The sequence below is a fragment of the Fundulus heteroclitus genome, unplaced genomic scaffold (genome assembly GCF_011125445.2).
Source record: "Fundulus heteroclitus isolate FHET01 unplaced genomic scaffold, MU-UCD_Fhet_4.1 scaffold_714, whole genome shotgun sequence".
In the NCBI taxonomy this organism is placed as follows: Eukaryota; Metazoa; Chordata; class Actinopteri; order Cyprinodontiformes; family Fundulidae; genus Fundulus; species Fundulus heteroclitus.
In genome coordinates this window covers 1-60,126 of record NW_023397159.1, presented here as the reverse complement: position 1 = coordinate 60,126, position 60,126 = coordinate 1, and the positions used below count along the sequence as shown (strand labels likewise).

The following is a 60,126-nucleotide window of genomic DNA, read 5'->3' as shown; positions in this document are numbered from 1 at the left end:
ACAGGAAAGCTGATCCATAGCAAATTGGGCCAGATTAAACCAAACGTTCTCAGAGTTATGAGGTGTCAAAGTTTCATTTTGGTCCTTTTTCCACCCCTTTCCTGCCCTGTCATGCCAAGGACGAAACGCTCCCAGCGACACCAAACTCACAGAATCCACTCCTTCATCAATTCACCCCCTGAATGACATTGGTGAAATCATACCCTCTGGTATGAGCCTGACCAAAGATCCCACACCCTAGCTCAAGGATTTAGGCTTCATGGTAGCCCCACCAGGCCCAAAGAGGGACACCAGTAAAGATTCTCCTTAATTAGAGATCATCAAACCGCACGGGTTTACTAGGGTGTGAGTAGAGCAGAGGCCCTGGTAATTTTGGGGTCCCTACTGCCCCAGAGGACGCAGGAGATAAGCCTTGCTTGATGCCGTCAAACCAATACACCGGTCCCAAACACAAACAACAGCTGGAAGGTCTTTGAGAGATAGGCTCTTCCAGGTTTGTAGCACCTTGCCACAGGAAGCTTCATAGCAAATTTGGGCCAGATTAAACCAAACGTCTCAGAGTTATGAGGTGTCAAAGTTTCATTTTTGGTCATTTTTCCACCCCTTCCTGCACCTGTCATGCCAGACGAAACGCTCCAGCGACACCAAACTCACAGAATCCACTCATTTTCACCCCCTGAATGACATTTGTGAAAATCAGCCCTCTGGGATGAGCCTGACCAGAGATCCCAACCCTAGCTCAAGGATTTAGGCTTCATGGAGCCCCACCAGGCCCAAAGAGACACCAGTAAAGATTCTACTTAACTTAGAGATATCAAACCGCACGGTTTCTAGGGTGTGAGTAGAGCGAGCCCTGGTAATTTGGGGTCCCTATCTGCCCCAGGGGCCGAGAGAAAGCCGTGCTGTGCCGTCAAACCTAATAACCGGTCCAAAAACAACTAACAGATGGAAGGTCTTTGAGAGATAGGCTCTTCCAGGTTTGTAGCACCTTGCCACAGGAAGCTGCATAGCAAATTTGGGCCAGATTAAACCAAACGTCTCAGAGTTATGAGGTGTCAAAGTTTCATTTTTGGTCATTTTTCCACCCCTTCCTGCCCCTGTCATGCCAAGACGAAACGCTCCAGCGACACCAAACTCACAGAATCCACTCATTTTCACCCCCTGAATGACATTTGTGAAAATCAGCCCTCTGGGATGAGCCTGACCAGAGATCCCAACCCTAGCTCAAGGATTTAGGCTTCATGGAGCCCCACCAGGCCCAAAGAGACACCAGTAAAGATTCTACTTAACTTAGAGATATCAAACCGCACGGTTTCTAGGGTGTGAGTAGAGCGAGCCCTGGTAATTTGGGGTCCCTATCTGCCCCAGGGGCCGAGAGAAAGCCGTGCTGTGCCGTCAAACCTAATAACCGGTCCAAAAACAACTAACAGATGGAAGGTCTTTGAGAGATAGGCTCTTCCAGGTTTGTAGCACCTTGCCACAGGAAGCTGCATAGCAAATTTGGGCCAGATTAAACCAAACGTCTCAGAGTTATGAGGTGTCAAAGTTTCATTTTTGGTCATTTTTCCACCCCTTCCTGCCCCTGTCATGCCAAGACGAAACGCTCCAGCGACACCAAACTCACAGAATCCACTCATTTTCACCCCCTGAATGACATTTGTGAAAATCAGCCCTCTGGGATGAGCCTGACCAGAGATCCCAACCCTAGCTCAAGGATTTAGGCTTCATGGAGCCCCACCAGGCCCAAAGAGACACCAGTAAAGATTCTACTTAACTTAGAGATATCAAACCGCACGGTTTCTAGGGTGTGAGTAGAGCGAGCCCTGGTAATTTGGGGTCCCTATCTGCCCCAGGGGCCGAGAGAAAGCCGTGCTGTGCCGTCAAACCTAATAACCGGTCCAAAAACAACTAACAGATGGAAGGTCTTTGAGAGATAGGCTCTTCCAGGTTTGTAGCACCTTGCCACAGGAAGCTGCATAGCAAATTTGGGCCAGATTAAACCAAACGTCTCAGAGTTATGAGGTGTCAAAGTTTCATTTTTGGTCATTTTTCCACCCCTTCCTGCCCCTGTCATGCCAAGACGAAACGCTCCAGCGACACCAAACTCACAGAATCCACTCATTTTCACCCCCTGAATGACATTTGTGAAAATCAGCCCTCTGGGATGAGCCTGACCAGAGATCCCAACCCTAGCTCAAGGATTTAGGCTTCATGGAGCCCCACCAGGCCCAAAGAGACACCAGTAAAGATTCTACTTAACTTAGAGATATCAAACCGCACGGTTTCTAGGGTGTGAGTAGAGCGAGCCCTGGTAATTTGGGGTCCCTATCTGCCCCAGGGGCCGAGAGAAAGCCGTGCTGTGCCGTCAAACCTAATAACCGGTCCAAAAACAACTAACAGATGGAAGGTCTTTGAGAGATAGGCTCTTCCAGGTTTGTAGCACCTTGCCACAGGAAGCTGCATAGCAAATTTGGGCCAGATTAAACCAAACGTCTCAGAGTTATGAGGTGTCAAAGTTTCATTTTTGGTCATTTTTCCACCCCTTCCTGCCCCTGTCATGCCAAGACGAAACGCTCCAGCGACACCAAACTCACAGAATCCACTCATTTTCACCCCCTGAATGACATTTGTGAAAATCAGCCCTCTGGGATGAGCCTGACCAGAGATCCCAACCCTAGCTCAAGGATTTAGGCTTCATGGAGCCCCACCAGGCCCAAAGAGACACCAGTAAAGATTCTACTTAACTTAGAGATATCAAACCGCACGGTTTCTAGGGTGTGAGTAGAGCGAGCCCTGGTAATTTGGGGTCCCTATCTGCCCCAGGGGCCGAGAGAAAGCCGTGCTGTGCCGTCAAACCTAATAACCGGTCCAAAAACAACTAACAGATGGAAGGTCTTTGAGAGATAGGCTCTTCCAGGTTTGTAGCACCTTGCCACAGGAAGCTGCATAGCAAATTTGGGCCAGATTAAACCAAACGTCTCAGAGTTATGAGGTGTCAAAGTTTCATTTTTGGTCATTTTTCCACCCCTTCCTGCCCCTGTCATGCCAAGACGAAACGCTCCAGCGACACCAAACTCACAGAATCCACTCATTTTCACCCCCTGAATGACATTTGTGAAAATCAGCCCTCTGGGATGAGCCTGACCAGAGATCCCAACCCTAGCTCAAGGATTTAGGCTTCATGGAGCCCCACCAGGCCCAAAGAGACACCAGTAAAGATTCTACTTAACTTAGAGATATCAAACCGCACGGTTTCTAGGGTGTGAGTAGAGCGAGCCCTGGTAATTTGGGGTCCCTATCTGCCCCAGGGGCCGAGAGAAAGCCGTGCTGTGCCGTCAAACCTAATAACCGGTCCAAAAACAACTAACAGATGGAAGGTCTTTGAGAGATAGGCTCTTCCAGGTTTGTAGCACCTTGCCACAGGAAGCTGCATAGCAAATTTGGGCCAGATTAAACCAAACGTCTCAGAGTTATGAGGTGTCAAAGTTTCATTTTTGGTCATTTTTCCACCCCTTCCTGCCCCTGTCATGCCAAGACGAAACGCTCCAGCGACACCAAACTCACAGAATCCACTCATTTTCACCCCCTGAATGACATTTGTGAAAATCAGCCCTCTGGGATGAGCCTGACCAGAGATCCCAACCCTAGCTCAAGGATTTAGGCTTCATGGAGCCCCACCAGGCCCAAAGAGACACCAGTAAAGATTCTACTTAACTTAGAGATATCAAACCGCACGGTTTCTAGGGTGTGAGTAGAGCGAGCCCTGGTAATTTGGGGTCCCTATCTGCCCCAGGGGCCGAGAGAAAGCCGTGCTGTGCCGTCAAACCTAATAACCGGTCCAAAAACAACTAACAGATGGAAGGTCTTTGAGAGATAGGCTCTTCCAGGTTTGTAGCACCTTGCCACAGGAAGCTGCATAGCAAATTTGGGCCAGATTAAACCAAACGTCTCAGAGTTATGAGGTGTCAAAGTTTCATTTTTGGTCATTTTTCCACCCCTTCCTGCCCCTGTCATGCCAAGACGAAACGCTCCAGCGACACCAAACTCACAGAATCCACTCATTTTCACCCCCTGAATGACATTTGTGAAAATCAGCCCTCTGGGATGAGCCTGACCAGAGATCCCAACCCTAGCTCAAGGATTTAGGCTTCATGGAGCCCCACCAGGCCCAAAGAGACACCAGTAAAGATTCTACTTAACTTAGAGATATCAAACCGCACGGTTTCTAGGGTGTGAGTAGAGCGAGCCCTGGTAATTTGGGGTCCCTATCTGCCCCAGGGGCCGAGAGAAAGCCGTGCTGTGCCGTCAAACCTAATAACCGGTCCAAAAACAACTAACAGATGGAAGGTCTTTGAGAGATAGGCTCTTCCAGGTTTGTAGCACCTTGCCACAGGAAGCTGCATAGCAAATTTGGGCCAGATTAAACCAAACGTCTCAGAGTTATGAGGTGTCAAAGTTTCATTTTTGGTCATTTTTCCACCCCTTCCTGCCCCTGTCATGCCAAGACGAAACGCTCCAGCGACACCAAACTCACAGAATCCACTCATTTTCACCCCCTGAATGACATTTGTGAAAATCAGCCCTCTGGGATGAGCCTGACCAGAGATCCCAACCCTAGCTCAAGGATTTAGGCTTCATGGAGCCCCACCAGGCCCAAAGAGACACCAGTAAAGATTCTACTTAACTTAGAGATATCAAACCGCACGGTTTCTAGGGTGTGAGTAGAGCGAGCCCTGGTAATTTGGGGTCCCTATCTGCCCCAGGGGCCGAGAGAAAGCCGTGCTGTGCCGTCAAACCTAATAACCGGTCCAAAAACAACTAACAGATGGAAGGTCTTTGAGAGATAGGCTCTTCCAGGTTTGTAGCACCTTGCCACAGGAAGCTGCATAGCAAATTTGGGCCAGATTAAACCAAACGTCTCAGAGTTATGAGGTGTCAAAGTTTCATTTTTGGTCATTTTTCCACCCCTTCCTGCCCCTGTCATGCCAAGACGAAACGCTCCAGCGACACCAAACTCACAGAATCCACTCATTTTCACCCCCTGAATGACATTTGTGAAAATCAGCCCTCTGGGATGAGCCTGACCAGAGATCCCAACCCTAGCTCAAGGATTTAGGCTTCATGGAGCCCCACCAGGCCCAAAGAGACACCAGTAAAGATTCTACTTAACTTAGAGATATCAAACCGCACGGTTTCTAGGGTGTGAGTAGAGCGAGCCCTGGTAATTTGGGGTCCCTATCTGCCCCAGGGGCCGAGAGAAAGCCGTGCTGTGCCGTCAAACCTAATAACCGGTCCAAAAACAACTAACAGATGGAAGGTCTTTGAGAGATAGGCTCTTCCAGGTTTGTAGCACCTTGCCACAGGAAGCTGCATAGCAAATTTGGGCCAGATTAAACCAAACGTCTCAGAGTTATGAGGTGTCAAAGTTTCATTTTTGGTCATTTTTCCACCCCTTCCTGCCCCTGTCATGCCAAGACGAAACGCTCCAGCGACACCAAACTCACAGAATCCACTCATTTTCACCCCCTGAATGACATTTGTGAAAATCAGCCCTCTGGGATGAGCCTGACCAGAGATCCCAACCCTAGCTCAAGGATTTAGGCTTCATGGAGCCCCACCAGGCCCAAAGAGACACCAGTAAAGATTCTACTTAACTTAGAGATATCAAACCGCACGGTTTCTAGGGTGTGAGTAGAGCGAGCCCTGGTAATTTGGGGTCCCTATCTGCCCCAGGGGCCGAGAGAAAGCCGTGCTGTGCCGTCAAACCTAATAACCGGTCCAAAAACAACTAACAGATGGAAGGTCTTTGAGAGATAGGCTCTTCCAGGTTTGTAGCACCTTGCCACAGGAAGCTGCATAGCAAATTTGGGCCAGATTAAACCAAACGTCTCAGAGTTATGAGGTGTCAAAGTTTCATTTTTGGTCATTTTTCCACCCCTTCCTGCCCCTGTCATGCCAAGACGAAACGCTCCAGCGACACCAAACTCACAGAATCCACTCATTTTCACCCCCTGAATGACATTTGTGAAAATCAGCCCTCTGGGATGAGCCTGACCAGAGATCCCAACCCTAGCTCAAGGATTTAGGCTTCATGGAGCCCCACCAGGCCCAAAGAGACACCAGTAAAGATTCTACTTAACTTAGAGATATCAAACCGCACGGTTTCTAGGGTGTGAGTAGAGCGAGCCCTGGTAATTTGGGGTCCCTATCTGCCCCAGGGGCCGAGAGAAAGCCGTGCTGTGCCGTCAAACCTAATAACCGGTCCAAAAACAACTAACAGATGGAAGGTCTTTGAGAGATAGGCTCTTCCAGGTTTGTAGCACCTTGCCACAGGAAGCTGCATAGCAAATTTGGGCCAGATTAAACCAAACGTCTCAGAGTTATGAGGTGTCAAAGTTTCATTTTTGGTCATTTTTCCACCCCTTCCTGCCCCTGTCATGCCAAGACGAAACGCTCCAGCGACACCAAACTCACAGAATCCACTCATTTTCACCCCCTGAATGACATTTGTGAAAATCAGCCCTCTGGGATGAGCCTGACCAGAGATCCCAACCCTAGCTCAAGGATTTAGGCTTCATGGAGCCCCACCAGGCCCAAAGAGACACCAGTAAAGATTCTACTTAACTTAGAGATATCAAACCGCACGGTTTCTAGGGTGTGAGTAGAGCGAGCCCTGGTAATTTGGGGTCCCTATCTGCCCCAGGGGCCGAGAGAAAGCCGTGCTGTGCCGTCAAACCTAATAACCGGTCCAAAAACAACTAACAGATGGAAGGTCTTTGAGAGATAGGCTCTTCCAGGTTTGTAGCACCTTGCCACAGGAAGCTGCATAGCAAATTTGGGCCAGATTAAACCAAACGTCTCAGAGTTATGAGGTGTCAAAGTTTCATTTTTGGTCATTTTTCCACCCCTTCCTGCCCCTGTCATGCCAAGACGAAACGCTCCAGCGACACCAAACTCACAGAATCCACTCATTTTCACCCCCTGAATGACATTTGTGAAAATCAGCCCTCTGGGATGAGCCTGACCAAAGATCCCAACCCTAGCTCAAGGATTTAGGCTTCATGGAGCCCCACCAGGCCCAAAGAGACACCAGTAAAGATTCTACTTAACTTAGAGATATCAAACCGCACGGTTTCTAGGGTGTGAGTAGAGCGAGCCCTGGTAATTTGGGGTCCCTATCTGCCCCAGGGGCCGAGAGAAAGCCGTGCTGTGCCGTCAAACCTAATAACCGGTCCAAAAACAACTAACAGATGGAAGGTCTTTGAGAGATAGGCTCTTCCAGGTTTGTAGCACCTTGCCACAGGAAGCTGCATAGCAAATTTGGGCCAGATTAAACCAAACGTCTCAGAGTTATGAGGTGTCAAAGTTTCATTTTTGGTCATTTTTCCACCCCTTCCTGCCCCTGTCATGCCAAGACGAAACGCTCCAGCGACACCAAACTCACAGAATCCACTCATTTTCACCCCCTGAATGACATTTGTGAAAATCAGCCCTCTGGGATGAGCCTGACCAGAGATTCCAACCCTAGCTCAAGGATTTAGGCTTCATGGAGCCCCACCAGGCCCAAAGAGACACCAGTAAAGATTCTACTTAACTTAGAGATATCAAACCGCACGGTTTCTAGGGTGTGAGTAGAGCGAGCCCTGGTAATTTGGGGTCCCTATCTGCCCCAGGGGCCGAGAGAAAGCCGTGCTGTGCCGTCAAACCTAATAACCGGTCCAAAAACAACTAACAGATGGAAGGTCTTTGAGAGATAGGCTCTTCCAGGTTTGTAGCACCTTGCCACAGGAAGCTGCATAGCAAATTTGGGCCAGATTAAACCAAACGTCTCAGAGTTATGAGGTGTCAAAGTTTCATTTTTGGTCATTTTTCCACCCCTTCCTGCCCCTGTCATGCCAAGACGAAACGCTCCAGCGACACCAAACTCACAGAATCCACTCATTTTCACCCCCTGAATGACATTTGTGAAAATCAGCCCTCTGGGATGAGCCTGACCAGAGATCCCAACCCTAGCTCAAGGATTTAGGCTTCATGGAGCCCCACCAGGCCCAAAGAGACACCAGTAAAGATTCTACTTAACTTAGAGATATCAAACCGCACGGTTTCTAGGGTGTGAGTAGAGCGAGCCCTGGTAATTTGGGGTCCCTATCTGCCCCAGGGGCCGAGAGAAAGCCGTGCTGTGCCGTCAAACCTAATAACCGGTCCAAAAACAACTAACAGATGGAAGGTCTTTGAGAGATAGGCTCTTCCAGGTTTGTAGCACCTTGCCACAGGAAGCTGCATAGCAAATTTGGGCCAGATTAAACCAAACGTCTCAGAGTTATGAGGTGTCAAAGTTTCATTTTTGGTCATTTTTCCACCCCTTCCTGCCCCTGTCATGCCAAGACGAAACGCTCCAGCGACACCAAACTCACAGAATCCACTCATTTTCACCCCCTGAATGACATTTGTGAAAATCAGCCCTCTGGGATGAGCCTGACCAAGATCCCAACCCTAGCTCAAGGATTTAGGCTTCATGGAGCCCCACCAGGCCCAAAGAGACACCAGTAAAGATTCTACTTAACTTAGAGATATCAAACCGCACGGTTTCTAGGGTGTGAGTAGAGCGAGCCCTGGTAATTTGGGGTCCCTATCTGCCCCAGGGGCCGAGAGAAAGCCGTGCTGTGCCGTCAAACCTAATAACCGGTCCAAAAACAACTAACAGATGGAAGGTCTTTGAGAGATAGGCTCTTCCAGGTTTGTAGCACCTTGCCACAGGAAGCTGCATAGCAAATTTGGGCCAGATTAAACCAAACGTCTCAGAGTTATGAGGTGTCAAAGTTTCATTTTTGGTCATTTTTCCACCCCTTCCTGCCCCTGTCATGCCAAGACGAAACGCTCCAGCGACACCAAACTCACAGAATCCACTCATTTTCACCCCCTGAATGACATTTGTGAAAATCAGCCCTCTGGGATGAGCCTGACCAGAGATCCCAACCCTAGCTCAAGGATTTAGGCTTCATGGAGCCCCACCAGGCCCAAAGAGACACCAGTAAAGATTCTACTTAACTTAGAGATATCAAACCGCACGGTTTCTAGGGTGTGAGTAGAGCGAGCCCTGGTAATTTGGGGTCCCTATCTGCCCCAGGGGCCGAGAGAAAGCCGTGCTGTGCCGTCAAACCTAATAACCGGTCCAAAAACAACTAACAGATGGAAGGTCTTTGAGAGATAGGCTCTTCCAGGTTTGTAGCACCTTGCCACAGGAAGCTGCATAGCAAATTTGGGCCAGATTAAACCAAACGTCTCAGAGTTATGAGGTGTCAAAGTTTCATTTTTGGTCATTTTTCCACCCCTTCCTGCCCCTGTCATGCCAAGACGAAACGCTCCAGCGACACCAAACTCACAGAATCCACTCATTTTCACCCCCTGAATGACATTTGTGAAAATCAGCCCTCTGGGATGAGCCTGACCAAGATCCCAACCCTAGCTCAAGGATTTAGGCTTCATGGAGCCCCACCAGGCCCAAAGAGACACCAGTAAAGATTCTACTTAACTTAGAGATATCAAACCGCACGGTTTCTAGGGTGTGAGTAGAGCGAGCCCTGGTAATTTGGGGTCCCTATCTGCCCCAGGGGCCGAGAGAAAGCCGTGCTGTGCCGTCAAACCTAATAACCGGTCCAAAAACAACTAACAGATGGAAGGTCTTTGAGAGATAGGCTCTTCCAGGTTTGTAGCACCTTGCCACAGGAAGCTGCATAGCAAATTTGGGCCAGATTAAACCAAACGTCTCAGAGTTATGAGGTGTCAAAGTTTCATTTTTGGTCATTTTTCCACCCCTTCCTGCCCCTGTCATGCCAAGACGAAACGCTCCAGCGACACCAAACTCACCGAATCCACTCATTTTCAACCCCTGAATGACATTTGTGAAAATCAGCCCTCTGGGATGAGCCTGACCAAAGATCCTAACCCTAGCTCAAGGACTTAGGCTTCATGGAGCCCCACCAGGCCCAAAGAGACACCAGTAAAGATTCTACTTAACTTAGAGATATCAGATATTACACACGTAATAGAAAACAGCCAATCATGAAGAGGGAAGGCGGGATTTAAGACAGCACAACCAATGAGAGCGGAGTTAAAGGGGGGTCTCTACCTTGTCAATCAAAGGCCAGGCGCGTTAGTGATTAATAATCTGTACACATCTGTACACATCAAAATCCTTGTCATTTTATTAAGAGTGTCGTGGTGCGCAGCGGCTCATCAGGTGGAGCTGCTGCATATTGACTGATAGCCGCTCTGATTGCAGCTCTGCCTTCTTTTGTTCAGAAAAGCGCAGGTGAAATTATTTAATTTATTATTTTACTTTTTCCAAATCGGACCCAGTCAAATGCGGGACAAAAGCGCGTCATGGTAAATTAGCCTTTACTCTTCGAATTTTAAATAAAGCGTTACAGCGAATAATGAGGAGGTCCCTGATTGGTTTATCAGCTAAGTTGCTGGAAGCCAGTGAATACACGCTGAAAGGTGACATGGCCACAGGTGGAAATAATTAATTAATTAACTGGAGCAGCGACAGTGTGTCTGTCGACAGAAACGCTTACCGAGGGAAGTTGTTGTCAGATGGTCAATCCGCTCCACTTCCTGACTTGCTGGTTCGCATAAACCCAAAGAAAACCTTTGACCACCACTGCTTTCATTCATGCATCTGTGGCCAGTTTGAGATGTTCTTCCAAAAGTTATGATTGAACACCGATCACAACTTTTGGTCTACGTATACATGTCTGTACTGGTAGCCAACGCAGAGCCATAGAGAGAAAGGCTCTGAGCCAGCGGAACCCGGATGTAAACAAGAGCCTTGCTCGCTAGCCTTAAGGCGCTAGCATTAGCGCTAATATTAGCGCCTTAAGGCACTAGAATTAGCCGCAGAACTGAGACTGCTCATCCCACCTCAAGTTGTGGTGGAGGATATTACACTACATGCATATATAATCCAAACAGCCTTACCTATTTTTCTGCATCCCCTCCTAAATTCTCCAATGTGTGGTGCTAATGTTGTTAGCTGTGACATCACGGACTTCTTCCTCAGGCAAACGGACACGTTTCAGATTGTTGGAGTGCGCCCCCTGCTGTTGGGAAGTCTTCTTCTTCTCTTGTTCTTTATGAACTTTTCTCACAGTGTGTCATATACGTTCAACTGTCTGTTGTTCCTCACAATATTTACATATGCCAGTGTTATGCTTCCCTATTTTGAATAATGTACCATCTAATCCTGTGTGGGCAAATCTAAGTCTTGATATAAGATAAGATAGTCTTTATTGATCTCACATTGGAGAAATTCACTTGTCGGCTCAATAGTGTGTGTGTGTATATATATATATATATATATATATATATATATATATATATATATATATATATATATATATACACACACATGCCTACATACACATGTACTGACATATATTCACTTGGTGAAAGCAGAAGAAGTTCTTCTGGATCCTTGCACAGGTTATAGCACAGTGTATTAAATAGATTATTGCACATTAGTTATTGCCCAAAGTTATAACAGTTGTGGTTATATAGAACAGATTACTGGATCACTGTGTGCCGCTGTGCTTTTTTTGTCTGTCTTGTTGTGTCTCTGCTCTGTCTTCTGTAACCCCCAGTCGGTCGAGGCAGATGACCGTTCATACTGAGCCCGGTTCTGCTGGAGGTTTGTCCTTCATGTTAATGAGGAGGTTTTTTTCCCCTGTTGCTTCATGCTTGCTCAGTATGAGGGATTGTTGCAAAGCCATGGACAATGCAGACAACTCTCCCTGTGACTCTACGCTTCTTCAGGAGGAAATGCTGCTTGTCAAGACTTTTATGCAATCAACTGGTTCCCTTATATAGGATTAAAGATTCAAAGCTTCTTTCTTTTAAAGGGCAGCTAAAGATATTTTAAAGCTGCTTACAATTATGTTTGACTGTGTAGGAATGGTTTGGAAAAATGTTGCCATCTAGTGTTGAAAATTATAACTGTTTTTCCTTCAAAACACAATTTACATTAAAATTTCTTTCAAAATAATATGGTTGGATGTAGCAAAAATGTTTTTGATAACTTTTGATCCTTTATGTGTGAGGAATTTTTTGGAGTAACTTTGAATGCCATAAGTGTAACGGTTTAGAAGTAGTTTAATCAAATGTAACACCCATAAATATGGAAAAATGACATCTTTGATGAGAAATGAATGATTTCCTGTAGGAGGTAGCCCATTGCTTCAAGAGGCTTTTTTGTAGGGCCTGTGAAGTTACATGCACTTAAGGAGTTTCATAATTCTCAGACAAAGCATGGCTTGGGGCTTACTGTTTGTATGTGTTTTTAATGGTTTTCCACAAACTTGATTTTTGCAATGCGACAGCAAAGTCAAAAATGCATATTTCATCAAACCCTTGATAACTTTTAACCCTCAAAGTCTCATCTCCACGCTGAAAAAATTTGAAAGTGATAGCTTAAAATGCCTAGGACTAGTTCGTTAAAGTTCAAGGCAAAAACGGACAATATTTTACCCTTTGACCCAAAATGGCAGACTTCCTGTGGGTTTTAGAGCATACACCCAAGAGACTTTTTTTCATAATTTTAAAAAAGCTACCTAGGTAAAAAATTTCAGCTTTCTACGTGTTACGGTTTGGCCCAACTCACTCTAGTTGGCGCTGTTGAGCGGGTTTGCCACGCCCGCTTTCAATTACACTAAAACCATGCGATTTCTCACGGGGGACAATTTTGGGCAAAGTTTGGTGAGTTTTCATGCATGTTTAGGCCTCCAAAAAGCCGTTTCAAAAGTCCAAAGAATAAATAATAATAATAAAATCTGCAGTTACAATAGGCCTTCGCAGCGCTTAGCTGCTCGGGCCTAATAATAATAAAATCTGCAGTTACAATAGGCCTTCGCAGCGCTTAGCTGCTCGGGCCTAATTAAAGCCGCAAGCGGCGATGAGCGGCCCTCGCAGCCAAGCACCGCTGGGGTACGCGCACCGCCTCCCTCCAGCCACCGCAGAAGCTGTCACGCATTTTCCCTGCCCGTCCACCGGGCGATTCACACGAACCCGTACGGCAGCGCTCCCCCCCCAACCGACTCACAAAAAATCAGGTGCAGATCGGTTGATGCAGCGAGGAGATACAATCGTTTGGCGGGCCGTACGTTTGACACCCCTGGTTTATTTTACTGGTTGAAATGCAGTTAAAAGTCTTCAGCTGAAAGGTTGTACACAAAAAAGGTGTTGCACACAAATAAAACTTGTTTTGCACACAAAAAGATATGTTTCACACAAAAAAAATTGTTTTGCAAACTGTCCGCCTACCTTGCGCTCAAAATATCATTTATAAGTTTTCCTCGAGTACAAAATGGTCTCTGCTCGCACAAAACAGCCTCTGCTCGACTACGATACAATCACACCCACGCCGCGGTAAATTTGTGCCAAAAGTCATGTGATGCATTAAGAGTTGTTGTTGTTCAGACTTCCCGACATTGAGTAGAATTCAGTTATCTCTAAACTATTGGGCTAATTTACAGGGTCATAGTGAAGATCATCCAGCACAGAGCACTTTAACATCTTGTTGGGAAATGGAGAACAGGGAGAGAAGAAGCTTTGGGTAGACAGTTAGACAAAAAGCAATGGAATTAGAAATAACTGATTTAATGTTCAGTTCAACAGTACCACTGACAGCAGTACAACCTTGGATACTACCTGAAGCTAAAGCAGATCTAACACTATTACGAAAGGGAAATAAGGTCAGGGTTTTCTTTTTTTATTCAAATACAATACAGGAATATATTAATATTTACTAGTTTCATTCAGATCTACACAGATGCATCAAAAAAGTTTAGATAACAAGATAGGAGTATCTTTTATTGTTCCAGAGTTTCATATTACAGTAGGAAAGAGGACAAGTAATAATATATCAGTATACACAGGAGAAAGGCTAGCAATTGTGTTTGCAATGCAATGGGTAGAAGAAATAAGACCTCTGAGAGTGATTATTTGTTCAGATTCATCTTTATCACTAATCAGTTTACCGATAAAACACTCAGACAGTAGACCAGATATTTTGATAGAAATCCAGCAAACATTATACAGAATTCAAATGATGGACGTTACAGTCATATTTTAGTGCGTACCAGCACACATGGGAGTTAAAGGAGATGAAATGGCAGATAAGGCTGCAAAGGAGGCTACAACAAGAAAAGACATTGGTGTGTCAGTTAAAATTAGTAAGATGGAAATAAAGAGCATTATTAAACAGAAGATGAAGGGAAGGTGGCAAAAGCAATGGGAGGAAGAGAAGAACAGAAGATGCTTTTACATGATCCAGAGGAGAGTGGGAAAAATGAGATGGGCAGGGAAGAACATAGGAGAAGAAACAATTATATCAGGACTTAGATTTGGGCACACAGGATTAAATAATACATTATTCTAAATAGGTAAACATAACAATGGCAGATGTGAATATTGTGAGCAACAAGAGACAGTTGAACACGTTATGGTATACTGTAGGAAGTATGAAAGAGAAAGGCGAGAAATGGTTCACATTGTAAAAAAGAAAAGAATACAATTTGATTTTATAGAAATACTCAAGAGATAATTGTTATGTGATTGTTTTTCATTATCTTAGATTAATAAATGTTATTGAGAGGATTTGAAATCTTATTTTGGCTTTGTTTATATTGTTTTGTTAATTTGATTGTGACTTGTTTTGTTTAGTATAAATAAGAAGTGGCCATTCTGATTCACACCAGTTGGTGGTGTTTATGCACCATTTGGTTGCGTGCCAAACACTGAGCTATATAATACACTGGAGTGCTAATTGTTGTCTTTTTGAACAAGTCGATTTGAAGCCACCAACCGCCATATTGGTATTCCCTATTTCCCCCCAGTAACTAGGAATATGTGCGCTACAGCATCGAATAACGAGGATTTTCTCATGTTCGGGGGGGGGCTTAAGACTTTTAAATTGTCAAATGCCATATACTTTTATGTTATGTTCTAAAAATATCAAGTACTGAGAAAGTTATGTGCTGAAATATTTAGCATTTTATACATTTAAATATATGTATATGACATTTATAAATATTTAAATAACAATATACATAAACATATAAACATATATTTACATATGTGTATACATATATATACACATATATATTTCGGCAAAATAAGCACTCCAGTGTATTATATAGCTCAGTGGTGCCAACCATAGACATAATATAAGAGTAGACCCCGCATTGACTGTCGCGGCGCAGGAATTACGGCCGCCATCTTGGGGCTGTCGACCTGCTACCCTAACCTGCTGATTCAAGCTGAACACACTAATGATATCTCAGCACTGTGCGGCTTATTTTTGTTTAAATCGACGGACTATTGACGTTTGGGCTCGAGGGATAACTTGTCACAAGTTAGATTAAAATATATTGTTTATATTATAATGTAATTTTTCTAATATTACATAGTGAGATACAGGTCTACACGTCCAAGTTTTTGTGACTTAGTCTCTCCAATATTGCAGCTTTAGACATTGGTGAATAATATATATATATATATATATATATATATAATTCGCAAAGTTCTGATGCCTTCACAGAGCAGCTAAAATACAGATAGATAGATAGATAGATAGATAGATAGATAGATAGATAGATATTTTTTTTTGTTATGGCCTGGCTGTTGGACCATAACAAATCAAAGGAAAACCCCGCATGGGAAAACTTAAAATGGGATTTATTTAACAAAAATCATAACTGGTTGGAGAGAGAGAGAGAAAGAATGAGCTGAGCTCCTCCGAGCTGGTCTGATTTGAGCTGCTCACACCTGGGTTTGATCATCTGGTGCTTGCGCTGTCAGGTGAGGAAGCTTGCTGACGTCAGTCTGGCCAGCTGCCTCCACTTCCAATCAGCACCAATTAGAAGCTCCACAGGGACTCAGATGAAAAAAAAAAAAAATATATATATATATATATATATATATATATATATATATATATATATATATATATATAGTGAGTCCTCGCTATATCGCGGTTCACCTTTCACGGTCTCGCTGCTTCACGGACTTGCATTGATGAGTCGCTGCCGTTCAGTACAGTTCTCAAGTCGGTTTATAAGAATCTTTTTGCCCCCAGAAGTAAGAAGAGTGACAACAACTACCGATAACTATGTTCTTCTCCTGAAAAAAAAACACACCTGCATTGCGGGCTTTATAAGAAAAAAACGCTACAGAGCGGAGTCAGGATCCGGCAGCTCAGTCAGAAAAGCAGTGAAATACACGTGAGTCACTATTTGACCTACAGTACTTCGTATTATTTTCATAATCATTTTTCATTTTCTCCTGTTCTAATCTAATGACTTGGGTGTCGTTGGGGCGGTACTGATCTCCGCAAGCCTTCAGTTCGTATTGATGATTAAAAATATTATTTTACAGCACAGTAGTTATTTGTCAATAATAATAATTATAAAACGTTTATACAGTACTTTTATTTGTTAAACAAATGCTTGGGTCTGTAAAAAGATTTTGTTCTTTGGTTTGAATGTACTATGGAGTATTTCATTGTATAATAATTGTAAAAAAAAAAATAAAGGTTACTACTTCACGGATTTCACCTATCACGGGTTCTTTTTTGGAACGTATATATATATGTGTGTGCATGTACAAATGTGTTTGTTAATGTAGTAATAAAAAAAATTATAAAATGTGTGAGTGGCTGTGTTTTGAAACATACACCCTGTCAGAATATTCTATTTATTTTAACCCCACTAAGATTATTTATACGCACTGGACCATTTGTTATAATAGCTATAGTTTTAAAGTTTTAAGCAAAACAAATGTGAAAATTAGTTCAACATTTAACGAGTTATAGTTGATTAAAATTGATTCTGCACCTGGTTAACACATAGACTGAGCGGAGTTGTCGACCGCCCCAAGATTGCGCCCCTAAATCTCGTCAGCGCCTATATGCGAGAGCGGTCGATGCGGGGTCTACTCTTTATATATGTCTATGGTGCCAACGATAGACATCATATACGTAGACGCCCCATTGTACGCTGCCGGCCGCTAGGCCGACGTGCCTACAGGGCGGCCATCTTGGGTCAGACCACAGATCAGACAGCTGCTGTCAAAATTAATAGGAGACAGCTCAGATCTCATTTTAATCATATGTTCACAATGCTCGTGACCGTTCAGACAGATTGCACATATTAATTCAGAACCAAAACTATTTAAATTGAAGTCAAACTAGATGAAAAATACATATTTTGCAGTTACATATTAATCTAATATACTATATATATATATATATATATATATATATATATATATATATATATATATATATATATATATATATATATATATATATGTATGTATGTGTATATATATATATATAGGCTATATACACAGACACCGATCTACAGACAACAGCACTGATCTATAGGAGCAAAACTATATACAGACAATAACAGCATTTAAAAATTACATAATACAAATTGCAATTATTATTAAAAAAATAAAAAAATATATTACTATATAAAAAAAAATCTGGGGGAAAAAAGCAACTAAAAACCTAATAACGCATCTTTGAATCAAATACATTACAAAATCATAGCAAAAACTGTATAATACCCCCCCCCCCCACAAATCATGTCTATCCAGTAATTTAGGATCATTTTGTTTGTTTTTGGTGTTTAATGTACTTTTCTGTACTTCCATCCCTGCTACTCATTAGCACATACTGTGTTTATGCCGGAAAAACTGTAACTGTAAAGCATGAGGATGATCAGAGAATCTTACTAATGGAAGGATCTGGTTCCTAGTGTCCTTTTATTTGCGCACCCATAAGCGGAGTAGAAGTCGGGCTTCCTTGGACGGAGCTCTGGAAGTTTGCCTACTTTCAATACAAAATTGAAATTATTTATTAAGTTAGACAATCATTTAATTAAATCAATTGGCCCCATGTAGCCCCTAAAGGGTGACGTTTTCAGTCAGTTGATTTATCTGGAAATCGGGTGAGAATTCACCGGATTCAGAGCGTCTGAAAACATAAAGTACATTTTCCTGAATTGACTTGTATTCTGTCTGATTGCAGCTTGGTCTGACCTAAGATGGCCGCTCTGTCGGCACGCCTCTCAACCGAGGACACGGCGTCTACATCACAGACATCATATACGTAGACGCGTCATAGGGCGCAGGTTCGCACGTCAACGTCACCGCCATATTGTATGTGGCAGAAAAAAGTTGAGTTCTGTTATTGTGAACGTGAATCAGAGAAGATGCCTCATTCCTGTGCTGCATGGAAATGTATTCTGGCTGGTTTCACTACTTGTATCTGCCTTATATATATATATATATATATATATATATATATATATATATATAGAGAGAGAGAGAGAGAGAGAGAGAGAGAGAGAGAGAGAAGGGAACATAAGGATCAATTTCTTAAATCTACATATTGTGGTCTTCATTATTTCATAAAACCGTGTCACATATGAACCTTTAGGAACAGACATTTTGGGGGAGTATTAAAGAGGTAAAATTACTAATAAGAGAAAAAAAGTCCTAGCTCAATAACGTTAAAAAAAACACGTCATATTTTGAGAATTAAGAGGGAACATTTCCAGAATAGTCACAAGATTGCAGAATTATTTCACTCCTGGAGTAATAGGGCCAGGCTAAATTATTTTAAATATTTTTATTCTTTAGGAGAATAAATTCAGAAGAATGAAGCTAAAGGGATACGAAAATAAACTTGTAATATTACAAAAACAAAAATACTACGAATACAAAGTATATTCAGAGATTAAAGTCCCTCTGATACTGTTTAAGTGACTGAGTAACTGCAGATTTGCCACATTTAAGATGGCGGACGCTCTGACGCATCGCAGCATAGGCAGAACCCATCCAATGACGCGTCTACGTATGTAATGTCTATGGTCTACATATTCTTGTCTGTGGTGCCAACCATAGACATAATATAGGAGTAGACCCCACATTGACTGTCGCGGCGCAGGAATTACGGTCGCCATCTTGGGGCGGTCAACCTGCTACCCTAACCTGCTGATTCAAGCTGAACACACTAATGATACCTCAGCATTGTGCGGCTTATTTTTGTTTAAATCGACGGACTATTGACGTCTGGGCTCGAGAGATAATTTTTCACAAGTAAGATTAAAAGATATTGTTTATATTATAATGTGATTTGTATGATATTAGGTAGAGAGATACAGGTCTACACGTCCAAGTTTTTGAGACTTAGTCTCTCCAAAATTGCATGTACTCCGTGAAGGCATCAGAGCTTTAGACATTGGTGAATTATATATATATATATATATATATATATATATATATATATATATATATATATATATATATGTATATATATATATATATATATATATATATATATATGTGTGTGTGTGTGTGTGTACATGTACAAATGTGTTTGTTTATATAGTAATAAAAAACTTATAAAAATGTGTGAGTGGCTGTGTTTTGAAACACACATACATTATGTCAGAATATTCTATTACTTTTAACCCCACAAAGATTATTTAAACGCACTGGACCATTTGTTATAATAGGTATAGTTTTAACGTTTTAAGCAAAACAAATGTGAAAATAAGTTCAACATTAAACGAGTTATAGTTGATTAAAATAGATTTTGCACCTGGTTAACACATTAGACTTAGCGGAGTTGTTGACCGCCCCAAGATGGCGCCGCTAAATCTCGTCAACGCCTATAGGCGAGAGCGGTCGATGCGGGGTCTACTCTTTATATGTCTATGGCTCTCCCTCTCGGCAAGCTGAGGGAAATGAATAAAAAGTAACGTGAAACGTAAGGAGATGAAATAAGACAGACGAGTGCCTGGGTGTGGGGTCTTGTCTCTGCGGAGGCGAGGCGTCGGACAGCCGGTAAATTGAGCGGCGTCGGCGGTGCGATTTTTCGATTATGAAGGTAAGAGCTTTGTCTTCTTAGCTCTGTTGTTAGCATAGATGCTAGGATAATGATAGCTATGCTACCAAAAGGACTTTTGTCATTTATTAGTTTTCTATTTCTCCATTATATTGCTACGCTAGCTTTATTGCTATATCAGTTATTCTGTTTCACAGCTTTTAGCCAATGAGTCACACCAGGGATATAGTTGATGTATAATGTTGAGCCTTTTCATAGCTCTCAACTCTCACGCATTGACCGTGTGACACACGCATTTCACTAACTTCACACGCTCACACGCAACACATGGCATTTCACACGCAAACATGGAATTTCTCACGCATAAAAATCCCAACGCCCGTCTGGGCTGCGGACGACAAAACTCCGCCTACTGCTGAGCTGTTTCGGCTTCTTTCACAGTTTGTGGCCATCAGTAATTCCTGCTGCAGTTCGTGTTAACAGAGCAGCAGGAAGAGTGATCAGAGTTATGAATAATTTTAGTCTTAACAGTGGTGAAAGTGAGCCGGTAAGGTCCTGTACCGCGTAGACAGGAGGGGAGGGGGCGGAGCTGCTGCGAGATGACCAGTTCATTCAGAACCAGTCATGGCTGCACGCTGATCATAAAAACAGTTCTGCTAACCAGATGCAGTTTAAAACGCCACTTGGTCAGTTTATAAGTTTCGTTTTTATTAATTCTGCATTTTTTAACTACATGCACCGTATTTCTGTGCCTCCGCGCTTGCTCCTCTCCCTCCCCTCCTTTCCCTCGGAGCAGGTGCTTTCTGGGCGTCAGTGTGCCCAGAGCGCAATGACGAGAGCAATAGAGATTTGTCTGGTCAGCGCAGCGACTGACTGAGAAACCTGTCGCTGTGAAAGGTGATAATGGTTATAAACTGTAACAGTCTAGAAGTGCATTGAGCTGAAAGGAGGGAGACATCAGCAGCAGGATCGTGCGTAAAGACGCAGCGGGAACCTCTGTGTGCTTCAGTGTTGCTGCTGAGGGGATCATAAAGGCTTGATGAAACTCAGCCTGATTCACCAATCAGGTTATAGATTTACAATGATAAACAACCCATAGATGAATGTGTAACAATATAATAATTCGGTCAATAATTAAAATCTACTTAATTTTATTCAGTATTATTTGAACAATTGTGTATTATTTATGTTTTAATCCATTAACTGAACAATTAATTATTATTATTATTAAGTATTAATATGTCTCTTTCTCTTTTTAACACAAGTAATACATGTTTACTTCATTGTCTGGTGGGATAAAAATGAGATGGAGTTGACTCCACCGGCTCTTCCAGGGTCCGGTTAGCCCCGCCCCAAACAAGCCCCGCCCCCCAAATTAGCATAATCTCACTCCTAACTTTTGATAAAAGTTGAGAGGTCTGGCCTTTTCATAATTTGTTTTGGAACAGTGGCAATGCTGTTGGCCACTTGGTCAAAGTTAGAGCATTCTGTCACAGCTCTATGAATAAAAACGAGGAGCCTCAATCCCTACAGGTTTTTCTTTTTGTGTAGTATTTTACTGCGGTTGCAGACTTTGCACTATCCCACAAAGTTCCTCTGTGGGTTCAGTGTGTTTCTCAGTCTCGTCAGTAGATCTGGAACCTCAATTAAGAAAATAATTTCACCCATTTCTGTTAAAACTGCGATAGTTTAGGACATCAAAGACTGAGAAAGACGCTGTCAATAATGTTGCATGCACACTGCATGCACACTAATAATCAGTTCATTATAGTATTTATGGATTATGCTGCTGTCGGGGCAAACCCCTCGTGTCCTATACTGTTATTTTTCAGGAAGTGACCAAAAAACATGAATTTTAAAAAACGTCAGACATCACACTTGATATATTTTAGTTATTTATTACATAGATATGCATTCCTCGGTTTTTAATATTTTGACTAAATCATGTTCGCATGAATTAGTGTTCTTGACTAAAGTCAAATGGAGGATTGAGCCTGAGAATGCCATAAAAACAACAAGACCTGGTGTCTTATCAGATTTTCATAGCTTTCAGTCTAAATGATGGTGTCCCATAGGGGTAATTTGATTCTGATAACACTGATTATTATTCTACACATGTAAATGTAGTCAGTGAGTGAAAAATAAACTTCTTTGCATCTGCTGTTTCCAACAATCATAATTTTCACGTTGCTGCTTTGATAAATTGAACATTAGCTAAATCCATCTAAAACAGCATCTCTCTATTTCTAGTTTCCACTGGACAACAAAGAAGATCGTGTGGCTCTGGAGTGCCTGTTGTGTTCTTGTGCTGCAGGAACAGCTCTATGTGATCACATAGCAGCCCTACTACTTCATAGCAGCTCTGTCCATTTTACCTTTTACCTGTCCTGTTTATCCTGATGCCTTGCTCCGGTTCCCCTCTGCCTTACAGAAGAGCCTGCTGCCGAGCTCTGGTGGGTTCTCCCCTGAACTGTCAATTCTCTGACGAGCTGTGGACCCTGCTGCCTGTTCCTGGTTCCAAGAAGTCTCTCTCTGGGCCATCAGCTCCTGCCAACACCATTACCCTGTTCCCGCGCAGTTCTACCGCGCTGGTTACATCACCCTCCATCCCATCAAACCTTCAATAAAGACTTTCATTTTAAGTCCCGTGTGTGTGGTTCAGGGTTCATCCGTAGACAAATTATGACAATTAGACTTTGACTTAGACAACTTTATTTGTCATTTTGTATGCACAGAGTGCGTACAGAACGAAATTGCGTTTGCATACAGCTTGAGAATAACAGTAAATTACAGGATAAAGTGCAGCAGTGATTTAACAGTAAACAATTGAAATGTAAACAATGCAGGAGAAAGAGACAGTGTGCCATCACAGTGTACAGGTGAGTATTTTTAAAAAACAAGTTTTAGAGTAAAGTTAATACATATAAATAATAATAAAGAACAAGCAAAGGATCGTTAGTGTTATTGGCAAGAAAAAGATGTTGAAATTTGGTAACCTCACACTTTAGTAAGCTTACAAAACGTTAAAGCCACACATTATGCCCTCGTGATCGCTAAAATGTGTTGGTACAACTATTGTTTGCATTGCATACTCAGATGATTTTACATACACGTGATCTATTAATGTCCCATTCTCTGTTGTTGGTTTTTGTACTAGTTGTGTATAGCCTCTTTCAGTCATGTATTTAAAGACAGTTGATGATTTTAAAATATCATCATTAAAGTCTCCCATGAGTACTAATGTATCTGTTATTACTTCAAGCTGGTCAAGCAACCTACCTAAATTTTGTTTGAATAATGACAGAGGATACACAGGTGGTCGATAAACAGCCACCAATACTATGTGAAAACTACAAAAAGAACATACCAAGCACTCTAAATCCACTTGGGGTGGCTTTACAAACTCACAAGGCAGATCATCAACAACATATATACCAACACCCCCATGTTTTTGACCTTGCAGTGAAATCAATGTGGGCTCGCTGGCAGTATATGCAGAACTTCTTGGACAGTTGTTAAAACTGTAACCATCAATTTTTGCTGTATGTGATGAGACATCAGGTAGCCATGTTTCAGTTGCAACAATACAGTTTGGTTTAAAATTCTTTGTGCAAAAAGCCAGATCATTGACATGCCGTTGCAAACTTTGGACATTCATTAAAAATACAGTGAACACAGAAGTAACAAAATGGTTTATGTCTTCACATGAGAGCTGAAATGGTGGCATACTTTGAACAGCAAGTGTTATGCCATCTTTACAATATATTTTGTTTTGGTCAAAGTCCTGTATTGTTAAGCCTGAAATGGTTTTAACACGGCTCAGTGCCACATAAGCCTGACCAGCTGCAAAGATCTTATTTAGAGAGACAACGGCTTTATCAACCGTTATACCTTGCACTTTGTGGACTGTGCATGCCCATGCTAATTTGAGAGGAAACTGCCGACGCAGTCCACCTTTAATAGTGGCTCTTTCTTCCTCTGGTTCAATAGCTGTGGAACCAAGTAAAGCTATTGATATATTGGGTGAGTTGCTTCTCTTCTGTCTGCCTACACGATCATCATCAAATTGAACATACATCTTTCTAGGAAACTGTTGATTTTGTGGTATTTCGATGTCGGTTACAGTCCCACAAACACCATTAACTAGCCCATCAGCAACATCCACATTTTTAACCAACATGACACGCGCTCCTTTACCTACTGATAACTCCTCACATAAACAAGTGTCAGAAGCTGCAGCATGATGCCCTTGTAGTAGCTTAAGTTTGCCAGTTTTTTTTATCATTGACATAATCCTGTGCTGCAATAGATATGTAATCAGGGCAAATGTCAAGTAACTGTTTAATAATGTGGTCATTAACTTGTTTATTTGTTGCAAAGATATGCAATGCTGAGCTTGCCTCACCTGTTTCACACCGTTTCAACATATCAACATCGGCAGGTAACATGGCTGTCCCTTTAGCATGACTTCTCATTCTGTTTAATAGCTGAGAGAACACAAGATCTTTTTGACGAACTATGTCTGTCAATTCTACAACCTTGAATAAATTAGACCATAATGAACTAGCAATGCCATCACAATAAAGTGCTTTGCCTTTGACTGGTGGAAGTTGACAAAAATCGCCGACTGCGATCACCCCAATGTTTCCATATGGTGAAAAATTCCCAGTTTGTTTGATCTGATGCAATCTCATGAATATACGATAAAAGATTGCGATCAACCATAGAAATTTCATCTATAATCAGAAGCTGTAGATCATAGAACTTTGCTCGCAAAGAATTTAGTTTCTCCTCACCCAGAGGAGTGTAAGGTAAGCGTACGTCCTTTCCAATATTAAATGTAGTGTGAATTGTCGATGAATCTAAATTATATGCAGCTATACCGGTGGGAGCTGTGAGTAACACACATATGTTGTCAGGGTTATGACACATTTTTGTGAGGATTCTGTTAGATTCATATGCAATAGCTTTTATTAGGTGACTCTTTCCTGTCCCTGCCCCCCCAGTTATAAAAAGATGCAGTGGGTCAGGATTTTTTCCATGTACCCTGTCAAGACACCATTGCCTAATTTGATACCACACAGCCAACTGTTTTTCATTCAAAGATCTTATTAATAATAGTCCCTCAGTCCTATTCGTGTTTTTTTTTTGTGTGAAATCTATCAACATTTTTGGAACTTAAATTCAAATCTGGAATATTGTCTTTTTCATCATTAAGTGTTTGTTCTTTATTTTTTTATATTTCCACGCACTCCAACCGTTGTACCTCCAGTTCTGGGCACAAATCACACCATGCTTGTTCTAGCAGTTCATCACCAACCACGTTTTTAGCTGCATCCAAGCCATCTGACTGTACCTCATACTGCCTTCTATTCAAATCCACCACAGACTTAACTGAATGTATTTGTCCATCAATGAATAGAACTGAACCACTTCTATAAAAATCCTCAAACGTTTCAAAGCTGGAAGGTTTCAGTTCACTGTCTGAACGATAAGGCAGAAATAACTGCAAAGTGCTCTGATAAAACTTTTGAGGATCTTTAGTTTCAGAGAAACCTGCGTAACGAACAACGGCTGCTTGTGATCGCGTTCTTTTGACCACAAATCCAAAGCCTTTGTTCAATTGTACAGGATTTTTACACTTTTCATTTTTAGTCAAGACACGATATTGTGATGCAAACGTTGCCAGACACATATCATTAAATATGCTGTCATTTGGCCTGTTTTTATACCGCTCTACTAGACCTGTCATCCACATGTCTTCTGTAGTGAGATTGTTACACGATATGTTAGAAGATACCCTCTGTTTCAAAACAGAAATGGGTAAACTAATTTTGACAATATTGTCACCGGTTGGAATAAAAACCACTTTTGTTGAGCACTCCTTTAAATGCATATTTGTGACTCTGTACACAGCTTCCTGAGCACAAACATCTCGGTTATGCAAATAAACACTACCAATACTCTTCAATGCTTCTTTAGCACTGATATGGTTGTCTTTAGATGCTTCCCTTTGGGCATTTCCTAGTAGAAGGCCCATTTCTCTTTCACTTTTAGACATGTAAGAGATGATGTATACGCAGCGCGCAAATGCGTCTACGCAATACTGTATGTCTATATTAGCATTCCAAGCTTTTAGTAGTGGTTTGCTATACTGATTTATCCAGATTTCATTGAGCTGTCTTTTAAGAACAACATGTGTGTTGCGGCTACAACGTCTATATGCAGTTTCAAACATATCTTGATTTAAACCTAATCCTTCAAACATGTGGTCTACTGTTGCATATGGAGAGCTTTCCTCAGAAATGGCAGTCTTGACTTTGGTTAAGATAGTATTTGCAATATGTCTGTCCATTTCGTCCTTTTGCTTATTTGAACATGTGCACTGCACAGTGCCATCTGCTGTTTTTAAGTTGCACTGACAAGTGTTTGTTGTATCATGAGATTTTTCTGCACGACAGATAAATGTTCTGCTAGATGGAGGGCGTGGAAAATTAAAACGACAAACAGTTTTTTTCTTTTTACATGTTTTTGAGTGTCTTTTGGAATGCTGCTGCACAGATGAAACCATTTCAAGTATTGATTCATCATTGGAAGGAAGTTCACAGGATACATATTTATCTATAAATGCAGTAATGTCTTCATCAGGGTCACGATCTAGAACTGGCGCTCCAGATACCCAAAAGAGGCAATGAGTATGGGGACTTCCACGTTGTTGAAACTCAATGTGGTAATAAAAGTCCACTACTTTGCCAATTGGATTGGAGGGTGACATAATAACTTCTCTTAAAAAGACATGCCAACGAAAATCAAACATCCTAGCAGCAGTGACAGGATTGCGTCGCAGAAGTTCACATTTTTCTGCATATTGCAATTGTTCGGCTGTTTCTGTTCGGCCTTCTTGTTTTAAAACGCTGTCGAGAAGATTAACCCATCTCATATCTGCTGCCGAAAATGAAGCGAACCATGTGGGTTTTCCAAGTTGTCGAACACAGGCTAAAATGTCATGTTGAGCTGATTGCCAGAAAGCTGGTGTTCCCCGAATAGGTTTGAGGAAACGATAGCCATCATCATACTGCAGCAACTTCTTCATGGAGTCTTCATTTTTTAACAACTCCTGCAAATTTTGAGTTTGACCACCTTTGCCTTTACGCAATGCTATTGAAACATTGGATACAACTTGTTGAAGCTCTGAAATATACTGAGCATAAAAGAGATATTCTACATTTGAAGAAAATCTGGGATCGACATGTAAAAGTCTGTTGTTAAAGTAACGCGACAAAGTCAAACGATGTGGTCTGCTGCCAAGATAAGTATTATTTCCATGTGGAAATAAAGCTGGGAAAGATTTTGCCTCATTATCATGGTCAGAAAGAAGTTTCACAGGATTATTGCCTTCCCCTGGTGCCACATTCCGTACATGATCAAAGTACTGATCTAAAGCTTCTTGTCCCAAATCCACAGGCATGAGACATGTGTCTTGAAACATGCAGTGTTGCTGTCTGTCATGCAAAAGATTGTCCTCATCATCATCAACAGATAGTTTGACTGGTTCATTAGAGATGCCATCCTGTTGTATACAATCCCTGTCATCTCTACAAAAGTCATTAATCCAACTTTCATTAAACTGTATGTCTTTGTAATGCTTGTTGAATTGTTTCAAATATGTAAGGGCTTGCTGAATATGCAATGTGTCAACAAATTGATATTTGTAATGACCTTTATATGTTAATTTGCGCTTTAATTTAACAGCCAACAAGGATCCTTCCATATTACTCCGCGGCAACACATTACATGTGTCTACTAAATTTGCTGGAACACAGGTCACGGGTCCATGAATACCATTTTGTCCTCCTTTAGGTAATGCCAACATTTTCATGAAAGGTATGTAAAGCTATTAGATGCTGTTCCAAAGTGTTTAGACAAGCCAATTCTGGAGGGATAGCATCAAGACCTAAATTGTTGGTGGAACTTTCAGGTGGCATTATCCCTTTTTGAATATTGTTATGGCAGCAATGACAAATCATTAGCTTAGCTCTGGCTGTATCCTTCAACTTACACTGAATTGTACAGATATTATTGCATTTATGCACATACTTATCAGCAATACATTTTTGTGCAATGGCAGCACTGTCTGTGCTTTTATTATAAGAATCTTTATGACATATCAAAACCTGATGTCTGAATAACAGTCTGTGGCAAACACAACAAACAAGATTGGGGCCTTCTTTAACCTTTTCTAAGAACTGGTGTATGACATAATCAATATCCTTAGTCATTGCCTTACGCTTTTGTTGTTGGGATCTAACACTAAGTAAAACGTTTTCCCTATGGTTAATATCTGTATGATACAGTGTTTGCCTAGACATTTTTAGGTTTTCTCTGTGCTTCTGATTCAACCTATATTTTTGTATACTCAACGCTTTTACATGTTGTTGATGTGTCAGATTTGATTGATACTTTAGTATACTTGAAGCCTTTACTTTTTGTTGATGTATCAAATTGGATTTATACTTTTGTATACTTAAAGCCTTTACTTTTTGTTGATGTATCAAATTAGATTTATACTTTTGTATACTTAAAGCCTTTAATTTTTGTTGATGTATCAAATTGGATTTATATTTTTGTATACTTAAAGCCTTTAACTGTTGTTGATGTATAAAATTGGATTTATATTTTTGTATACTTAAAGCCTTTAATTTTTGCCGATGTAGTTCATCAGATTTATATCTGTCTTTGCTTAATTGTTTTGCTTTTTTGTTTTGTAAAACATTGCAATGATATTTCTCTATACTTAGTGCTTTAAGTTTTTGTTGATGCATTATATTAAATCGGTATTTCTGTATGCTCAAGGCTTTTATTTTCTCTCTAATGTGAAGATTAAATTTGTACCTGTTTATACTTAAATTTTTTAACTGTTCTCTGTGTGATTTATGTTCTCTGTATTGTCTTTTGCTTGCAGCAATTTTATTTTTTTTATATGACATGTTTTGATGATAGAAAGCTTTAGATTTTGATTTAATAGTTTCTTTAAATTCCATGTTGCAGTGATAGTCTGTCATTCTGGTAAATGTCTTTTTTTTCTTCAAATATGGGGAGGAATTTGTGTAACTATCATTTTCCTCTATATGACTCTGTTTACGTTTCAAATGTCTTCTAAGTGAATATGGCATATCTGATGCATCCACAACTTTACACAAACCATAGCATAGCTTTTGGTGTCCTCTGGTAACACAAGTAACAGGGTTAAAGTGACAGCTGTCCCATTGTAGATATATACTTTGGGTTTTTTCTGTGGAATCTGTACAACTGTATTTGTTCCACAAAGTACCATTATATACATACAGGTTTAGGCCAAAAGCATTAGCAGTTGCATGCATTTCTATTTCAGAAGCTACATGTCCAACATACTTCATGCATGACTTTTTAACATATTGTGTGACAGAAGCATATTTTTCCCCTAGAAGGTGGCTTATGTGTTCCTGGTTATTTTCCATGTATGACACAACTGCTAATCTAATTCTGCGATGAAGATTTTCAGATCCACTTAGAACATGAGCCACTGCTCTAAAAAAGTTGTTGTAGTCTTGTTTAATTTTTTCAAATTTACACACTTTCCCTACAGGTCCAACATCTGTTAATCCTTCTGTCTTTGTTTTTATGAACTCCATTTTAAATTTCTTACACAATCCTTCTGCAACTGTTTGGCAAACTGGATTAAAGGGGAAACAATCTGTAGTTTCATTAAGACTAATAATATCTGCGCTATCATATGAACCAATGTTTAATGTAAGTTCAATTTTGGTATTGACATTGAATGATTGTGGACTTAAAGCATTTTTACAATAACCATAACAACTTTGTGTTTGTGGTTGCTTTACACAAACAACAGTCTCATAATGGTTGCCATTATGGTTGTGTAAATAAACACATTTCTCTGACAGATGTGTGCTATGACACTTGTATTCAAGCCAATTATCATAATAAAATGTAAAGATGTTTACACCAAAGCAGTCAGCTGCAGCTTGTATTTCAACTTCGGTTGCCCAAGTGTTATCATACTGCATTCCTGAGGTGTCCATATATTCATCAACAGAAGAATACTCATTTCTCAAAATACTATCATACATGTTGGAATTACTTTGCAGCTGCTTCACAACAGCAAGTCGTATTTTGCGATGCCATCTAGTGTGCCACTAAAAGCATGACTAAAAGCTCGAAAAAAACAATTTCCATCACTGTCTATGTGGTCACTTTTACATGGAACTCCTAACTGGCCACTTAAACAGGATGCAAAATCAGGTTTTTCACATTGCACATTCAACTGTTTGCACACAGCCTCTGCATGGACTTTAGAAAGAGGTCTGAAGTTATGACCTTTACTTTTTACATTACTAACAAACTCTACATCCCAACTTACATCAAAATCACTTCCTTTCAACTTCTTCACAATCCTGGGTTTGCCAGACATGTTGCACCTTTTAGATTTATTGTGATCTGTAAGCAATAATTCTTGAATAAAGTTAGAACTAAACTGTGTTTCTGTTGTTGTATCTACAAGTTGACATACATCATGCTCTTTCAGTATGTTAATAGAAACACCTGTCATCTCAAATTCATGACTCCAAGTTGTGTTTCCACCAAGTGTTGTAAGGTAATGGCAGACATTCTCTAAGCTGCTGAAATACAAAACAATGCTGTTTCCATTCTCGGCAACACTTCCATCTGAGTTACGTGAGTGAGAGTCTATCACAGCATATTGTCCTTTCAGATTTACCAGGGCGACACTGGTTACATCTACAGTCACTACAATGGTTTCATATTTGCTACATAGCTTTTGCAGTCCTTCATACAAAGGAGTATTACTTCTTTCAACTGAGCAGGTTCCGTGATCATCATTTAAGTTTCCATATATGTCATCTTCATAAGATATTTGAAAAGTATGATTATCCACATCAATATGCTTTGGCAAGTCTAGTACTGAAAGGAACTGATTTCCACCAGTCATGTTATTATCCCACAACCATGTATACAGCTTATTGCCTAACAACAAAACTTCATCCGACATATCGGAATGCCAAGAAAAAACGTTGATGAGCTTATGCATGATTAGAGCAACAATAGTTATGGCAGCACATTGACGTCCGTTGTATTTAAAGAAAACATGACCCTGATGAAATGTTCCAAGAACAAATCTGTCATGCTGAACTGGCTTGGCAGTATGGTGTGGTTCTACAGCATCTTTGTCAGTAATCAGTTCCCCACCTGTGTTAAAGCTTGAGGATTTGCATTCCACGAACATTGGCCTAACACAGTACTGATATGTGTTTAATGCTTCACAAAGTTTGATAATGTGCAGTATTAGGTCATTGAAACATGTGTTAAACACCACTACAGACGTACCCATTACTGATGGCAACCCCTGTGAATTGCGTGTTCCACAGTCCACAATGACTAAGTAGTCATTATGGTGGATAACAAGACACACCGCACTGTGAAACTCAAGGACACACATTCCATATGTCAGTAAACAATGTTTAAGCACATCACTGCCTTTCACGTCTGATGTGAAATCAAAATTCCCACAAGCAGCCTCGCCAAGTATCACTGACCAATTCTCACCAAAGATGCTCTGTTGGTCCACCAGCTTACATATGTCAGACATTTTGCTACTATCCACTACAGTCTTATCTACATGGGCTAATAACCTTTGACCTTCAGCATCAATCTCAGCAACATCTGATGACTTCCAAGTACAAATGGGAGACATTTGGTGCTTAATTGCTGCTACAATTTGCACTTGCCCTTATGGCATCAAGATCAACACAAGTTTTATGATTGTGAACATGTCTACCAGCAATAACAGCTGTTGGCAAAACCTCTGAACAAATGCACAGGATGGGTGAAACAGCCTGACCTGTTGGTGTTTGTCTTCGCTTTCCATCACCCCTATACTCACCCATCTACAATAACCACAGAAGAAAACAAATTTTATGAAGTAATAGACACCAAACATCAAGACACCAATGTAGTTGTGAAAACAACAACATATACATGTTTTGCAGCATGTCAAAAAGTCATGAAACTATGACAATGATAAATACTAATAGAAGTAAACAACTTGAGCCGAAACACAATGCAACTAAGAGAAATAAACTACAATAACTGACGTAAACAACTGCATTAGCAATTACAGATATATTACAGATAATGTATTTCAGGCATATTGCATCAATGTCATGTACAACCCACCTCATGTTCATTTGCATTCACTGGACTTGCAGTTGGACACTCAATGGACTCCCCATGACTGGGTGACGGTTTTCCATCAAAGGAAAACACCTGCTGTTGTTTTGACTTGTCCTTTAGCACAATTAAACAACGAAAATTCAGAATGTATGCAGTGTGGGAGAGAATTATCAGTAAATTCTACGTAAAAAAAATTACATTACTATTTTATCAAGATTACCTATAATGTCACACACATGTACTTACTTTCTTCTCAGGAGTGACATTCTCCATATTTATAGGAATGGTCACCATTGGAGTACATGAAACCTGAAAAACAACAAGAAACACATAAACAGACAAACATAATTCACAACATTGAAAATCACAATGCTTTTGATTATACAGATATACTGACTGAAATGCTTGCTGTTTAACACACAGACTTTAAATTTGACCCAGTACACCTTTTGTTAACTTCAACACAGTCTGCAATGTGTCATTTTAACACTAACAGCACAATACAAAGCTGACATCATGTTCAGCCTAATTTTAATGTGTTATATATTACCTCTTGGTCTGTGTAGACATCATCATCTGAGGATGGACAAACCTCTTCCATACCAACCAACATGTCAGGTGAAAATCGTCTTGGATTCAAAGGAATGTATTTGTTCTCTTGGCCCTCTACAGAACAACTTGTCTGTTGAACACAAACATCAACACAACAAAATCATGTTATCTATATAGGCAACAATTCTCTCTCCCAGTTTTAGAAAACTAATACTTTCTGCCCAATGTTTTCACTGTACTTAAGCAAATGTATACCACATTTTTGCAAAGTTCAGAGGATATATATTCTGTAATCATCAATATTTTCCAAACATATGACTTTACTAATGTCATGATGATCCGCCCTTGATTTTAGAAAAATCCAGTGTAGTTCCCTTGACATATGCCTCTGTGATGACACATTTACAGTTTTAATGACAAAGTATATTGAAATTACACTGCTTTTCTACTTGTAACACACACATTTACTCTGTTACCTTTTTACCCAACCCCACTACTGTCCATTCAGATAGAGGTGAAGGAGTAGCACGTTCCAACCCTTTCACAACCACACGAGGTGCAAATCTAGGTTGGTAGATTTGAGATGATTGTCTTTGCACCAGTTGTGGCACTTCCATTGTGTTTAAAAAGTTATATGATGCACTGCAAAGCTGGTCTGACAAAACAGGCATCCCAAAGTCATCACTGAGATGGACCTGCACACATACAAAGACATAAAAAAATACCACTGGAAAATTGTAGCATGTTAATTTTATATAATTAATTCTTACTTACACCATCATAGGACCAAAGATGAACACGGTGCATGGGGAATTCATCATTGATACAATGATACTTCACTCCTGAAAATCCCAATGTATGCACATAGGGTTTCCCCCCAGACAATAATTTTAGTATACATCAACATTAAGAACAGATTATAAAAACATGTTTATATATCAAATGTATTGTATCTGTTTATTTCCTACCTACCTAAAGATTTTGACCTGCGGTGGAATTCCTGCTGGAAAAACATCTGTTTTTCAGCTGACTCTGTTAAGCGTGGGACCATGGCAGTACAAAAAACCTGTAAAAAGCGTATTGAGTTATTACAAATAAAACAACAATACCATTGACACATACTGCGAAACCCACAAAGTAGCACCTTATTAGGCCAGCGACTTAGGACCGCTTTTAGGTACTTCTCAAATGCAAGTCCCGCCTCCTCTGGAGTTTTGCTGGAAATTAGATTGTTGGAGGGTGCCATCACACATATTGCATCAGGTTCACGTGGCAAAGTCACATGCATGACCTCACGCTGAAGATCTTTTGCAGATGCTCCTGCAGTTGACATGATTCCAAAGGCAATGCGTGTATTGCGCAAAGGAACATATCCATCTGCTATAGCACGTAGATGTGAATCTCCAATAATAAGAACAAACTGTAAGACATAAACACAACATTATATTACTTGCAACCTGAGACATACTGAAAACCAAAAGTTACTCATAAAAAATAATTAGACTATATACCTTCTTATCATGTGTCTTTTCAGAAATGACCAACTTATGACAGCGATTAGTAATAGCACTAATTGGCCAATCTGTCACTTTGTGTCGCATCCCAGTACCATGACCTGGTAATAATCAAAGAGCAATGATTTGGAGAAATGCCACTCCCACATAATACATTACATATAGCCATGAAACAAAACAGATACAGATATTTATACTTACGTGGAACAAAACGGCAAGAAGGCCTTTGAATCCCGATACGCTGCACTTCTATTCTGCGACGAGCAGCTTCAGAACGTTTGTGAGACTTTAATCGGGGCATCTGCAAACACACATTCAACAAAGGAAATTTAGACATTTCAGTCTTGGACCCATTACATCAATAGATATACGTAACAATACAGGAACCAGACATAATCAGTGTAAAAAAAAAAATACAGTTTGTCATCAATCCATTTTTGGATGCCAGGATTTACTTTTACATAAACCACAGAAGCAATGCTGCCATTAATAATAATAATAATAATGATGATATATTGATCCCACAATGCACATATTAACATCTACATTTTATCCTATCCCTTTGGAGTGCAGTGGGCTGCCCGTGTGCAATGCCCAGGGAGCAATTGCCCCTTAAGGGTGTTGCTAAGGAACACAAAGTGCAGGCTGTGAGGATTGAACCAGGTACTTGCAACCTTCTCAGAACACAAAAATATAAACTCAATTTCTAATTAAATACATAAAGAAATGTCATGGCCCAAATTCATACTGTAAGAACTACAAGGTAGTATACACATGAAAAGATAAGCATCTAAATGTCAACTGGGTTTTACCTTGTACAGGTTTGTTCAGAAAACTATATTATTGCAGTGTTGACACTGAGCTCCAATATCAGCATAGCATTGACTGTGGGACACTATAGCCTGCATATACACATATATAGTACTCCACATCAATAAAATTAACCATAATAAAACCATGTAATATATGAGAAGTACATTAAATAACATTTTCAATAACTACTACTTTTATAGGCCTTTATAAATCATGGCAAGCTTTGGTCATGATGGATAAATACTGCAGCATAATGTGTGTTTCTGTGAACAAACAACATTGAGATGAAATGTGATGTTTTGCCACATAAAAATTGAATGTTATGTGCTACTACCACAATGGTTTACACAAAATTTATAAAGAACATTTCTTTTGTTGTGTGTATATAAAAATACAACAACATCAATGCTGAGTAGACATTTACATTTTGACAAGAAATATAGTTTTCATTTCAGATAATGTTTCTGGTTTAAAGCTTACATGTAAATAACAAATGTGTTCCATATATCTCTATCACAGGTCTAACTATTTAAACACTGTTGTCCTTTCTAATATTGTACAAAGTTAACTATACCATCAAAACATATCTTTAAACACTGACCAAACCATCCTTTAAAAAAGAATGCCCTGCACAAACAAATGCAGACAAAATTTACAGTACACATAAGATAACCAAAAGATGACTGGAGGTACTTCTTAAAATACAATAAGCAAAAAACCAGGCTTTCAGGAACATTAGGTTGATTTTAAATAATAAGTAGCAGAAAAGTTCTTTAAGAACTCTACCTCATGCTCCACAGCAAGGAAAAACATTTATTCAGTGCGAAATACCCTTTAGTGACAAAAACCATTAATTACACCATCATTAGTACAAACACCTGTTATGTTGAAAAGTGCATAGCTGGGGAAAAATGCATGCCCTGTCACGAGAGCGAGGCTCACTCTGTACAACTGCATTTGGACTAGGAAACAATATGAAATATGAACTACAGACCTAGTTCTTATATAATTATATTAATTATGCTTCAATATATCTGTCATATAAAGTACTGTGGTTATTTAGCAGATTAATTTGCCAAATTACAGGTGTTATGAAAGACACATTTACATTTTTGACATAGGTATGGCCAATTAATTTTCTGTGGTGTCTTGCAAGACACACACAACACTAAACTGTGAATGCCAACTAGACTCTTTAAACAATAAAGGTTTGTGTAACTGAAGATCAAAAATGCCTTTACACAGCGTTCACAGACCAATATGATGCATTCTTAACAATCAGGACCATGGGACAATTGAACCTTACAAATGTAACAAAACTCATAGAATCATATTTATCCTGAAACAGTGTACCCTGTCATACATACTAAATGCTCTAAATAATTTTCCGTTATATTTGGACATTCACTTTTGCAATATTTTATTTTAAAAATGTACAATAATATAGCAAGATATTATTAACGATTTCAAAGGGCTGTTTGAAATGCTTTTGAAATACCTATTTTCTTGTCAGTTTAACATGTTCCATTGTTAATAAACGCACCATAGCTTTATGACGCTCACCAAAGCATCATGCTGATATGTAAACACGCTTCACAAAGCTTTGCTGTTTTAAAACTCATGTCGCTTGTCGTGGTTTATAGTTGTGTCCCAATAACATTCCACAACAACGAAATCAGCCGTGCCTACGACAAAAAGTATGGATTTCATGTTATTCTTCACAACTGTAGTTTTTTTTAAATGAATCTGCCAAATAACAGTTTTTCCACGACACGTATATTAAAACGTGTTCATACATTATTATTAGAACAAGTAGCTCCGTTGTTCATGTTAATCCATTTTCCTCGTCGACATACAGTAACCTACAATGTATACGGTTGTTACTGCGCACGTGTTGAAAACCGAACTATAAACACTCTAATAAAAGCTCAACGTCTGTGTACATCTTATTAAAAGCATGACTATGTAACCTACCTTAACCAATTCCGCTCCTGCAGACAATCGATTTAAAGACGGTTGAAGAAAGTAGCACAACTATTAGGTTGAAAAACAATACTTTGAGCACAGCGAAAACGACTGCAATCAAGGTGTGTCTATGAAAGAGTAAGCCTTTACGGAGAACACGCAGCTAACCTGAAGCTCGGAAAATATCCCACGTGACTGAACAGCCCCCAACCACTGAGCTATATAATCATAGACATCATATACGTAGACGCCCCATTGTACGCTGCCTGCCGCTGGGCCGACGTGCCTACAGTCTCATTTTAATCATATGTTCACAATGCTCGTGACCTTTCAGACAGATTACATATATTTATTCAGAACCAAAACTATTTAAATTGAAGTCAAACTGGATGAAAAATGTACATGCACTTACATATTTTGCAGTTATATATTAATCTAATATACACACAATTTATACACACATAAATCTCTCTCTCTTTCTTCAAATATATATATATATATATATATATATATATAATTCACCGGATTCATAGTGTCTGAAAACATAAAGTACATTTTCTGAATTGACTTGTATTCTCTCTGAGCGCAGCTAGGTCTGACCTAAGATGGCCGCTCTATCGGTACGCCTCTCACGTGAGGACGCGGCGTCTACGTATTCATGTCTGTGTATATAATAGCTCAGTGCCCCCAACACATGTTTCTCTTCTTCTTCTTCTCTTGTTTTTAATGGCGGTTAACAAACCACTTATAGGTGCATCACCGTCACCTTCCACAATGCAGTATGGATCAGACCAACTATTATATTCTCCCTAAAATACCCGTCCTTCTTAGAAAACTAAAAATACTCCCAAAAACTACATCCCTAAACGACCTATGAAACAAATCCCTTATATCTAATTTATTTTTATTCCTGCCTAACTCTCTACATAACATCTCTCTTTCCTGAGTATATTTATTACATTCTAAAAAAATATGTTGGACTGTTTCTAATTTCCCACAATTACAACACCCTGTATTATGCTTATTAATTATTTTGTGAGGACTATTTTAATCTGTATGTCTAAATTGTATCTTACATATAATATCTTTTTCTCTTTTATTCTATTTTCTTATTCTATCTATTACATTTTCTTACTTCTACAACCTTTTTTTGAATACTATAATAAAAACTAGTATTCTGTCCTTTATCCCACTACTCTTGTCATTTCTTCTTGAAATATATTTTAATAATATTCTTCATCTCATTTTTACTTATTTTAATATTTGAAATCAACATCCTTCTTAACAGCACTCTTAGCAAAACTATTAGCTAACTGATTACCTATAACACCAATGTGAGCAGGGACCCAGGGACATCATAGATCCTCAAGTGAATTAAAAACAGACATGGGGAATAAACAATAAAACCCTTCTTTTACTAAAAAGTACAAATAAAATTCTGAAACTGTACTAAAACAGCGACTGAAACAGTAGCAGGTCAACCTGCACACAAAAGAAATCATGTTAAATCAGCACCTTCAAACATCAAGGTAACATGAAACTATCAATTTACCTCTAAAGTGAAAACCGGTCCACGGTTCTTTTTGCTTCACTGTAAATGAGTTGCCTAAAATAATTGGAGAGGAATTAACCAAATCATCTTGCAATAATCCCACGATCAATTATAAACATTCCTTGACACTAATCCTCAGCTTCAAATGTGCTTTCCTCACATGTCTGCCCCCTTTTAACTGGAAAGGCTTGTTTACTCCCAGCTGTGCATGATCACAGCATTTTGCATGTACATTATTTGGGGGCAGCGATCAGAAGTCTACACTCACAGCAGGTTATAGTGAGTGGAAAAATGCCGCCACATGTTTGGCTGAAAATGAAGGATCAGAGAGTCACAGAAAGGCTATGATTGCTTATGTAATGCACTGTGCTGAAGCTGGGTGTATAAAATCAGAACTAAAAAAACAATTTGACAATGAATAAGAATATTGGACTGAGGTTTTAAAGAAGATGGTTGTGGTTGTAAAGTTCTTAGCAGAGCGAGGACTACCTTTCAGGGGACACAGTCATGATTTTTTCGGTGGCATTGCTATTTATAATAGGCTAATGTCTGAATGTGTTTTGGACTGCAGACTAAGAGAGTGTTGCACTTGAGACGTGTAATTTAGGTGTACCCTTTTACACATGGCACAAAATAATTTATTTTCTGGTAAAGCAGTTTAGGAGGGGGCCACACAAAAAGTAGTTTAGGGGCCCCTGACCACTTTAATTCGCCACTGCCCTTGCCACAGCCATTCCCACCTCCATTTGCATATGAAACCAACAGTACTTTGAGCCTCGTTATCCCAAAAATCAACAGCCTCATACCACTTCAAAGTTTGCTTCTCAAAACAATGTGAAAGATCATCTAAACCTTTCCCGTCTGGCTACAAGACTACCTAGCCCCCCACTGTTAAGGTGTCTGTGCTCTGTCTTTAAAAGTGCCAATGCAATTCTTTCACTGTTGCTCTCAGCCTCTGAATACAATCTGAAAATCTGAACACAGTTTAAATACATGTTTACATGTGTTCATACAAATGTAAATACTGTTATTGGAGGTAATCATGGTCAACTGAAGAGTCTTTGTTTTGTTTTTTAGTAACTCCTGCAGGGTTATTTTGAATATCAGCAACAATTTCCCTACAAAATATAGGGACTACAGACCTGTTATTAGTACATAAAAGACTAATCTAAATCACACAATAGATCTCACTTGCTACAACGCTCATACCCATTAAACTGTGATGTGGACCTATATATATTTTGCACATTGTACAGTGAAAAAAACTTACTACAATTATTACCTATATTTAAAAATAACACACCTAACTTTGTCAAAACTTCTGCAACTTTTATCTGAAGCCAAAATCACTTGGCTGCTAACATCATTTTACCATACTTACACATACTCTAAATCTATTTACTGATATCTGTTGTTCACTTACCTTAACTTAATACACTTTTATTGTGATATTATATGTAAGCAGCAATTCATTATAGACGTAATTTTTCAACACTACTACTTACACAAAACATTTACATGTGTGGTGCATTAAAACAAATACCACAAAGATACTATAATGTATTTATTTGAACCAAAAATCTTTACATTACAATCAAAATAAACAACAAATTTCTTAAAAAATACACAGAACACTATATTTTACAACAACATAAACCTATACAATTACAAACAGCTTTCAAACTATACAAAGCTAACATTACAAAACACTCCTGCTCCACTTCAAAATGGATCGTTGTTCTGTGAAACCAGGAATAACACAAATATTATTCAATCATGATTAAGTCCTTATGTAACACTGGCAACATCCAACAACAACACCACAAACAAAACCAATACTTACACATTACAACTTCATACATTATTCCTTCCCCAAACTCTTCTTTATTCTTTTGGATTTCAGGGGACCCACTTCTGTAGATGCTCTAATGAAAATTGCACATATATAATCCAAATTAGAAATTCTAATTTACTACAGACAAGCTGCAAAACCTCAACATGGAGTATGACACTTACTGAATATCACCATCATCCTTTGTTTTCCTTTAACAGACAACAAACCTGTTATTTTACTAATCAAGCATAGACACAATTTCAACAACTCATTAACTAATACATGACAAAAAAATTCCATTTGAAGCAAACAACTTACTCAGGTTCAACATAATCCGGGATTTTTTCTATCACCAAACAGACTTCTGCAGTTTTCCTAATGATTTAAACCAAATAGCACACATGAAAGACCATAACAAAAACACATTTAAACTATGACCCAAATACATTATTAACTATGAAACTTACTGAACATCACAGATTCCCTTAATGGTGTCTTCTGTTGATTGTATCTCCCAAACAGCATCTGTTGTTTATAGATCAGTAAACAAAATCTTCCATTTACTTATATTAAAACCATAATCAAAACATGCACCAGACATATTATACTCTCTTACCATCCTGCATAAAAGCTGCACCTCCTTCATATATGTCCACTTTCTCCTTTAAGGCCTGAATAATTTTAGCATCCTTTGTTTTTTCTCCCTTGTAGTATTCCAGCTGCTGTTCTAATTTCTTCCTTATTTGAGCTTGCCGACCACGTTCAACCAAAAACTTGTTAAATGTACTACCAACAATTTTAAAAGACTCTTCACGTCCAACTGAGACATCCAAGACAGAATACTGCATATATAAAGGAAAAATAAAGTTACCAACCCCACATATAACAATACTACATAACACATATTTCAAAAAATTCCATACACAACAAAATGTATTTATTACTACACATTGCTTCTTAAAACAATCATGCACTACATCATTGCATACAAAGTGAATAAAAAACAGATTTTATCTTTCTCCAACATTCTAAACACTGACATCTATTTTCACACTTTTCACACAGTACAAAATCTTCTATATACAACCTTTTAAACTTATACATTGTCATGACTTCAACCAATTGTGCCCCCCACAATACCAACACATAAAAATCTTTTAAATTATTACCTTTACACAAACTTACTCCATAAAAATAGGGAAAATAATTCAATACTCACACTTGCAAGTTGAGCCTCACCCCGTAACTGTTGTATTTCAGCATCTTTAAATACAGGAAACTTTGAAGGAGAATCATTATCCATCATCTTAATAAAAAAGAAAACACATTAGTTGATCACAACAACAGCATACTCTTTACATATAACATATCCCAACTCTGTAAAATCAACCACAAAACCGCACAAACCTTCTAACTATTCTCACCAAAACTGCTTTCCAAATGATACAACCTTCTCTTAAAACACAATAATTTCATTTTCATTGGAATCCTTGCTTTTATATCACAATAAGACGTCCCCTTTTCCCCTCTAAACTAACCACCACTGCCTGTTTCACATCAAACACAACGATCTGTAATCCCACCTCCCTATTCACTACAAAGCCAACACTTACACCATTAAATTGCAAATTTCATCCCAGGCCTAAGCCATTTCCAGCTCATTGCTATATGTGAAGCACACTACTTAAAGCACCATTCTTCCTGAAATCAACAGCTTCATACCTTCTTACCCTTTGCTTCTAACAAGGCTTGAAACGATCTTTTGAACCCTTCCCATCTGCCTAGAAGTTCACGCCCCCCACTGTCAAGACCCCTCTACTATGTTCTGAAGACAGTTGTTGAAAAATGTGTGAAATAACTCAGTACGTTGTCAATTCAACACAATAAACCAACTTCTAATGGTGTGATAACTTGAAAAGAGTAAAAAGACCAATTTCAACAATCACACTCACTTTTTATCTATATCCTACAATATCCTTTTTCATTCATAACAATAAATCCCAAAATACTTCGTAAACAACATGTGGAAAAAATGACAAGGATTCTAAAAGATAGGATTCTGAGAGATTTTGAGAGATGGTAGCCTGTTAATAGCATACAACAGAGGAACAGAAAAACAAAATGGGGGAAGTTGAAAGTGTGTTCAAGAAAATAAATATTGAGAGAAATATTATGGGTGACAGTATAGTGACAAGGGGAGTGATAACAGAGATACAGGTGGAAAAAGAATTGAACACACTCAAACACAGTATTAATGGAGGCGAGGATGAGCAGAATTCAGAAACTGTTGAGAACAGTAAATGTTAAAAATGTTGTGAGCTTGTTAGTTCTTCTGGAGTTTCAGGAGCCGAGCTTCCATAAAAACTAAAAATAAAATGCATGAGCTTTCCAGTTAGGCCCTACATTTCCACACCACTACAATGTTACAAATGCCAGAAGTATGAACATATAGCAGTAATTTGCAAAGGTAAGCAGAGATGTCCTAATTGTACAAGTGAGCATAGAGTGGAAGATCGTAAGGAAAATGTGCAGGATAACTGTTGCAATTGTGGTGTCCAACACAGGGTAACAAATGGAAGATGTGAAGTTAGAAAGAGGGCTGTGAAAATACATCAGGTTAATGCAATTAACAACATATTTTATGCAGAAGCACTAAAGAAAGTACAAGTACAAAAAGGAAGGAAGGAAACTGACAAGGTTATCCAGGTGTCAAGAATGGAACAAGGACAAACAGAGAAAACAAATCCACAACTGTCAGTGGATAAGATTATTTTGCTTATGGCATACATGATCAACTGTACTGATCAAGATGAACACAAAACTAAAAAAATTAAAAAAATTGTTATGGGAGCTGAGAAGTTTTTAGGCATAAAATATGTATCTTGAGAGCAAATCAGAACAAGACTTGAAGCAGATGGGAAAGCAGGAAATCCAAGTCAAAAGGCTAACTGATTATTGTATAATGAAATGCAATCAAAATAATAGCAATTGGTCAGGAGATAAGGGATTTATTAAAGATTTAAAAAATAAACCAGATATATGTATTTAAGAAACATGGCTTAAGTCAAAATTAGAATTTCTTATTAAACGGTACAATAATATCTGTACAGATAGGGAGGAGGGTAGTTCAGGAGAATGTTTAATATTTATAAAACAAGAATGCAATATAGAGTTTTAGGGAAAGGGAAAGACTTGGAATATTTAATAATTGAAGTATGGACTACACAAGAAAATATCAAAATTGTGAACTTTTATAATCCATGTAAAGAATTGTTTTTAGAATAGATAAAGGAACTGGTGGTACAGTTAGTAGGGAAGGTAATTTGTTGTGGGGCTTTTAATGCACATAGCACATTATGGGGCAACAGTAATGATGCTAGTAGAAATGGTTATTGAGAAGATGATGGAGATGACAAATTTAGTGTGTTTAAATAAAAAAAGTGGAACAAGATTAAATATCAGAACAGTTACAGAAACAGCACTAGATCTCACATTAGTCTCAGATTCATTAGAGGACATTTGTACATGGGAAGCAGTCAGAGGAACAACAGCAGAAAATGACCATTATCCAATTATTACAGTAATAGGATTGAATATAAAGAAATATAAAACAGTAGGATTGCAGAAATAGTCATTCAGTAGTGCTAATTGGGATACATTTAGAAATACTAGTAACTAAGAAGATGGAAAAATTGATAAAAATGAAGTAATGAATTTTTTAATATTTCATTATGTAAAGTTATTCTAGAGCCTGCAGAAAACTCAATTAATAAGAAAGAAGGTAAGCTTAAAAATAAGATTATTCCATGGTGGACAAAGGAATTTGAACAACCGTTAAAATCACAAAATAAAACTTTTAATTTGTTAAAAAGTAATCATCTGCACCAAATCTTTTTGTGAATCATGGTAGACTGCAACCAATCACATTCATGTGTATCGCCCAGTGGATGGGCGGGGAAGATGCGTGACAGCTTCTGCGGTAGCTGGTGGCGGGCAGTGCACGTACCCCAACAGTGGTTAATACAGAAAGTTTTTCATCAAAGATGTCATTTTCTCATATTTTCTTGAGTCACATGTGATGGAACTATTCCTACAGGTTTACAGTTATGTCATTCAAAGTTCCTCCATAAATTCTTCACACATAGAGGATCAAAGGTTATCAAAAACATTTTATTTCGACAATTATTTTAATGTGTTATGATGGAAAAACAGTTATCATTTTCAACACTAGATGGGAGTATTTTTCCTAACCATTCATACACAGTCAAACATAATTGTAAGCAGCTTTAAAATATCTTTAGCTGCCCTTTAAAAGAAAGAAGTTTCAAATTTGTTCTCACTCACAAAACGACAACAATTTGCTTGACCTGTCAAACTAAATTTATTTGTCCCAAGACTACAAGCAAGGTTTGACACCATCAGCAGTGGCTGGGATGACCATTCACTCAGAACAGAGGGGAATCTAACACTCAGTCAGTTATGGGAGATGAGAAGCATCCAGCATGCTGTCGTAGAAAAAGGATGAAAAAGGATTATTTTTTGTGCTTGCAATTATAGTTTCACACATTAATGCCTATATTTCAAACCAGAAATGAAATTATCTGATCATTTATCTGATCACTCCAATACAACAAAACATCGAGTACATCAGAGAGGTGGCATTGAAACTGTTTTCTTTGAAATCTGTTTATTAAGGTCCTTCCAAATAAATCATGGATTTAGGAGTCATTTTTTCTCCATGAATTAAATTATATTCAGCAAGTTGTAGCAACAAAATCATGGCCTCTTTTTTATTCTTTATATGTCTCCATCTTTTGTGCAGGGTCTTGCCTGCCTCATATTGACTGGGATGACAGTGGACTGCTTGATGACCCACACTGTGGGGTCATTTTTCCTGAAACTGGCGATGTGTTGAGCCCCAAACAACTGGTAGCACTGAGGGCACCATGGATGCACTGGGACATTCTGAATCACACGGCTCAGATATATATGTTCCTACTGTCCAGTATGACCAACACTTTACAAGTTTAATCTTATTGTAGTTACCATTGTTGCAAACGGTTTTTAGGTAGTAAAATCCAGCCAGGGAAATGTAAATAAGTTAGTGTATTCACTAAATAAAAATATAGAACTGCTGGCATTGTGATGGTAAGGTATATGGTACTGTATAAACCTTTTAAAAATGCTGAGGTTATTGAAAAAAGGGCACATGGGGCTGTTAATAAACCTGAGGATGCAAACATTGTGGGAAAATTAAACAGTCCTTTATTTTCCACATTCAATAATAAACATTCCACATTGCATAATAAACATACCCTTTGATAAAGTCTTTATTTCCAATTCTTACTAATATTAATCAAAGTGAATACACTTTTCCACAAGGATTGCTTTTATTGTTGAAATTAAGACTGAAAGAACTCCATTAATTCTCCAGGTTCATGTAGGAGCCTTCCATCCAAACCAGAACTTTGATGGCCTTCACCTCATCAGTGGATGCTGCAAAAATGATATGTTATGGTTATGTAAAGGATAATACTCATCTCAAAGAAAAAAAAAATCACCACTAAGATGAAAACACAAGGGGAGTGGTGGCCTAGTGGTTAGAGCACAGAGCTTCGGTCCCAGAGGTTCTGAATTCAACTCCCACAAGCTTCCATTCTGGGTCCCTGAGCAAGATCCTTAACCCCCAATTGATACCCAGGCACCGCACAGTGGCAGCCCACTGCTCCACAAGGGGATGGGTTAAAATGCTGTTAGCTGTGATAGCACGTCTTTCTTCCTCAGCCAAACCGGCATCTCAGTTTTTTTCGGGTGCGCCCCCTGCTGTCGGGAAGTCTTCTTCTTCTGCTTCTACTACTTTATGGATTTTTTTGCCGGTTGGCACCATAGACATAATATAAGAGTAGACGCGTCATTGGGCGGGTTCTGCCTCTGCTGCGATGCGTCAGCGTGTCCGCCATCTTAAGTGTGGCAAATCTGCAGTTACTCAGTCACTTAAACAGTATCAGAGGGACTTTAATCTCTGAATATACTTTGTATTCGTAGTATAGTATTTTTTGTAATATTACAAGTTTATTTTCGTATCCCTTTAGCTTCATTCTCCTGAATTTATTCTCCTAAAGAATAAAAATATTTAAAATAATCTAACCTGGCCCCATTACTCCAGGAGTGAAATAATTCTGCAAACTGTGATTATTCTGGAAATGTTCCCCCTTAATTCTCATAATATGATGTTTTTATCATAACATTATCACTTTTGAGTTTGTTTGTTTATTTTTACTTTATTTACCTAGTACTTTTTTCTCATATTATTAATTTTACCTCTTTAATACTCCCACAAAAAGTCTGTTCCTAAAGGTTCACATGTGACACAGTTTAATGAAATAATGAAGACCACAATGTTTAGATTTAACAAATTGATCCTTATATTCATAACACATACACACACAAATATATATATATATATATATATATATATATATATATGTGTATATATATATATATATATATATATATGTGTGTGTGTGTGTGTGTGTGTGTGTCTGTGTGTGTCTGTGTGTGTATTTATTGCAGCACAGGAATGAGGCATCTTCTCTGATCCACGTTCACAATAACAGAACTCAACTTTTTTCTGCCACATACAATGTGGCGGTGACGTTGACGTGCGAACCTGCGCCCTATGACGCGTCTACGTATATGATGTCTGTGGTTGGCACCACAGACATGAATACGTAGACGCCGCGTCCTCGGTTGAGAGGCGTGCCGACAGAGCGGCCATCTTAGGTCAGACCAAGCGGCAGTCAGACAGAATACAAGTCAATTCAGGAAAATGTACTTTATGTTTTCAGACGCTCTGAATCCGGTGAATTCTCACCCGATTTCCAGATAAATCAACTGACTGAAAACGTCACCCTTTAGGGGTTACATGGGGCCAATTAATTTAATTAAATGATTGTCTAACTTAATAAATAATTTCGATTTTGTATTGAAAGTAAGCAAACTTCCAGAGCTCCGTCCCAGGAAGGCCGACTTTTACTCCGCTTATGGGTGCGCAAATAAAAGCACACTAGGAACCAGATCCTTCCATTAGTAAGATTGTCTGATCATCCTCATGCTTTACAGTTACAGTTTTTCCGGCATAAACACAATATGTGCTAATGGGTAGCAGGGATGGAAGTAGAGAAAAGTACATTAAACACCAAAAACAAACAAAATGATCCTAAATTACTGGATAGACATGATTTGGGGGGGGGGGGGGGATTTATACAGTTTTTGCTATGATTTTGTAATGTATTTGATTCAAAGATGCGTTATTAGGTTTTTAGTTGCTTTTTTTCCCCAGATTTTGTTTGATATAATAATATATATATATATATTTTTTTAATAATAATTGCGGTTTGTATTATATAATTTTTAAATGCTGTTATTGTCTGTATATAGTTTTGCTCCTATAGATCAGTGCTGTTGTCTGCAGATCGGTGTCTGTGTATATAGCTTATATATATATATATATATATATATATATATATATATATATATATATATATATATATATATATTAGATTAATATGTAACTGCAAAATATGTATTTTTCATCCAGTTTGACTTCAATTTAAATAGTTTTGGTTCTGAATTAATATGTGCAATCTGTCTGAACGGTCACGAGCATTGTGAACATATGATTAAAATGAGATCTGAGCTGTATCCTATTAATTTTGACAGCAGCTGTCTGATCTGTGGTCTGACCCAAGATGGCCGCCCTGTAGGCATGTCGCCCTAGCGGCCGGCAGCGTACAATGGGGCGTCTGCGTATATGATGTCTATGGTTGGCACCATAGACATATATAAAGATATATATATATTATATTATATTATGTCAATGGGGAGAGCATCTATCCGGTCCGTCACTAAAATGTGTCCCCCCGCTGAGTCTCTTAAATTCCTTTTCCTGTTTTCTATAATAGTGGAGGAATATATAGAACAGTTTTATAATTATGTAAAAATGTATACGGATGAATAAAAAAAAATCAATTAGGACAAACTGGAGTAGGTGTAATAATTCCAGAGTTTAAACTGCATATAGGGAATAAATTAAATGAAGGAATATCTGTTTATACGGCAGAAATGATTGCATTATTAGTTGCTGTAGAATGGATTGAGGAAGTGAGACCATTAAGAGCTGTCATATGTTCAGATTCAAGTTCATCATTGATCAGTTTAAAAAGAAATCATTTAGAAAGCCGTCCAGATATCTTATTAGTAATTCAACAAATATTATATCATATTCAGATGATGGGGTTATCAGCTGTGTTTCTTTGGGTTCCTGCACATATAGGAGTGAAAGGTAATTAAATGGCTGATAAGAAAGTAAATAAAAGTAAGAGTGATTAAGAATAGACATGGGTCAGAGGTTCAAAGTATTATGCTGCCATCTTGTGGTCAAAAATAATACCCGTTTCTATGACAAAATGACATCTTTGATGAAAATTAATTGACTTTCTTTAGGGTTTACACAATTGGTCCAAGAGACTTTTTTGTAGGGACTGAAAAGTTACATCTGCTTACCGAGTTTCATAATTCTCAGACAAAGCATGGCTTGGGGCTTACTGATTTAATGCGTTTTTAATGGTTTTCCACAAACCTGATTTTTGCAATGCGACAGCTCAGGCAAATATGCATATTTCAGAAAACCTTTGATAACTTTTAACCCTCAAGGTCTCATCTCCACGCTGAAAAAATTTGAAAGTGATAGCTTAAAATGCCTAGGACTAGTTTGTTAAAGTTCGAGGCAAAAACCGTCAATATTTTACCCTTTGACCCAAAATGGCAGGCTTCCTGTGGGTTTTAGAGCATACCCACAATAGACTTTTTTTCATAACTTTGAAAAAGCTACCTAGGTAAAAAATTTCAGCTTTCTACGTGTTACGGTTTGGCCCAACTCACTCTAGTTGGCGCTGTTGAGCGGGTTTGCCACGCCCGCTTTCAATTACACTAAAATCATGCGATTTCTCACGGGGGACAATTTTGGGTAAAGTTTGGTGAGTTTTCATGCATGTTTAGGCCTCCAAAAAGCCGTTTCAAAAGTCCCAAGAATAAATAATAATAATAATTAAAGCCGCAAGCGGCGATGAGCGGCCCTCGCAGCCAAGCACCGCTGGGGTACGCGCACCGCCTGCCGCCAGCCACCGCAGAAGCTGTCACGCATTTTACGCGCACGTCCACCGGGCAATTCACACGAACCCGTTCGGCAGTGAAATCAGGTGCAGATCGGTTGATGCAGCAAGGAGATACAGCCGTTGAATAATGATATTGCATTTGGCCACCGGGCCGGACCAAATCGTTCGGCGGGCCGTACGTTTGACACCCCTGGTTTAAACATTAGTTTACTGGTTGAAATGCAGTTCAAAGTCTTCAGCTGATCCAAAATGCTGCAGCAAGAGTTATGGAGATAGTTTCCTGCCAAAAGGTTGTAAACAGAAAAGGTGTTGCACACAAATAAAACTTGTTTTGCACACAAAAAGATGTGTTTCACACAAAAAAAATTGTTTTGCAAACTGTCCGCCAACCTTGCACTCAAAATATCATTTATAAGTTTTCCTCCAGTACAAAATGGTCTCTGCACACACAAAACAGCCTCTGCTCGACTAAGAAACAATCCCACCCACGCTGCGGTAAATTTGTGCCAAAAGTCACGTGATGCATTAAGAGTTGTTGTTCAGACTTCCCGACATTGAGAAGAATTCAGTTATCTCTAAACTATTGGGCTAATTTACAGGGTCATAGTGAAGATCATCCAGCACAGAGCACTTTAACATCTTGTTGGGAAATGGAGAAGAGGGAGAGAAAAAGCTTTGGGTAGACAGTTAGACAAAAAGCAATGGAATTAGAAATAACTGATTTAATTTTCAGTCCAGCAGTACCACCTTGGATACTACCTGAATCTAAAGTAGATCTAACACTATTGCGAAAGGGAAATAAGGTCAGGGGGTTTGTTTTAAATTCAAATACAATACAGGAATATATTAATATTTACTACAGTTTCATTCAGATCTACACAGAGGCACCAAAAAAGTTTAGATAACAAGATAGGAGTATCTTTTATTGTTCCAGAGTTTCATATTACAGTAGGAAAGAGGACAAGTGATAATATATGAGTATACACAGGACAAATGCTAGCAATTCTGTTTGCAGTGCAATGGGTAGAAGAAATAAGACCTCTGAGAGTGATTATTTGTTCAGATTCATCTTCATCACTAATCAGTTTACTGATAAAACACTCAAACAGTAGACCAGATATTTTGATAGAAATCCAGCAAACATTACACAGAATTCAAATGATGGACATTACAGTCATATTTTTGTGGGTACCAGCACATATGTGAGTTAAAGGAAATGAAATGGCAGATAAGGCTGCAAAGGAGGCTACAACAAGAAAAGACATTGATGTGTCAGTTAAAATTAGTAAGATGGAAATGATAATGATAATGCATTTAGCCACCGGGCCAGACTAAATCGTTCGGCGGGCCGTACGTTTGACACCCCTGGTTTAAACATTAGTTTACTGGTTGAAATGCAGTTCAAAGTCTTCAGCTGATCCAAAATGCTGCAGCAAGAGTTATGGAGATAGTTTCCAGCCAAAAGGTTGTACACAAAAAAGGTGTTGCACACAAATATAAATTGTTTTGCAAACTGTCCGCCAACCCTGCACTCAAAATATCATTTATAAGTTTTCCCCCAGTACAAAATAGTCTCCGCTCGCACAAAACAGCCTCTGCTCCACTACGAAACAAGGCCACCCCTGCTGCGTTAAATTTGTGCCAAAAGTCACGTGATGCATTAAGAGTTGTTGTTGTTCACACTTCCTGACATTGAGAAGAATTCAGTTATCTCTAAACTATTGGGCTAATTTACAGGGTCATATTGAAGATCATCCAGCACAGAGCACTTTAACATCTTGTTGGGAAATGGGGAAGAGGGAGAGAAAAAGCCTTGGGTAGACAGTTAGACAAAAAGCAATGGAATTAGAATTAACTGATTTAATGTTCAGTCCAACAGTATCCACTGCCTTTACAGTGGATAACCAAACTGGAATCATTGTGGATGTAAGTTTGCTCTTATCATCTTGGATCACATGGTTTGAGATTGCCTCACTTGATGTTTCTTGATCTTGTTCTTTGATTTATTTGCCTTCTTTAATCTCTTCTAGTTCGTTATACTCCCTCTGCCTTTTATCACCTTCCTTATTTTTTTTTGTCTTCCTTGTCTCGTTCTTCATGTAGACATATTGGGTGTTTTTTCTTGCAGGTGTTGCAGATACTTCTCTTTTCTTGGATTGATGTCCATAGCAGAGACATCTAAAACACAGTCCCTTTAATTTTTACAAACTTCACTCTTTCAGTGATTGTCTTTTCCATGAAATTTTGACATGTCTGAATTCTGTGATTTAATCTCCCACAGAATAACATTTGTTTGTTTCTGTTTTCTCTTCTGTGCTGCTTGCAAATGCGTTTGCCCCAACACTGCTAGCCTTGATGAGCTTTGTTTTCTCTGAAGCATTTGCTTTAAGCGCATGTAGCGACGTCACTGGGTTACATGCTATTTTTGCCTCTCTTGTGACAAAGTCAACAAAGTTACTAAATGTTGGAAATTAACCACACTCCTCTTCAATCTGAATAACTTTCCTATTCCATCTTGCTGTAAGCCAATCAGGAAGCTTGCTTCCATGGCAGCCAGTTCTGCTGCTGCTTCTTGCCTTTTGACAGACAGCTTACTTGAGTGGCTTGAATGCGCACTACTTGACTGTTTGGAACTTTGGGAAGTTGTTGAAGTGCACAAAGAACCAGCTTCTGTGCAAACTTGTTTTTATAGATGCATCAAGAGCTCTTTTGGCTTGTTTAGCAGCAGTTTTCTATTTGTCATAACTGAGCTTGAAACGAGAATGAAGTCTGTTCATCTTTTCTTCACGCAGCACTTGACCCTTTTCATTGAGTTTTTTCTGTCTTGCACTTTTCCTAAAGCCTTCTGCTGAAAAAGCTTCACTTGTGGTCACCTCTTTATGATTTCCTTCTTGTTGCAACTTCACAGCTTCAGTGTCACAGTCTTCCTGCATGGCCATGTCATTGTCCATTTTGCTTAGATCCTTTGGGGTTTATTGTTTAACTTTAGCTTAATTATCTTTACATTAGAAGTATGTAGATTTAGCCTAATTTAAACACATACCCTTTAAATGTGTTCATAAACTTAAATAATTTCTCTAGTTAAAGATCAACTTAGTTGTGCAGTTACAAACACCTTAATCTGAATAATAAATCTTTCAACTATTACAAGACAGAAACTATTTCCATGTAAAACCAAATCACAAAACTTCCCTTTTCGGTACCTTGGTTACCCGTAATAAAACCAACAAACAAAAAACACTCGTATCTGTCTTAAGTTAGCTGGAATCAACTTCCTTGAATGAGATAAAACAAAATGTATATATTTTTCTTAACTTGAGTTTAACTTTTAACATGTGTACACCTGACTTGTATGTATACTGCAGCATGTTACCCTTCAAGCACTTATTGAGTCCCTTAAAGCTTAGCAAGGTTAATTCACCTCTTCACATTTAACTTAATTTAAACGTGTTACTTGGTGGCAAATTAAGCCCGCTGCACTCTCGGACAACATCTGCTTCTGGTTTGGCTAATTCCTGCGTGCAGTCGGCCTTTCCCTGATGCTATAGAGCGACGTCACCCCTTAACGAGCTGCTCGTTGTCGGTTCTGCAGCAGCTGCAACCTCCGCTCCTCTCTGCACTTCTCCAGCCCGAAGCAGGCGTGAGTTCTGGCTGTTACTCCTCCCGAGTTAATCAAGGCTCAACGTCGTTCTTTTGGTTTCAACAGACCATTATTGCGGACAACACGTCTTTACATGTCTTAGAAAATGCCCTTTAAAATGCCGTCAGAACTAAGAGGAAACAGAAATCCGAATTAGAATATAATGGTTTACATGAATAAAGACAAGCAAAACAATAAAACCGTACCTCATTGGCCGCGCAAACTCCAGAGGAATAAAGATTCTTTATACAGCTTGTTCCCAAAAAAACCCTTGTTTTCGGGTAAAACTTTTGCTACAACAGTCCAATGATGCTCTTTAGTCAAACAAATCAAACGTCCTCTTCCTCTCCCCACTGGCGTCCACCCTTCTAAATCCAATACATTCCTCAATTTCTACCTCCATTTCCACCAGAACCATTCACATACCAGTTTATGCCAAAATCCGCCTTTTCCAAATCCGATATAGTTTATGTTTTGTTTTCCGCGCCGCTCCAAATCCAACCTATTCACCAACTCTGCACACATGCTTTTCTATTGTTTGCGTCTTTACTTCCTACTTCCGGTTCGGAAGATTTTCAACATAAAAGCACCGCAAATACATATAAAATAGAGAACGGTATATTAACATTTCAAAGTAGTTTTTAAATGTCTTTTAAACATATTAAACATATTCGGGGCAGAACAAAGATCTAGAGAGAGTAAAGCAATTAAAATTCTTAGGAGTATGGTTTGATGAAAAACTATCCTGGGAAGTGCACATAGATAAGGTTTTTGAAAAATGTAAAAAGATACTTAATATATTGAGATGTTTAATTGGGTATGAATGATCAGATAGGAAAGCTTTAAGATTAGTTTATATAAATCTAATTAGATCTACAATTGATTATGGAAGTATAGTGTATGGATCAGCATCGGAGACAGTACTTAAAAAATTGGATATCATACAATATCAAGCATTGCGCTTAATAACAGGAGCAATAAGGACAACTTCAACATCAGCTTTACAGGTGGAAGTGGGTGAAATGCCGTTAGGACTGAGAAGAATACAACTGTCATTAAATTACTGGGTTAATTTGCAAGAACACGATCAAATCCATCCTACAAAGGTAACTTTACATTCCTGCAGTGAAAAAGAAGGTTCATAATAAGTCATTTGGTTGGACAATTATTCAGAAAGCAACAGAATTAGGATTAAATCATTGAAATATTAGTCCAACAGTACCATTATCAATAACACCACCATGGATCTTACCTGAAACAATAGTAGATTTAACAATATTGGAAAAGAAAAATAGAGATAAAATGTATATATGTAATTCTTTAATAGTGGAGGAATATATAGAACAGTTTTATAATTATGTAAAAACGTATACGGATGAATCAAAAAAATCAATTAGGACAAACTGGAGTAGGTGTAATAATTCCAGAGTTTAAACTGCATATAGGGAAGAAATTAAATGAAGGAATATCTGTTTATACGACAGAAATAATTGCATTATTAGGTGCTGTAGAATGGATTGAGGAAGTGAGACCATTAAGAGCTGTCATATGTTCAGATTCAAGTTCATCATTGATCAGTTTAAAAAGAAATCATTCAGAAAGCCGTCCAGATATCTTATTAGTAATTCAACAAATATTATATCATATTCAGATGATGGGGTTATCAGCTGTGTTTCTTTGGGTTCCTGCACATATAGGAGTGAAAGGTAATTAAATGGCTGATAAGAAAGCTAAAGAGTCGATAAATAAAAGTAAGAGTGATTAAGAATAGACATGGGTAAATCAGAGGTTCAAAGTATTATGCTGCCATCTTGTGGTCAAAAATAATACCCGTTTTTATGACAAAATGACATCTTTGATGAAAATTAATTGACTTTCTTTAGGGTTTACACAATTGGTCCAAGAGACTTTTTTGTAGGGACTGAGAAGTTACATCTGCTTACCAAGTTTCATAATTCTCAGACAAAGCATGGCTTGGGGCTTACTGATTTAATGCGTTTTTAATGGTTTTCCACAAACCTGATTTTTGCAATGTGACAGCTCAGGCAAATATGCATATTTCATAAAACTTTGATAACTTTTAACCCTCAAGGTCTCATCTCCCCGCTGAAAAAATTTGAAAGTGATAGCTTAAAATGCCTAGGACTAGTTCGTTAAAGTTCGAGGCAAAAACCGTCAATATTTTACCCTTTGACCCAAAATGGCAGGCTTCCTGTGGGTTTTAGAGCATACCCACAATAGACTTTTTTTCATAACTTTAAAAAAGCTACCTAGGTAAAAAATTTCAGCTTTCTACGTGTTATGGTTTGGCCCAACTCACTCTAGTTGGCGCTGTTGAGCGGGTTTGCCACGCCCGCTTTCAATTACACTAAAATCATGCGATTTCTCACGGGGGACAATTTTGGGCAAAGTTTGGTGAGTTTTCATGCATGTTTAGGCCTCCAAAAAGCCGTTTCAAAAGTCCCAAGAATAAATAATAATAATAATAATAATAATAATAATAATAAAATCTGCAGTTACAATAGGCCTTCGCAGCGCTTAGCTGCTCGGGCCTAATTAAAGCCGCAAGCGGCGATGAGCGGCCCTCGCAGCCAAGCACCGCTGGGGTACGCGCACCGCCTGCCGCCAGCCACCGCAAAAGCTGTCACGCAATTTCCCTGCCCGTCCACCGGGCGATTCACACGAACCCGTTTGGCAGCGCTCCCCCACAACTCACAAAAAATCAGGTGCAGATCGGTCGATGCAGCGAGGAGATACAGCCGTTGAATAATGATAATGCATTTGGCCACCGGGCTGGACTAAATCGTTCGGCGAGCCGTACGTTTGACACCCCTGGTTCAAACATTAGTTTACTGGTTGAAATGCAGTTCAAAGTCTTCAGCTGAAAGGTTGTACACAAAAAAGGTGTTGCACACAAATAAAACTTGTTTTGCACACAAAAATATATGTTTCACACAAAAAAATTTGTTTTGCAAACTGTCCGCCAACCTTGCGCTCAAAATATCATTTATAAGTTTTCCTCCAGTACAAAATGGTCTCTGCTCAACTACAAAACAATCCCACCCACGCTGCAGTAAATTTGTGCCAAAAGTCACGTGATGCATTAAGAGTTGTTGTTGTTCAGACTTCCCGACAGGAGAGGTTAAACCATATTGATGGAGATGAGCAGACAGGAGGCTCTCGGGTAGGAGACTGAGTGACAGGCTGGTTGGAAACGGGTGCGTGCATTGCTTCGTCAGAGAAATCTATCTGAAGGAAGAAGGAAAAGGTTGGCGGTAGGCATAAGCAAGTTTGTGACTGGATCAGGATGGCGGCTCAGGTTGTAGAGGATGAGGAAGAACTACATAGTGATATGGATACGGATAGTTGAACGCCAGTTGCTAGTTACCGGGGAAGTGGAAAATTCAAAAGTAGTGAAGCAGGCAGAGGTTCTGGGAATTCAGGAGACAAAAGAAATCTTGAAGACGACAGTACAGATGATGGAAGCAAGGGTGTGCATAAAAAGATTCAATTCAATTCAATTTTATTTAAGTCAGACCAGGTGTACCTACTATGAAGAAAAAAGAGAGAGAGCAAAAAGTTAAAAGCTGAAATGTCAACAGTCATTTCAATGTAATGGAATGAAAAACTGGAGAACAGTAGACTGGAGAACAGTAGAAATCAGTAGAGTGATAAAAATATACCCTGATGTCCTCCAGTAGCCTAAGCCTATAGCAGCACAACTATAGATGTAGCTCAGGGTAACATGAGCCACTCTAACTATAAACTTAAATTCTATTCTTGATTTAACAGGAAGCCAATGAAGGGAAGCTAAAATTGGAGAAATATGATCCCTCTTGTTGATTTTCATCAGAACTCTTGCTGCAGCATTTTGGATCAGCTGAAGACTTCGAACTGCATTTTGTGGACTTCCTGATAGTAAAGAATTACAATAGTCCAGCCTTGAAGTAACAAATGCATGGACTAGTTTTCCAGCATCACCCCTGGACAGAATGTTTCTAATTTTGGCGATATTCCTGAGGTGAAAAAAGGAAACTCTGGAAACCTGTTTAATATGGGATTTAAATGACATGTCTTGGTCGAAGACAACACCAAGATTTTAATTTTATTTCCAGAGGCCAGAATGGATAATACAGGTAAGAGTTGGTAAGAGTCTTTCAGGGAGAAATTAAAAAGAACCACACAAGGCAGTATTATCAGTCCTTTATTATTTTCAGTTATGATAAATGATGCACTTAAAGAAATAGAAAATGAATTGGGTTGTTCATTGTTTGCTGATGACGGAGCTATTTGGAAACGTAGAAGGAATGTTAAATTTATTGTAGGGAAAGTCCAAAAGCAATTCATAAGATTGAACAATGGTCTTACAAATGGAGTTTTAAATTTTCGGTAGATAAAACAAAAGTATTGCTTTTTACTCAGAAAAGAAATCAAGAAGTACAACTGAAGTTATATAATCAAGATTGTACTGTTCTCTCTATGTGTTTTGCTCTTGCGTGAACACAGATAAACAGCCAGCCAAACTCCTTATTCAAGAGCCAGGAAGTGAGCGGCTTGCTCCTTTATTATCTTCTTACACATTTAGTCAGCATTTCTGACTGCTTTGAATCCGGTGTAAAACTAGAAAAGAAAGATACAAAAAAATGGATTAATAAACAGCCATGTAAATATCAGTATTAACGTATCAAAGTATCAGCTGCTTAATAGTAACTCAACAGGTATTTTCACAGCCGGCTAGAAAAGCGGCAAATTAGCAAGTAAACACACATACTCTGCTGTCACACAGACCACGACATTTTACTGTTGCTTTTATACACAAAATAACCATAAAAGATATTTACATATCTTATCGAATCTGTAAACAATGAGCAACACTTACAACCATTGCTTTCGGAGAGATTAACTGCATTGTTGCTGCCCTGAGACGATGCACACACGCTCTCTTCCTCTTGTTTGCGTCTTTACTTCCTACTTCCGGTTCGGAAGATTTTCAACATAAAAGCACCGCAAATTCATTTAAAACAGAGAACGGTATATTAACATTTCAAAGTAGTTTTTAAATGTCTTTTAAACATATTAAACATATTCAGGGCAGAACAAAGATCTAGAGAGAGTAAAGCAATTTAAATTCTTAGGAGTATGGTTTGATGAAAAACTATCCTGGAAAGTGCACATAGATAAGGTTATTGAAAAATGTAAAAGGATACTTAATATATTGAGATGTTTAGTTGGGTATGAATGTTACATTCCTGCAGTGAAAAAGAAAGGGTTCATAATAAGGTTGGACAATTATTCAGAAAGCTACAGAATTAGGATTAAATCATTTAAATATTAGTCCAACAGTACCATTATCAATAACACCAGCATGGATTTTACCTGAAAACAATAGTAGATTTAACAATATTGGAAAAGAAAAATAAAGATAAAATGTATATGTGTAATTCTATAATAGTGGAGGAATATATAGAACAGTTTTATAATTATGTAAAAATGTATACGGATGCATCAAAATAGCAATTACGACAAACTGGAGTAGGTGTAATAATTCCAGAGTTTAAACTGCATATAGGGAATAAATTAAATGAAGGAATATCTGTTTATACGGCAGAAATGATTGCATTATTAGTTGCTGTAGAATGGATTGAGGAAGTGAGACCATTAAGAGCTGTCATATGTTCAGATTCAAGTTCATCATTGATCAGTTTAAAAAGAAATCATTCAGAAAGCCGTCCAGATATCTTATTAGTAATTCAACAAATATTATATCATATTCAGATGATGGGGTTATCAGCTGTGTTTCTTTGGGTTCCTGCACATATAGGAGTGAAAGGTAATTAAATGGCTGATAAGAAAGCTAAAGAGTCGATAAATAAAAGTAAGAGTGATTAAGAATAGACATGGGTAAATCAGAGGTTCAAAGTATTATGCTGCCATCTTCTGGTCAAAAATAATACCCGTTTTTATGACAAAATGACATCTTTGATGAAAATTAATTGACTTTCTTTAGGGTTTACACAATTGGTCCAAGAGACTTTTTTGTAGGGACTGAGAAGTTACATCTGCTTACCGAGTTTCATAATTCTCAGACAAAGTATGGCTTGGGGCTTACTGATTTAATGCGTTTTTAATGGTTTTCCACAAACCTGATTTTTGCAATGCGACAGCTCAGGCAAATATAAATATTTCATAAAACCTTTGATAACTTTTAACCCTCAAGGTGTCATCTCCACGCTGAAAAAATTTGAAAGTGATACCTTAAAATGCCTAGGACTAGTTCGTTAAAGTTTGAGGCAAAAACCGTCAATATTTTACCCTTTGAGCCAAAATGGCAGGCTTCCTGTGGGTTTAAGAGCATACCCACAATAGACTTTTTTTCATAACTTTAAAAAAGCTACCTAGGTAAAAAATTTCAGCTTTCTACGTGTTACGGTTTGGCCCAACTCACTCTAGTTGGCGCTGTTGAGCGGGTTTGCCACGCCCGCTTTCAATTACACTCAAATCATGCGATTTCTCACGGGGGACAATTTTGGGTAAAGTTTGGTGAGTTTTCATGCATGTTTAGGCCTCCAAAAAGCCGTTTCAAAAGTCCCAAGAATAAATAATAATAATAATTAAAGCCGCAAGCGGCGATGAGCGGCCCTCGCAGCCAAGCACCGCTGGGGTACGCGCACCGCCTGCCGCCAGCCACCGCAGAAGCTGTCACGCATTTTACGCGCACGTCCACCGGGCAATTCACACGAACCCGTTCGGCAGTGAAATCAGGTGCAGATCGGTTGATGCAGCAAGGAGATACAGCCGTTGAATAATGATATTGCATTTGGCCACCGGGCCGGACCAAATCGTTCGGCGGGCCGTACGTTTGACACCCCTGGTTTAAACATTAGTTTACTGGTTGAAATGCAGTTCAAGTCTTCAG

At 39.0% G+C, this 60,126-nt stretch overlaps 1 protein-coding gene and 1 long non-coding RNA gene across 4 annotated transcripts; both read right to left on the bottom strand.

Annotated features, from left to right (window-relative positions):
- Positions 1-31,673: 31,673 nt before the first annotated feature.
- Positions 31,674-37,288, bottom strand: LOC105924820. Of its 2 annotated transcripts, XM_036134004.1 has the most exons (11): positions 37,018-37,288; positions 34,432-34,531; positions 34,228-34,331; positions 33,861-34,136; positions 33,689-33,782; positions 33,491-33,558; positions 33,193-33,411; positions 32,715-32,846; positions 32,411-32,473; positions 32,168-32,278; positions 31,674-31,878 (listed from the first exon to the last, which is right to left on the bottom strand). In XM_036134004.1, the coding sequence occupies exons 2-11, from the start codon at positions 34,529-34,531 to the stop codon at positions 31,693-31,695; spliced, it is 1,353 nt and encodes a 450-aa protein (XP_035989897.1). In that variant the 5' UTR covers positions 37,018-37,288; the 3' UTR covers positions 31,674-31,692. The 2 variants fall into 2 exon arrangements, with proteins under 2 accessions (XP_035989897.1, XP_035989896.1); XM_036134003.1 differs by lacking the exon at positions 37,018-37,288 and having other exon boundaries at positions 34,432-34,904.
- Positions 37,289-38,813: 1,525 nt separating this feature from the next.
- On the bottom strand, positions 38,814-45,708 carry LOC110368339. Of its 2 annotated transcripts, XR_002428015.2 has the most exons (7): positions 41,614-45,708; positions 41,011-41,236; positions 40,862-40,919; positions 40,713-40,769; positions 40,577-40,603; positions 40,404-40,485; positions 38,819-40,300 (listed from the first exon to the last, which is right to left on the bottom strand). It is a non-coding gene; the product is annotated as an uncharacterized LOC110368339 (long non-coding RNA). The 2 variants fall into 2 exon arrangements; XR_004930261.1 differs by having other exon boundaries at positions 38,814-40,300; positions 41,011-45,708.
- Between the last annotated feature and the right edge of the window lie 14,418 nt (positions 45,709-60,126).

What these genes read in the sequence shown, in the direction of transcription:
- LOC105924820 (XM_036134003.1), bottom strand. Translation starts at nt 34,567, where the DNA reads ATGTCTAAATTTCCTTTGTTGAATGTGTGTTTGCAGATGCCCCGATTA. An exon ending in AAAAGACACATGATAAGAAG is followed by an intron (nt 34,137 to 34,227) that starts GTATATAGTCTA and finishes TATGTCTTACAG; the next exon opens with TTTGTTCTTATTATTGGAGA. An exon ending in ATGTCTACACAGACCAAGAG is followed by an intron (nt 32,474 to 32,714) that starts GTAATATATAAC and finishes GTTGTTTTTCAG; the next exon opens with GTTTCATGTACTCCAATGGT.